The sequence below is a fragment of the Triticum urartu genome, chromosome 7A (genome assembly GCF_056163025.1).
Source record: "Triticum urartu cultivar PI428250 chromosome 7A, HENAU_Tu73, whole genome shotgun sequence".
Classification (NCBI taxonomy): domain Eukaryota; kingdom Viridiplantae; phylum Streptophyta; class Magnoliopsida; order Poales; family Poaceae; genus Triticum; species Triticum urartu.
In genome coordinates, this window is record NC_141879.1 from 698,415,378 (window position 1) to 698,487,466 (window position 72,089).

Sequence of the window (72,089 nt, forward strand, 5' to 3'; positions counted from 1 at the left end):
TTGGGATATTGCGAGGTTCGAATCCCCGCGCACCTCTAGGCGTTGGATACCCATGGATACTGCTATCCGGAGACCGTGTAGAAGGGCCTCATATTCGGCTGCGTTGTTGGAGTCCGTATACATTATCTGGAGTACATATTGAACTGTATCTCCAGTTGGGGACGTCAAAACGACGCCAGCCCCCAGACCAGCCAACATTTTGGAGCCGTCGAAGTGCATGATCCAGTTGGCATATGTGCCGTACTCTTTTGGAAGTTCGGATTCCGTCCATTCAGCGACAAAGTCGGCCAATACTTGTGACTTAATGGCTCGCCGCGGCTTGTAAGTTATGTCAAACGGGAGGAGTTCAATGGCCCATTTGGCTATCCGGCCCGTGGCGTCGCGGTTGTTTATGATATCATTGAGTGGCACTTCCGAGGCTACTGTTATCGAACACTCTTGAAAGTAGTGTCGCAGCTTCCGGGATGCCATGAATACCGCGTATGCTATCTTTTGATAATGCAGGTACCGTCACTTGCATGGAGTAAGGACAGTGGATACATAGTAGACCGGCTTTGAAGTGGGAATTTATGTCCGTCCGTTTCTCGTTCGACGACGAGCACTGCACTCTCAACTTGGTGAGTTGCCGCAATGTATAACAACATTGGTTCGCCAATGTTTGGCGCGGCGCGGCCAGGACTGGGTTGGTTGCCAATATGGCCTTTATTTCTTCTAGTCCGGCTGTGGCGGCATCCGTCCACTCAAAGTGTTCGGTGCGCCGAAGGAGGCGATAAAGGGGTAATGCCTTTTCTCCCAGGCGGGAGATAAAGCGGCTTAGAGCCGCCACGCATCCAGTTAGTTTTTGGATTTGTTTGAGGTCCGTTGGGATATCCAATTGTGACAGAGCTCGGATCTTGGTCGGATTTGCTTCAATTCCTCTACCAGATATAATGAAGCCCAAGAGCTTTCCGACTGGTACGCCGAAAACGCATTTTTCCGGGTTGATCTTGATGTCTTATGTTTGGAGGTTATCGAATGTTAGCCTCAAGTTGTCTACTAGAGATTCGACATGTTTGGTTTTGACGACCACGTCATCTACGTATGCCTCCACTGTTTTGCCGATCTGGTTTGCCAGACATGTCTGAATCATGCGCTGATATGTTGCGCCGGTGTTTTTGAGCCCAAAGGGCATTGTGTTGAAGCAGAAGGGGCCGTATGGTGTGATGAATGCCGTTGCGGCTTGGTCGGGCTCCGCCATCTTAATTTGGTGGTAGCCGGAGTATGCATCGAGGAAACACAATGAATTGTGTCCTGCGGTAGCGTCGATAATTTGATCGATGCGGGGGAGGGGTAAGGGATCCCTTGGGCAAGCCTTGTTGAGGTCCTTAAAATCGACGCACAGGCGCCAGGATATGTCCTTCTTTGGTACCATCACCAGGTTTGCTAGCCAGTCCGGATGTTTTATTTCTCTAATGAATCCGGCCTCCAATAACTTGGCCAGTTCCTCTCCCATGGCTTGTCTATTAGGTTCAGAGAAACGCCGAAGAGCCTGCTTGACTGGCTTGAATCCTTTTAGAATATTGAGGCTGTGCTCGGCCAGCCTGCGTGGGATTCCTGGCATGTCTGAAGGGTGCCAGGCAAAAATGTCCCAGTTATCGCGTAGGAACTCTCGTAGTGCGGCATCTATGTCAGGGTTTAATTGTGCCCCGATGGAAGCTGTTTTTGTATGGTCCGTTGGATGGACATGGAATTTGACTATTTCGTCCGCCGGTTTAAAGGAGGTGGACTTGGATCTTTTATCGAGTATCACATCGTCCCTATTCACCGTGGAGCGCAGCGCAGTCAGTTCCTCAGCCGCTAGGGCTTTGGATAGTGCCTCGAGGGCCAGTGGAGCTGTCTTATTTTCGGCGCGGAGTGCTATGTCCGGATCACTAGCAAGAGTGATGATTCCGTTGGGCCCGGGCATTTTGAGCTTCATGTACCCGTAATGGGGTATGGCTTGGAAGATTGTGAACGCCTCCCGCCCTAATAGGGTGTGGTATCCGCTACTGAACGGGGCCACTTGGAACGTAACCTCTTCGGACCTGTAATTATCCAGCGTGCCGAACACCACATCTAGTGTGATTTTTCCTGTACAGCGTGCTTCCCGACTGCGGATTATTCCTCTAAAGGTTGTGCTGCTTCGCTCAATGCGGTTCCAGTCTATTATCATTTTTGAAGGGTTTCCTCATAGATGAGGTTTAGCCCGCTGCCGCCGTCCATGAGCACCTTGGTGAGTCGAAAGCCGTCCACAATTGGACTGAGGAGCAATGCAGCGGGTGCTCGGGCTGTTCGGAACTTAGGTTCGTCACTGGCATTGAAGGTAATGGTCGTGTCACTCCATGTATTTATTGTTGCCATATGGTAGATTTCGGCAAGACTGCGGAGCATTCTCTTTCGCTTATTATTTGATGCAAAGGTCCCAAAGACTGTTAATACCGTATTATTATCCCTGGGATGGGGCTCTGTGGCTTCTAGGATGAGAAGATCTTCGCCACTTTTGGCTACCTGCCGGAGTATCCAACATGCTCTAAGGCTATGAGTTGGTATGGCGCCCTCTGTACTGTGAATTTTATAGGGTCCATTGAGCCATCCCTCTAGTACAGTTCCATGCCCTGTAGAGGGTTTTTTCTTTTTGGTATTTAACCCGGGTGTCTGGTGATAATGCACCCTTTTATTTCGGACTGGGTTCATATTTAGGGCCGGATTGTCCCAAAATTTCATTTCGGTTTTCCAGGCACTTTCCATCGCATAGTACTTTCCTACTATGGACGCCAAGTCGGCAAAGCGTGTAATTTCAGGGCGACTTATGGCGTTGAGGATTCCCTTGTCCATGCAATTATTGCAGAAGAATGAGATTACGTCTTTCTCGCGGCAGTCCTTGATCTTGTTCATTACCAGGAGGAATCTGGCCAATAATGGTGTACTATTTCTCGGGGCTCTTGCCTAATTTGGGATAGATCACTTATGCTTGGGTGGGTGGGTGGAATTGAATCCGAAACCTCACCCAATCTGAGACCTAGGGGCCAAGGAGTTTCCAATCTTGGAAATTTGGGTTCTTGGATGCTGTCCGATGAATCTGGCCCGCTGCCTGACTCTATAGGTTCAGGGCTTGAGTGACGTCCTCCCGTGCATGAGTATCCGGCTTGGAGGGCTCGGGAATCAGGACATAGCTAGTCCTCAAGATAGAGGAAGGGTCGCCCCATTGTTCCTCCACCACCGCAACGTGATGGGTGACCTGGGGAGAGTTAATCTCTCTCAGATCGGGTTTAGGCCCAATCTGGTCGTAATCTGTAGCGACTCCCAGGGCGACGATGCGATCCAAGAGTTCGTTTATGGAGGAGAGCTCCATTGGATCTAACTGCTCGGCGAATTCCGAGTTGACGTGAAGATTGCTTTCAATGACCCGAGAAGTCATCGTCAGCGCAGCGGCCGAACATGCGGTCTTGAGAAAACCACCTAGCCAGAGAGTTTGGCCGATAGCCAAAGCTCTCTCAGCAACAGTGCCGTCTTTAAAGACGGGACGAGGCATCCTTCCTGATGGCGACAGCACAGTGGAACTCTCAATGAAAGCACCAATGTCGGTGTCAAAACCGGCGGATCTCAGGTAGGGGGTCCCGAACTATGCGTCTAGGCGGATGGTAACATGAGACAAGGGACACGATGTTTTTACCCAGGTTCAGGCCCTCTTGATGGAGGTAAAACCCTACTCCTGCTTGATTAATATTGATGATATGGGTAGTACAAGAGTAGATCTACCACGAGATCAGAGAGGCTAAACCCTAGAAGCTAGCCTATGGTATGATTGTATGTTGTCCTACGGACTAAAACCCTCCGGTTTATATAGACACCGAAGAGGGCTAGGGTTACACAGAGTCGGTTACAATGGGAGGAGATCTACGTATCTGTATTGCCAAGCTTGCCTTCCACGCCAAGGAAAGTCCCATCTGGACACGGGACGAAGTCTTCAATCTTGTATCTTCATAGTCCAACAGTCCGGCCAAAGGTCATAGTCCGGCTGTCCGGACACCCCCTTATCCAGGACTCCCTCAGTCGTCCTACATAATCCCTTCGTCCACCCAAGCTCGCTCTGTTCTTCCCCTTTCCCCTCTCCTCTCTGTTCTTCCCCTCTTCCTCTCGAGCTCATCACACATTTTGCCCAAAATTTGTCAAGATTTGAAGGCCCCCATCCATTCAAATGATCACAAAGGTTAGCAACTTTGTCCTTTCATCTCTCATTGCTAGATTAGCTCTTGCAATGCTTTGTATAGTGATTAATTTATGAGTTTAGTAATTTGGGAGGAAATATATGTGCTAGTATTTGATTTATATGCAATTTGGGGTTAAAAATAACACTTAGTTTGCATATGTAGGAGTGGTTTACTTAGTGCCTTCTAAATCTCCGTCGTAACCACACTCGATCGCCCGCACCGTTCCGTCGCCGGCACCACCTTGTGGTGAGCCTCTTGTTCATGAATGTTTTACATTACCAAATTGATGTTTGTGTGATTTGGATATATATTTACTCATATAATTATCTTACCTATACGTTGTTTGTTATACATAGTGCCATGGTTTTGATATCTGTCCCCGTTGGCCCCCATCCTTGTTATGATTCGGATGTGGTATATTCTCTTTTAAAACTAGTTGTTGCATTTCGTGTTTATGACAAATTATGCCCATCAAGTTGACATAGATATTTTTATCTAGGACGTTTGTGAACCGGAAATTCGAACCGACCCTATTGTCGAGAGGTTAAATTTAGTTGAAAGAGAAAACGAGTATTTGAAAGAAAATTTGAAAAGAATTGAGGGGAGAAGATGGAATTGGAGTTGCATGTTTCCGATGTCGTCGATGATCACAAGATCAAGATGGAGAAAATGCGCTTGAATATTAGAAATATTAGAAAATATGCTATTGATAGTGAGGCTTGGTATCATTATGCTGCTGGGTCAATTGTTACCTTAGTTGCGATCTTGATCACATTTGTTGTTGCATTTAAATGCTTTAGTTAGAGAGTTGTTTGTTTGTTGCATTTAAGTCTTGTATGAACTTTATGTATGAACATGTATGAACATGTATTAATTTGGTGTTTTTGGTGTTGTGTAATGAAGATGAGCCGACAATGGATGTACAATGACCGATGCTCTCCCGAGTTCATTACTGGCGTGCATACTTTTTCTGCTTGCGGCTGAGGCAAACTAGCGGGCAGATGGTTTTATGCCTTGTCCATGTGTTGTCTGTAAGAATGATCACAATTACTCTATGTCAAGAACCATTCACGTCCACCTGTTTAAGTCCGGTTTCATGCCCCACTATAATGTTTGGACCAAGCACGGAGAAAGAGGGGTTATGACGGAAGACAATAAAGAAGAAGAGGATGACGACAGCTATCCTGGCCATGGGTTCCCTGAATACGATGATACAACAATGGGGGAAGAAGCTGAGCCGGCTATGCGGGAACAAGCTGAAGAAGAGGCATCAGATGAGCCCGCTGATGATCTAGGTCGGGCCATTGCCGATGCAAAGAGAAACTGCGCAAGTGATTTGGAGAAGAAGAAGTTGCAACGCATGTTAGAGGATCAAAAGAAATTGTTGTACCCAAATTGCGAAGCTGACAAGAAAAAGTTGGGCACCACACTCGAATTGCTGCAATGGAAGGCAAAGAATGGTGTATCTGAAAAGAGATTTGGAAAGTTGCTGGTAATGATAAAGAATATGCTTCCAAAGGACAACGAATTGCCCGAGAGTACGTATGAAGCAAAGAAGGCTGTCTGCCCTCTAGGGTTAGAGGTGCAGAAGATACATGCATGCCCTAATGACTGCATCCTCTACCGCGGTGAGTACGAGGATTTGAATGATTGCCCGATATGCGGTGCACTGCGCTATAAGATCAGGCGCGATGACCCTAGTGATGTCGAGGGCGAGCTCCCCAGGAAGAATATTCTTGTCAAGGTGATATGGTATGCTCCTATAATACCACGGTTGAAGCAGTTGTTCCAAAACAAAGAGCATGCCAAGGCGATGCGATGGCACAGAGAAGACCGTAAGAAAGACAGAAAGTTGAGAGTACCCACTGATGGGTCGTAGTGGAGAAAACTCGAGAGAAAGTACGAGAAGGAGTTTGCAGATGACGCAAGGAACGTATGGTTTGGTCTAAGCGCAGATGGCATTAATCCTTTTGGGGAGCAGAGCAGCAACCATAGCACCTGGCCTGTGACTCTATGTTTGTATAACCTTCCTCCTTGGTTGTGCATGAAGCGGAAGTTCATTATGATGCATGTGCTCATCCAAGTCCCTAAGCAACCCGACAACGCCATTGATGTGTACCTAAGGCCATTAGTTGAAGAACTCTTACAATTGTGGAATGGAACAGGTGTACGTGCGCGGGATGAGCACATGGGGGAAGAATTTGACCTAAAGGCCTTGTTGTTCGTGACCATCAATGATTGGCCTGCTCTCAGTAACGTTTCAGGACAGACAAACAAGGGATACCGCGGATGCATGCACTGTTTGGATGATATCGACAGTATATATTTGAATAATTGTAAGAAGAATGTGTACCTGGGACATCGTCGATTTCTTACGAGCAGGCATCCCGTAAGAAAGAAAGGCAAGCATTTCAAAGGTGAGGCAGATCACCGGACGAAGCCTCGCCACCATACTGGTGCTGATGTACATGATATGGTCAAGGATTTGAAGGTAGTCTTTGGAAAGGGTCCTGGCGGACAACATGTTCCGAAGGACGCTGACGGACGCACACCCATGTGGAAGAAGAAATCTAAATTTTGGGACCTGCCATATTGGATAGAGCTAGAGGTCCGCTCCGCAATCGACGTGATGCACGTGATGAAGAATCTTTGCGTGACCCTTCTTGGCTTCTTGGGCATGCATGGGGAGACAAAAGATACACCTGAGGCACGGGAGGACCAGCAACGTATGCACGGAAAAGACAACATACATCAGGGTCATGCCAGCTACGCTCTTACCAAAGAAGAGAAGGAAATCTTCTTTGAACGCGTGCTCAGTATTAAGGTACCGTCTGGCTTCTCATCGAATATAAAGGGAATAATAAACATGGAAGAGAAAAAGTTCCAGAACCTAAAGTCTCATGACTGCCACATGATTATGACGCAACTACTTCCGGTTGCATTGAGGGGGCTTCTACCGGATAAAGTTCGATTAGCCATTGCGAAGCTATGTGCATTCCTCAATGCAATCTCTCGGAAGGTAATCGATCCAGAAATCATACCAAGGTTAGAGAATGATTTGGTGCAATGTCTTGTCAGTTTCAAGTTGGTGTTCCCACCATCCTTCTTCAACATCATGACGCACGTCCTAGTTCACCTATGCGAAGAGATTAACATTTTGGGTCCTGTATTTCTACACAATATGTTCCCCTTTGAGAGGTTCATGGGAGTCTTAAAGAAATATGTTCACAACGGTGCTAGGCCAGAAGGAAGCATCTCCAAGGGCCATGAAAATGAGGAGGTCATTGAGTTTTGTATTAACTTTATTGCTGACCTTAAGCCGATTGGTGTTCCTGAATCGCGGCATAATGGTAGACTGGATGGAAAAGGCACGCTAGGAGGGGATCAAATAATATGTATGGACGGGCATTCTCACACTCAAGCACACTACACAGTTCTACAGAATTCCGCCTTGGTGGCTCCTTTTATGGAGGAACACAAGAATTTTCTACGCTCCAAACACCCGGAGCAGTGTGACGACTGGATTACACGTGCACAAATGGGAACTTTCGCCGGCTGGTTGCAGACACATACCATGCATGACGCCTCTATTGAAGATGACCTGTACTCGTTGTCACAGTTACCATCTTCGAATATAATGACTTTCAGAGGGTACGAGATAAATGGTACGAGATACATTTTACACGATCGCTCAAGATAAGAAGAGCACCAACCAAAATAGTGGTGTCCTCTTTGATGCAACAACCAAGACGGGAAAGGAAACATATTATGGTTACATAGAGGAGATATGGGAACTTGACTATGGACGTGGTTTGAAGGTCCCTTTGTTTAGGTGTAAATGGGTCAATATACATGAGGCGGGGTAACGGAAGACCCGTAGTATGGAATGACAATAGTGGATCTCAACAATCTTGTGTATGCAGACGAACCATTTATCCTAGCTAATGTTGTGGCACAGGTTTTCTATATGAAGGATATGTCTACCAAGCAGAGAAAAAGAAAAGATAAGGAAGTGAATGCATCATACGATGAGCCAAAGCGCCACATAGTTCTTTCTGGGAAGAGAAACATCGTGGGAGTGGGAGTGGATGACAAGACAGACATGTCAGAAGATTATGAAAAGTTTGATGAAATTGCTCCATTCACAGTGAATATTGACCCGAGCATCCAGTTAAATGATGAAGATTTTCCATGGCTACGGCGCAAAGGGACACACGCGAAGAAAAAGTTTCACACCCAAAGATCTGGGATGTGATCGGCTTCACTATCATCACTTTCTTCTGTGTTTCACACCCAGGAGGGAATCTCTGTAATAGGTAGGGTAGTTATGTGTTCTGGCATTTGAAACGCGAAGAATTTTAATGTGCAAACAAATTCTTTCATGCATTTACTAATTTTTTCAGCTAAATGACCCTGAAATTGAAAAGCATTTCAAATGAAGTCAGAAAAGGTTGAAAGTTGGCATGGTATCATAATTTCACCCACATAGCATGTGCAAAAAAGTAGAGAGGGTTACCGCAAAAACTGGATGCACTTCGTGCACAAAATGGACAATCTCTTTCGAAGTATCAGGGTTTCGGACGAAAACTCGTCTGTTACAAAGGCATTACATTTTTTTAAATAACCTAAGCATTACCAAATTGAATATAATGATAAAACACACTAATATTAAACATAAGAAAAAAGAATCACTGGAAAATATATTTCCAAAGTTAAGTTATTCACAAACTAGTGATTCACACAAATTTCAAATAATTCAAAATGTAAACTATTCAAATTTGTAAACTACCGGCACTAACAGAAAGTTTGTAATTTTTTGCACCTAAAGCAAAAATATTCCCAAAGAAACTCTAAATACAGCAAAAAACAACTCAAAAATAAATAAACCAAAAATAAATAAAGCAAAACAATAAGAAAATAAAAAAGCCCACCTACTAGGCCAGAGCGGCCTGCATACGACTAGAAACCCAACCTGTAGTTGGGCCAGGATGCAGGCCCGCAAGCCCAGTAGGCCCATAGGTAGAGTAGGAGAGGTAGGCCCGGAAGGCCTGCTATTGAGAGGAGCTCAATGCAGTGCCCGCGCCGGGGCTTATAAACTGGTCTTGGCGCTCCTCAACTAGCGAGGTGGGACTAAACTTCTGCGCCCCTCGCCTGGCAGTGCACACCCTTTAGTTCCGGGTGGTGGCTCCAACTGGTACTAAAGGGTAGGTCTTTAGTACCGGTTGGTGCCACCACATGGTACAAGGGGGGGCGCTTCCCGCCGCTTGGCCTGGCCAAAACAGACCTTTAGTACCGGTTGGTGGCTTCAACCGGTACTAAAGGGGTGTTCTACATAAGAAAACACTTCAAAAAAATTCAGTTTCTCATCTCTCCCTCTCCTTCTTTCTCCTCTGCCCCGTCGCCGCCAGCCCTTGCCGCCGCCCCCGTCGCCGTCCCCGTCCCCGTCGACATCGTCCCCGTCGCCGCGCCGCGCCCCGTCGTCCCCGTCCCAGTCGTCGCCGCCCCGTCCCCATCCCCGTTGTAACCGCCCGTCTCCGTCCCCGTCGCCGCCCCTCGCCGGTGAGCTCCTGCCCCGGCCGCCATGTCCACACACACACATTGTTATAGAAATGTTAGCAATTTTTCTGTTTTTTAGTTATAGAAATATTTGAAATGTTAGTTATATAGAAATGTTATAATTTTTTTCTATTTTTTAGTTATAGAAATGTTAGCAATTTTTCTATTTTTTAGTTATAGAAATATTAGAAATGTTAGTTATATATATAGAAATGTTAGAAAATTTAGAGTTACTTTTAGCTAGATGAAATAGATTAATGTCAAATTGTTAGAATTTGCATATAGAATTTTAGTTATCACAATCCAATCATTTAAAAAATGTTACTTTTTGCGGGCATATAGTATTTGTTCTCGACGATACCCGACCAGCATCCTCGCCATCGACCCGTTCGCGACGACGTCTGGCTGACCCATGTCCGGGACTAGGCTCCCCCGGGCTGGCACTGGGAGGTGCTACCTGGAGGGGCGCGCCGCTTGGTGAGGAACCCGGCCTCGGGTCCCGTAGTCGACCCTGATCTCCTTTGGTGGCATTCGCGTGGGCCACATTCGGTGCAGAGGGAGCCGGCCCCGCCGGAGGTGGTGCGTCGTCGTGTCAGGGTGGAGGACGATCACGTCCATCGCTACATGGCTGCTATGGATGTCAGGTTCTCCAATACCTGGCAGGTTCTTTGGGCAGATGACCGGAGATATGATCCTGTGATGGTTCCTTGTCTTTGGGTGTCCACCGCCCGTGCCCCAGGAACCGTGAGTGGCCTAGATTCTTCTGTAGTATTCGATCTTCATTAGCTACCTAGCCAGTGATGTATTCGAGATTATATATTATTCGAGACGATGTATTCGAAAATTATATATTATTCGAGACGATGCATATTATGTACTATATGATTCAGTTTTTCCTTATTGATTGCATCCATGCATTGTAATTTGAATACTAAATTGTTTTATATTTCTTCTGTATTAGTTAAATAAAAGCTATGGCGGATAATACCGGTAGAGAGGGAGAAGAGGCCCCGTTCGAGATCATACGCAGCCCTAACAGGCCAGATGATCTGAATGAAGCAAATGACGGCTCCCAATATTTGAACAATACCGAGGAGGGTGATGATAAGATATTCGATCTCGACGACCGAGCTGATGAAGTCATGAACTATGATTATGATTATGATGATGCAGACAATGATTATGATGACGAATACAATGTTGATCTTGAAATAACAAAGACTACCGGCGAGGTATATTTATATAAGCAGGCATCTAGTGATCATCACATGTTTTTTTATTTGAAGATATATTAACGAATCGATCTTTCTTCTTTCAGCCCTCCGGATCGAGCAAATCTGCTTCTACAGACAGTAGGACAAAGTGCGGCCCGGGCAAAAAGTTGAAGGAGGGTGTAAAGTACAACATTGATCCATCAAAGCTAGTGGCGAACCCCTCACGCCTAAGAACATTGCGAACAAGTTCGTTCGTGAGTGCGGAGTTCTTGTGAAGGACCAACTCCTGATCTACATTCAAGAATGGAAAGAGCCAAAAACTAAATGCCCAGATGTTACTTGGGTCGACGACAGAGCAAAACAAAAGCTTTGGGAATCTCTGATGGAACATTTCACCCTACCAGATTATTTCACTGATGCAGATGTGCAGAAAATCAAGGACGCTGCTCTTAAGAAGATGGCAATTGCATTCAACACCCACAAGAAAACTGTATGGGCCAACTACCTTGCTACAGAAAGGAAGACTCCAGAATTCAGGGGAACACTGGAGAAGCAAAGAGAACACTGGCCCGCTTTCATGAAATTCGAGGAATCAGAATTATCTGAGGAATGATCGAGAAAAAACAAGGCCAATGCCGCAAAAAGATGCAGTTCCATAGGTTGGGTCCAGGTGGCTACGCGGTGGCAATGCCTAAGTGGGATAAGTCTGAGCAAGAGATGGAGGATGCAGGGGTCACTATGGTTACTAGGAGCTGCCCCCCCCAGGTGCAGAACTTGCTTCTATGCGCATGGGGGGCGTTAGACCCGAAGACAGGCATGGTTTTGAAGAAGGCAAGTCCGAAAGGACCCGAACAAAAGTTACTTGACGCAATAGAAGATGCTCGAAAGGGGGTGTTCACGCCCAAAAGAGAGAACGACGAGCTTACGCGTGCCCTGGGAAATCCTGAACACCCGGGAAGAACACGAGGAAAGGGTGTTATTCCCTGGTATGAGGGCTTTTCGGAATGGAACGACGACTACAGGACCAGTGCAAGAAATAAGATGGAGGAGGAGAAGAAGAGGAAGCTGGAGGAGGAGCAGAGGAAGCAGGACACGGAACGCCTTCAAGGCCTAGAAGCAAGGCACGCAAACTCGGCACTCAAATTCCAGCAGCAGCAGATCGACTAACTTAGCCAGGAAAGGGGATCTCAGCAGCGGCGGCAGCAAGCGGATGATCATACAGCAGTGGATAGCACCGTCCCATCCATGCCAAGAAGCAGCGTTGGTTCCACCCCGGGCGATGCACTACTTGATACATACCCTGTGGATGGCATCATAGAGAACACTAACTGTGAGATACACTTCAAAATGAAGAACATATCCATGAAGGTGGCGGACGCCGTTTCTTTTACAATTACCCCTGAAGCAACCTTACATTGCACCTCGATTCAAGCAAGCTATGCTCGTCTCTTGGTTGATGAGGTGGTGGAACCATATTCGGGGCTACAGCTTGACATTCCTGGAGGTGACGACGAGCACACACTGGGAGAGACCATACATCGTATCATCCTATGGAGAAAGGATTGCATCATCTTTCGAAGTCCACTGACACCACGTCTGCCGACTCCTCCTCGAAGTCTGCCACCGAGTCAGCAGACTCCCGCTCCTATAAGTCCACGAACACGTGACCCGACTCCTCCTCGAAGTCCGCTACCGTGTCAGCAGACTCCCGCTCCTCCAAGTCCACGAACGCCTGAGCAGACTCCTGCTTCAAGTCCGACACAGCGTCAGGCCACTCCTCCTGTTTCAAGTCCGACACCGTGTCAGGCCACACCTCCTGCTTCAAGTCTGGCACAGCGTCAGGCCACACCTCATGCTTCAAGTCCGGCACAACGTCAGGCCACTCCTCCTGCTCCAACTCAGCCACGTCAGCCGTCTCCGCCGCCTCAACAATCGCAGAAGAGACACACTGCAGCTATGGTGCGTAGCGGTACGAGTCGAGTTAGTACATGAAGTACAGACGGAGACAAGCGATATAAATATCGTCCAAGCCTCGCTCCTCTTCCTCAGAGGCCTTACGACATGACCGAGGAGCAAAACGCAGCCATAGTGAAGGCCCAAGTGGACGCCCATTTTGGACCGAAATCGGCACCGCCGCCGAGGGAGAAAGTTCTTAAGGAAAAGATTGACCACTTCATTCGTATGGCTAGACCACCAGCTCCCAAGCCTGTTGACTCAGACTATGAGCGCCAAATTAGGAAGGCACATCGAGCACGACTATAGAAAGAAGCGAGCTCGAGCCCGAGCCAACAAGCAGCTGTCAAAAAAGCGGGAAAACCGTTCCCCGGCTAGGAGAACAGGCGGCGCAATCGATCCCCCCGCTTGTTGTGCCAACAACACATGAGAGTACGTGTGCCCAATATTATTGTGGGTAAACCGTTTACGTTCCCCAGCTGGGCAATGTGGTAATAACTGAGGATCATATAATGCAGGCTGAAATCCTCAAGATCACTGTTGGACAACTCCTAGATATCGAGCCCATGTCTCCGCTTAGAGAGGAGGAAATAAAATGGAAATATGTCCGGGGCCAACCTTTGGTCGAGCAAGACGAGGTCAAGAACCTCCCAACGAGAATGTATGAATTGCATCAATGGTACATGAACATTACCAAGATTTCCAATCGAGAGTCCCTCATGGTGAATGTCAAGGAGGAGCATTACTTCTATGAGAAAGTTGTGTCTGTTGAGTATTCAGAACTATTTCAGTTATACAATCAAGACGCACTCGACAAATCTATCGTCAGTTGCTATTGTCTGTAAGTGATTTCTTTCTGTAATTTAAGTCTGAAGCTAGCTGTAGTGATCATTTTGATCAATCATTACCTGTAATTATCCTCACTATATTCTTTTCTGTGGTATTATGCAGGATGAAGATGTATGAAATGAAAAAATCTGGATGCTATGGCGTTGGGTTCATTGACCCAAATACCATTAATGAGTACACATGGAATATTCCAAGTTGTCGAGCAAGTTTAGAGGAAAGCATGCTAGAGTTATTCAAGCGCCTCAATACTAATGAAGATATACTACTTCCTTACAACTTCCTGTGAGTCACACTGTCTTGTACTACAAATTATGTTTTTGCTTACTAGCTAGATAGATGTTAATAATTAAGTGTATGTAGTTTAGGGTAGTTGATTAGTGTTTTGCACATGCTTGCTTAATTAAGACATGCAAACGTGTGCGCATGCAGTTTCCACTGGATCTTGTTAGACATTAAAGTTGACAAAGGAAAAGTTGAAGTACTGGACTCACTACTTAAAATAGAAAGTGACTACACCATCTTGTTTGGGATAGTTAACGGGTAATTTCAATCATTATTAACTATATCTCGGCCTATTTAGTTCATCATTTTCCTAATATGAACTATTTAATAACCCCTTTATTAATTTTCTTTGCCGACGAGCAGGGCTTGGGCAAAGTTCATTAAGGTGACTCCAGGAAAATGGCCAAAAAAGCTGTTTTGGTATCGACCCAAGGTAAGTAATTAAGTAGTACTAGCTAGCTAGCTACCATCTCTTTAATTCTTGTTTCAATACCATTAATTAATTATATCATGCTTGATTAATCATTATCTGATTCAATTCCATTCTCATAAAGGCCCTGAAGCAGGCGTCGGGGACTGATCTGTGTGCATACTACGTTTGCGAGAACATTCGCATGATGGCGTCCGAAAGGAGCAGATCTGATAGACAGCAATGGGTACGTTTCACAGAACACTATTCACAATTTTTACATGATTATCGATATTGATCTCCTTCTTAACAGTTCCATGACGTGCAGGAGAAGCTCCTACCAACGGAGCTCATACGAGCACTTCAAGAGGAAATAGCGGGATTTTTGCTCGACCAGGTCATAGATCCCAAAGGAGAATACTATTACCCGCTACCGCCCCCATGAACCACTTGTCATCGTGCTCCGAAGGCACCAAGGCAACATGTAGGAGAAATTGTATATATATATACATGTGTATGTGTGAATAATTAATGGTGGTGGTTGTGAGACATTCGATGATATATATTTATATATATGCGGTTCTACGAGAAAATCTATTTATATATATGCATAACGTGTACAATATGTAGTATGGTAAAATACCAGCAAACAAAAAAGAATTAAATGGAAAACTCAAAATTAATGGGAAAAAAACCAAACCCCCCCCCCAAACATTTAGTACCGGTTGGTGTTACCAACTGGTACTAATGGTCTACCAGCACCCGGGCCTGGCTCATGCCACGTGGTGGCACTTTAGCGCTGGTTCGTGCCGAACCGGTAGTAAAGGGGGGGGGCTTTAGTCTCCACTCTTTAGTGCCGGTTGTAGAATCGACACTAAAGGGCCTTACGAACCAGCGCTAAAACCTGGTTCTGCACTAGTTTGCGCAAATTAAGTACACCTGAAATTAGCCTCCATGCTTGCAAAGGAATGATTAACACGTACAAAAGGATATGCGCAGATGACTTACTAGGGATGATAAGGCAGGAGAGGGTCCGCAACACAGATATATTTTATGTTCTCGATCCTGATGAAGTAGTTGAGATACAACGCCTACATGCGGATGAACTAGAAATCCAGCTTGGTCATGTGGAACATGTCATAGATGTAGTCAAATCACAGGATGAACTGATTCACGGGGCAGGTCTCGACGTACAACTTCCCACCCAGCACCCGAGCCGCGTAAGGTGGGTATCCTGGTTCCTTCGCGATCAGAAGGCTTTTCTCTCTGGCCAGCACATCTTCATGGAGTCTCTTTAGATCATTGTTCAGTATGTGCTCTAGTGCTTTGGCAGGTAGGATCGGCTTGCCGGCGACACGGAAACGCGTCTTACCTTCGATAGGTATTCTGTCTACCACCCGGGGCTTCAGACGCAGCTGGCTGCTTGAAGCACCTATGGCGCCTTTAGGGCCTTTCCTGGGCGGTCTCTTCCTTTGCTTCTTGGCGGGTGGCGGTAGTGATCCCACCATACCTTCCCTAACCACCACCCCCAGTGTCGTCAGGCTAATCAATGGACGGTCCTCGGTGTGTTGCTGGGTAGGGGTGGCATCTAGAGGCGTCTCCTGCGAGGATCGCTTGAAGAGAGACTTTTTACATTCCACCTTAGGACGTCCGGCTCCGGCAAATCAGGCAGCATCAAGTCATCATCTCCATGCTCATAGCCTGAGTCTTCGTCGTCCTGAGCCATCAATCCTCCATCATCATAGGCGGTATTGAAATACTTGTCTGGGTCAGCCTCATCATCCTCATGTCATCATCAGCATTTGCTTCTTCGACAACGGGGGCGACATGATCTGGCACTAATGGAGGCTCTCCCTCATGTCGTACGCTACCACCCGCCACGACAGGTGCAGGTAATTTGGTAGGTGGGGTGGTGTTCATACCTTCTTGAGAAGGTGGCGTTGGCGTGATACTGGGCGCCTCAAGACATAGAAGAGACTTTGGCCAAGGCAAGAACCAACTCTTGCATGCGCCAATCATCTTAGGGGTCTCGTCATCGTCGTCGATTGGTACCGGAGGAGGCAAATCCTCGAAGCCCGCTAAGATACTGGCCACGTTAACCTTGAAGACGCCATCGGGCATCTCTCAGTTGTGGAACATGCGGTCCTTCGGCTTCCCGATCGTTGCCTTACCCACAGCCACCTTCTGGCCCTTGATGTCGTAGAGTAGGGTGCACGGGGTGTCGTCGGCCTACGAAGGAGACATGTCTGCGACGTCAAACATCTGAAAGGCAACTAAACTGAAAGACTATAGACATGCTGGTGAAAAGGTTATGACGCGTAATTAACGTGAGGGTGTCGAGCTCAGCTAGCGATGAAGGCCCGCCGAGCATGCCAGAGACGGAGGTCGGGCTGCTATGAACAGGAACGGGAACTTTTGCGGTTGCTTGGGCAAGTGTTGGTGTTGTGGTGTTCGCCGAATTGCTCCCGACAAAGCTGGGAAGGGGAAAGTCCTTCGGCCGTGCATTTGGATTGCTCTTCGAACAACCGGAAATTGCAGGAATCAAGATGGCCACCGCGTTAGTGACCAACCCACTGAGTACCCCAAGCAACTCTTCTTTGGTTTTAGCTTTGGTCTTATTGACCGCAATCGCGACCTTCTCGTCGATGCTCTGCTGAGTGATGACCAACCATCTCTTCCTTCTTTCCTCTGGCTCCTCGGGGTAGCACATCTTCCACAAGGCGCCATCTTTGACGCCGTGCACACGTCCATAGGACAGCGGCTTGTCCATCGGGACCTTTTTCAGTATGTTCAGGGCCCGGTTGAATGGGGTGTCCCACTTGTGCCTCGCCAACGACTATGATGACTCGTCCTTTCGGCTGCCTTTTGGTGCTGCTCTTTCTTCAAAAGGAACGTAGATGGTGTACCAATGTGACAAAACATGCAGACAAATTGATTGGAAGCTAATATGATAATGTGGTAATATAACAATTACCAAAAGTCTCATGAACTCCCTCGTGTTCGAGTCCGTGTTAAAGATCTTTCTGACTTTGTACCACTTGTACCGGGCCCTGATCCAGTCATGCTCCAGCCGGTCGGTGAACTCCGGCAAGGGGTCTGGGATTCCGAGACTTTCACGTTCGACGTCCTCCTTGGCCCATATGTGCCTCTTCCCCTCGTAACCATGGCTTTCGAGGCGGTGGGGAGGCGTGTTCCTGTCCTGGAGCGCCTTCATTTTCTTGGACCTTGCCTTGACTTCTTCTTTAACGCAATTCTCCTTGAATTTTGCAAAGTCCTCTTCCGTTATTGTCGGATTATCAACATGAATCTTGGACCACGGTTCATTCTTCACAATCTCTTTTTTTCACCCGAACTTTCCAGGAGGACAAGTCATTGTTGAACGTCACCATTGCCTTGTCGTTTATCTTTGTCATGGCGACGTCGTCCCACGGCTCTTTATATTTGCCTTCATCCTGGCCGGGGAACACGAGCCTATTGTGCAACTTCTTTAGGAGCATGTGCTCCATATGTGGTATCTGCTTCAACCTCTCGTCATTGATGTTGGCGGTTTCCCTAAGGATGCATCCAAGTTGATTGCCCCAGCACGAGCGTGCTTCCTCCAGCACCGTTGGCTCTAACTTCTTGGGGTGCATCTCCGTGACCACAATTTGTCCGATGCCAAGCTCGTTTGGTCTTCGTGTCCTCTTCTTCTTCGGTGCTTTAGCGGCTACGACAGCATCGTTGCCGGTCTCGGGGGTGGTATCGGTGCTGGTGCCAGTACTGGTGCCGGTGTCGGCACCGGTTTCTGGGTTGGTGCCACTGCCGCCACCATGCAATCACATCTGGTGTTTGTCCAGGTAATCAAAATAGTGATTTGCTGCCTCGATGGGGTCAGCGAGGCCAGCAGAACCACCCATGACTTCGGCGTCGGTAGACATGTTTCCTATTCAACAATTGTAAATAAAAGATATAAGGAAGAGAAAAAAGGGGCCTATATTTGGTCGAAATGTTGACTCATTCCCCTTCCGGCAAATCCCGGGTACTCCATATGTCCTAGTTTCTAGCATGAAATTTTTGGCATGACCTTTGCTAAAAAGTGGACATATGGAGCGTCTGAAATTTGCCGGAGTAGAAACGAATCGACGTACCAGCAAAACATAGGCCACTTGGATATTTTTGACATTCAATCACCATTGCAAAACCAACATATAACATCAATGACATATATCATTTGCAAAATATATCATTCAAACAGGTACATAGAGTGAAATGACCTCACTAAACATTGCACCCCAAGAATTTGCTACTAGTTTGCCCTAAACTAATAACCAAATTTGCTACTAGTTTGCCGTAAACTAATTTACTAAGTCGCTACTGTTTTTGATTTATAGGTATTTTTAGCTACTGCCCTAATTAGCTACTTTTTTTATAAATTGCCCCTAGTTTAGCTACTGCCCTAATTTACAGGTATTTTAGCTACAGCCCTAATTAATTTTCTACAAAAATTTGCTACTATTTTTTAGTATAGGTATTTTAGCTACTGCCCTAATTAGCTAAATTTGCTCATTTGCTAAAAAAATGTAGCTACTGTCCTAATTTACAGGTATTTTAGCTACTGCCCTAATTAATTTTCTACAAAAATTTGCTACTATTTTTTATTTATAGGTATTTTAGCTACTGCCCTAATTAGCTAAATTTGCTCATTTGCTAAAAAAATGTAGCTAATTTATATACCTACAAAAACTAATTAGCTACTTTATTTTACAAAATTTAGCTATTTTATAAATATTTGCTACTGTTTTTTAGTTTAGCGCAATTTTCCCTAAACTACTGCCCTAATTAGCTACTGTCTTTTTATAAATATTTGCTACTATTTTTTTACAAATTTTAGCTACCGTTTTTTTACAAATTTTAGCTACTGTTTTTTTATAAATATTTGCTACTATTTTTTATTTATAGGTATTTTATATACCCTAAACTAAATAGCTAAATTGCACTAAACTAAATTTACTAAATTGCCCTAAACTAAATTGCTAGGCTAGCTAGGGTTAAAATTAGAGAGAGAGAGGGAGAGCAGAGAGAAAGAGGGAGAGGAGGGCAGGGGAGAGTAGAGGGAGAGGCTTACGGGGCGGGGGACAGGGCGGCGGCGGGGAGGTCGAGGGCGACGGAGAGGGAGGCGGCGACGAGGTCGACGGTGCGGGTGCAGGGGCGACGACTGGTGAGGTCGAGGAAGGGCGCAAGGGCGACGGCCGGCGAGGTCAAGGGCGGGCGCATGGGCGACGACCGGTGAGGTCGAGGGCGGGCGCAGGGGTGACGGCCGGCGAGGTCGAGGGCGTCGACGGCGGGCACATGGGCGACGGCCGGCTACAGAGGGAGGAGAGATGGAGATTAGGGGGAAATGAGACTTGGTCAAATTTTGAGCCCGCGTGGCGGGGGGTTAACTCAACATAGCTGTAATGCTGGCTTGGAAAGAAGCGCTATAGCTAACTTAGCTATAGCTCTGTATCCTAAACAAGCGCTATAGCTAACTTAGCTATAGCGCTGTTCCAATTTTTATTTTTGAAAATCTAAAATACAAATAGAAGCATCACTGGGTTAGGATCCAGCGCTATAGCTAAGTTAGCTATAGCGCTGATCCCCAATCCAGCGCTACGGCTATTTTTCTTTTCTTTTTATTATTTTCCTTTTCTAGTTTTTAGTTTTCTTTTCTTTTATTATTTTCCTTTTCTTTTCTATTTACTTTTCTTTTTCTTTTGTACCGCTTTCTCCTTTTTGTTTTTGTTTTTTGTTTTTCTCCCGACGACGGGGTCTCCCTCTCCCACATTGTGAGAATATCACCGGAACCATGCATGTGGTGGTAACATATCAGTTGACCGATAGCGGTTACTTAAGTGCGTACACAAAATAGATACATAGATATATAAATGTTGGTTTCTCAGCTATGTCGACGATGTTTCACATTGAGCTTCTTCCCTTTCTTGTTCGTTGCCGAGTAGTTGAGCCCCTCCTTGTGACTTTTCTGGAGCCATGGAGTATGATCTTTCTTAGGTAATGTAGTCTTGATTCTTCTTTTCACGTATGCTTCATCGTCATCGTCATCGTCATCTTCCCTCATCGGGTTGCCGTATTGGTCGTAGTCTTCCTCGTTGGCGACTCCATCCATTCCGATGATGCTCCTTTTGGATCTCCTCACGCAACACGGCTGGGATTGGTCGGGTCTGTTATGAAGAAGCATTGTGTAACGTGCTTAGCGTGTACCCATGGCTCATTTTTGGCGATGACATTAACGTTCACAAGAGTGCTCTTCGCGTCGGGTATAGACATGGTGGTGAAATACTTGTTTTCTCTTACGATGTCCTTGGCCTATCTGACATGGAACATCGTCGCATCGTGCATTCCAGCATAGTCAAGCTCCCAGATCTCTTCGACCCTTCCGTATAATCTTTCAGTTGTGCCGTTGGCGTCGGTCATGCATTGAATTGTCACCCCGGAGTTCTGGTAATTGATACGTCTCCAACGTATCTATAATTTTTGATTGCTCCATGCTATATTATCTACTGTTTTGGGCAATATTGGGCTTTATAATCCACTTTTATATTATTTTTGGGACTAACCTATTAACCGGAGGCCCAGCCCAGATTTGTTGTTTTATGCCTATTTCAGTGTTTCGAAGAAAAGGAATATCAAACGGAGTCGAAACGGAACGAAATCAACTAGAGAAGTTATTTTTGGAAGGAAACCTACCGGATAGACTTGGACCCTACGTCAGAAGATGAGGGAGGTGCTCACGAGGGTAGGGGACGCGCCCACGCCCCTGGGGCGTGCCCCCCTGCCTCATGCCCCCCCCTTAGCTCCACCGACGTACCCCTTTGACCCATATATACCCACGTATCCTAAAACTTCCAGAATAGAGATTAGATCGCGAGTTCCGCCGCCGCAAGCCTCTGTAGCCACCAAAAGTCAATCGGGACCCTGTTCCGGCACCCTGCCGGAGGGGGGATCCCTCACCGGTGGCCATCTTCATCATCCCGGCGCTCTCCATGACGAGGAGGGAGTAGTTTACCCTCGGGGCTGAGGGTATGTACCCGTAGCTATGTGTTTGATCTCTCTCTCTCTCTCTCTCTCGTGTTCTTGATTTGGCACGATCTTGATGTATCGTGAGCTTTGCTATTATAGTTGGATCTTATGTTTCTTCTCCCCCTCTTCTCTCTTGTAATGGATTGAGTTTTACCTTTGAAGTAATCTTATCGGATTGAGTCTTTAAAGATTTGAGAACACTTGATGTATGTCTTGCCGTGCGTTTCTGTGGTGACAATGGGATATCACGTGATTCACTTGATGTATGTTTTGGTGATCAACTTGCGGGTTCCGCCCATGAACCTATGCATAGGGGTTGGCACACGTTTTCGTCGTGATTCTCTGGTAGAAACTTTGGGGCACTCTTTGAGGTTCTATGTCTTGGTTTGAATAGATGAATTGAGATTGTGTGATGCATATCGTATAATCATGCACACGGATACTTGAGGTGACATTGGAGTATCTAGGTGACATTAGGGTTTTGGTTGATTTGTGTCTTAAGGTGTTATTCTAGTACGAACTCTAGGGCTGTTTTTGACAATTATAGGAATAGCCCAATGGATTGATTGGAAAGAATAACTTTGAGGTGGTTTCGTACCCTACCATAATCTCTTCATTTGTTCTCCGCTATTAGTGACTTTGGAGTGACTCTTTGTTGCATGTTGAGGGATAGTTATATGATCCAACTATGTTATTATTGTTGAGAGAACTTGCACTAGTGAAAGTATGAACCCTAGGCCTTGTTTCCTATCATTGCAATACCGTTTACACTCACTTTTACCACTTGTTAGCTTGCTGTTTTTATATTTTCAGTTTACGAAAACCTATATCTACCATCCATATTGCACTTGTATCACCATCTCTTCGCCGAACTAGTGCACCTATACAATTTACCATTGTATTGGGTGTGTTGGCGACACAAGAGACTCTTTGTTATTTGGTTGCAGGGTTGCTTGAGAGAGACCATCTTCATCCTACGCCTCCTATGGATTCATAAGCCTTAGGTCATCCACTTGAGGGAAATTTGCTACTGTCCTACAAACCTCTACACTTGGAGGCCCAACAACGTCTACAAGAAGAAGGTTGCGTAGTAGACATCAAGCTCTTTTCTGGCGCCGTTGCCGGGGAGGTGAGTGCTTGAAGGTATATCTTTAGATCTTGCAATCGAATCATTTTGTTTCTTGTTTTATCACTAGTCTAGTTTATAAAAGAAAATTACCAAAAAAATGGAATTGAATTTGCCACATACGCTTCACCTTTTTAATATCTTTCGTGAGTATGATGAAAAGGAAAATTTTGCCAAAGTGTTAGAAGAAGAATGCATTAAAATATTTGGCACTAAATCTTTGAATGATGAGCATGATTGCAATGTTGTTATTATGAATTCCTTGAATATCCATGATGCTAATGATATGCAAAGCCACAAGCTTGGGGAAGCTATGTTTGATGAAGATGATATTTTTTGTCCCCCAAGCTTTGATGAGCAAATTTACTATGATGAAAGCATGCCTCCTATCTATGATGATTATTGTGATGACACGTATGCTTTAAAGAATAATGATAACGATGAAACTTGTCATCTTGATCTTAATTCTCAATCACATGATAGTTATTTTGTTGAGTTTGCTCCCACTATTGTTCATTAGAAGAATTTTTCTTATGTGGAAAGTAATAAAGTTTCTATGCTTGTAGATCATGAAAAGAATGCTTTAGGTGTTGGTTATATTGTTGAATTCATTCATGATGCTACTGAAAATTATTATGAGGGAGGAACATATGCTTGTAGGAATTGCAATAATATCAAGTTTCCTCTCTATGTGCTTAAAGTTTTGAAGTTATGTTTGTTTTACCTTCCTATGCAAGATGATTCTTGTTCCCATAAGTTGTTTGCTCACAAAATCCCTATGCATAGGAAATGTGTTAGACTTAAATGTGCTAGTCATATTCTTCATGATGCTCTCTTTATGTTTCAATTCTTATCTTTTATGTGAGCATCATTGAAATCATCATGCCTAGCTAGGGGCTTTAAACGTTAGCGCTTGTTGGGAGGCAACCCAATTTTATTTTAGTTTCTTTCTTTGGTTCGGTTTAGGATTAAATAACCCATATACTTTCTGTTTGGATGTGGTTTTGTGTTTTAATTAATGTTTGTGCCAAGTTAGACCTATTGGATCTTCTTCGATGATAGTTATTTGATCTTGCTGTAATTTCCAGAAACTTTGCGCTCAGTGCCTGAATTATTAAAAATCACCAGAACGTGATAAAATACTGATTCCAATTGCTTCTGATCAATAAAAAAATTGTCTAGGTCGCCCAATTTTGGTAGATTTTTTGGAGTTCCAGAATTTTGCGTTAGTTACAGATTACTACAGACTGTTTCGTTTTTGACAGATTCTGTTTTTCGTGTGTTGTTTGCTTATTTTGATGAATATATGGCTAGTAAAATAGTTTATAATCCATATAGAAGTTGGAATACAGTAGGTTTAACACCAATATAAATAAAGAATGAGTTCATTACAGTACCTTGAAGTGGTCTTTTGTTTTCTTTCGCTAACGGAGCTCACGAGTTTTCTGTTAAGTTTTGTGTTGTGAAGTTTTCAAGTTTTGGGTAAAGATTCGATGGACTATGGAATAAAGAGTGGCAAGAGCCTAAGATTGGGGATGCCCAAGGCCCCCCAAGGTAATATTCAAGGATAACCAAGCGTCTAAGCTTGGGGATGCCCCGGAAGGCATCCCCTCTTTCATCTTCGTTCATCGGTAACTTTACTTGGAGCCATATTTTTATTCACAACATGATATGTGTTTTGCTTGGAGCGTCATGTCATTTTATTTTGTTTTGTTTGCTGTTTGAATAAAGTATCAAGATCTGAAATTCTTCAAATGGGAGAGTCTTCACATAGTTGCATAATTATTCGAGTACTCATTGATCTTCACTTATATCTTTCAGAGTAGTCAGTTTTTACTCTAGTACTTCACATATATCTTTTAGAGCACGGTGGTAGATTTGTTTTATAGAAACTATTTATCTCTCATCCTTCACTTATATTATTTTGAGATTATTAAATAGCATGGTAATTTGCTTAAACAATCATAATATGCTAAGCATACAAGATTTGTAAGAATTCTTATGAGTGTGTTGAATACTAACAAAAGTTTGATGCTTGATAATTGTTTTGAGATATGAAGATGGTGATATTAGAGTCATGCTAGTTGAGTAGTTGTGAATTTGAAAAATACTTGTGTTAAATTTTGTGATTCCCGTAGCATGCACGTATGGTGAACCGTTATGTGATGAAGTCGGAGCATGATTTATTTATTGATTGTCTTCCTTATGAGTGGCTGTCGGGGACAAGCGATGGTCTTTTCCTACCAATCTATCCCCCTAGGAGCATGCGCGTAATACTTTGCTTTGATAACTTCTAGATTTTTGCAATTATTATATGAGTTCTTCATGACTAATGTTCAGTCCATGGATTATATGCACCTTTTCCCATCCTTCCACCATTGCTAGCCTCTCTAATACCGCGCACTTTTCGCCGGTATCATACACCCACCATATACCTTCCTCAAAACAGCCACCATACCTAACTATCATGGCATTTCCATAGCCATTCCGAGATATATTGCCATGCAACTTTCCACCGTTCCATTTATTATGACACGCTCCATCATTGTCATATTGCTTAGCATGATCATGTAGTTGATATCGTATTTGTGGCAAAGCTACCGTTCATAATTATTTCATACATGTCACTCATGAGTCATTCCATATCCCGGTACACCGCCGAAGGCATTCATATAGAGTCATATGTTGTTCTAAGTATTGAGTTGTAATTGTTGAGTTGTAAGAAAATAAAAGTGTGATGATCATCATTATTAGAGCATTGTCCCAGTGAGGAAAGGATGATGGAGACTATGATTACCCCACAAGTCGGGATGAGACTCCGGACGAAAAAGAAAAAAAGAAAAAAAAGAAAAGAGGCCATAAAAGAAGAAGAGAAAAGGCCCAAAAAAATGAGAGAAAAAGAGAGAAGGGACAATGTTACTATCCTTTTTACCACATTTGTGCTTCAAAGTAGCACCATGATCTTCGTGATAGAGAGTCTCTCATTTTGTCACTTTCATATACTATTGGGAATTTTACATTATAGAACTTGGCTTGTATATTCCAATGATGGGCTTCCTCAAATGCCCTAGGTCTTCGTGAGCAAGCGAGTTGGATGCACACCCACTTAGTTTCTTTTGTTGAGCTGTCATATGCTTATAGCTCTAGTGCATCCGTTGCATGGCAATCCCTACTCACTCACATTGATATCTATTGATGGGCATCTCCATAGCCCGTTGATACGCCTAGTTGATGTGAGACTATCTTCTCCCTTTTTGTCTTCTCCACAACCACCATTCTATTCCACATATAGTGCTATATCCATGGCTCACGCTCATGTATTGCGTGAGGATCGAAAAAGTTTTGAGAATGTCAAAAGTATGAAACAATTGCTTGGCTTGTCATCGGGGTTGTGCATGATTTAAATACTTTGTGTGGTGAAGATAGAGCATAGCCAGACTATATGATTTTGTAGGGATAGCTTTCTTTGGCCATGTTATTTTGACAAGACATAATTGCTTTGTTAGTATGCTTGAAGTATTATTATTTTTATGTCAATATAGACTTTTGTCTTAAATCTTTCGGATCTAAATATTCATAACACAATTAAGAAGAATTACATTGAAATTATGACAAGTAGCACTCCGCATCAAAAATTCTTTTTTATCATTTACCTACTCGAGGACGAGCAGGAATTAAGCTTGGGGATGCTTGATATGTCTCCAACGTATCTATAATTTTTGATTGCTCCATGCTATATTATCTACTGTTTTGGGCAATATTGGGCTTTATTATCCAGTTTTATATTATTTTTGGGACTAACCTATTAACCGGAGGCCCAGCCCAGATTTGCTGTTGTATGCCTATTTCAGTGTTTCGAAGAAAAGGAATATCAAACGGAGTCGAAACGGAACGAAATCAACTGGAGAAGTTATTTTTGGAAGGAAACCTACCAGATAGACTTGGACCCTACGTCAGAAGATGAGGGAGGTGCTCACAAGGGTAGGGGGCGCGCCCCCTGCCTCGTGACCCCCCCTTAGCTCCACCGACGTACCCCTTTCACCCATATATAGCCACGTATCCTAAAACTTCCAGAACAGAGATTAGATCGGGAGTTCCGCCGCCGCAAGCCTCTGTAGCCACCAAAAGTCAATCGGGACCCTATGCCGGCACCCTGCCGGAGGGGGATCCCTCACCGGTGGCCATCTTCATCATCCCGGCGCTCTCCATGATGAGGAGGGAGTAGTTCACCCTTGGTGCTGAGGGTATGTACCAGTAGCTATGTGTTTGATCTCTCTCTCTCTCTTGTGTTCTTGATTTGGCACGATCTTGATGTATCGCGAGCTTTGCTACTATAGTTGGATCTTATGTTTCTTCTCCCCCTCTTCTCTCTTGTAATGGATTGAGTTTTCACTTTGAAGTAATCTTATCGGATTGAGTCTTTAAAGATTTGAGAACACTTGATGTATGTCTTGCCGTGCGTATCTCTGGTGACAATGGGATATCACGTGATTCACTTGATGTATGTTTTGGTGATCAACTTGCGGGTTCCGCCCATGAACCTATGCATAGGGGTTGGCACACATTTTCGTCGTGATTCTCTGGTAGAAACTTTGGGGCACTCTTTGAGGATCTATGTGTTGGTTTGAATAGATGAATTGAGATTGTGTGATGCATATCGTATAATCATGCCCACGGATACTTGAGGTGACATTGGAGTATCTAGGTGACATTAGGATTTTGGTTGATTTGTGTCTTAAGGTGTTATTCTAGTACGAACTCTAGGAATGTTTGTGACAATTATAGGAATAGCCCAATGGATTGATTGGAAAGAATAACTTTGAGGTGGTTTCGTACCCTACCATAATCTCTTCGTTTGTTCTCCACTATTAGTGACTTTGGAGTGACTCTTTGTTGCATGTTGAGGGATAGTTATATGATCCAACTATGTTATTATTGTTGAGAGAACTTGCACTAATGAAAGTATGAACCCTAGGCCTTGTTTCCTTTCATTGCAATACCGTATATGCTCACTTTTACCACTCGCTACCTTGCTGTTTTTATATTTTTAGTTTAGAAAAACCTATATCTACCATTCATATTGCACTTGTATCACCATCTCTTCACCGAACTAGTGCACCTATACAATTTACCATTGTATTGGGTGTGTTGGGGACACAAGAGACTCTTTGTTATTTGGTTGCAGGGTTGCTTGAGAGAGACCATCTTCATCCTATGCCTCCTACGGATTGATAAAACTTAGGTCATCCACTTGAGGGAAATTTGCTACTGTCCTACAAACCTCTGCACTTGGAGGCCCAACAACGTTTACAAGAAGAAGGTTGGGTAGTAGACATCAGTAATCACTATCCATGTCTTTGGCCTCAGTGTAGAACGTGTACCCATTGATATTGTAGGACTGATAGGTCGTGAGCTTGGGCGCGGGGCCATGTGTGAAGCCGTGTATGAGCAATCCGTCCGAACTGCCCTCTTCCGGGGGATTTTCATGAACTTGCTCTTTGAACCAACGCAAGAAAGTGGCGTTGTGCTCTATAGTAACTTCGTCATTCATCTTGAGCATCCCCTTATCACGGTACTTCTTTGCGATGCTTTCTTTGTGTCGTGACACATAATCATCTACCACATCTAGGTGTTGTAGCACTACTAATTTGGCCCTGTCAAAGTCATTCCGTCGATCCGAGTAGTCCACGTGCAATTCCCTCCGGCCGTTGTTGTGACCATCTCCTTCGAGCTTCCCATCGTGCTTCTTGACGGGCAAACCAAAAGCAGGGTCTCCAATGCTTATATAATTCTCGCAAAAGGAGACGCACTCATCCGTCAGATACCCCTGGACGATGCTCCCTTCAGGATGGGACTTGTGACGAACGAATCCTTTGATGAACCCATTCATCCTCTTGAATGGCATCATGTTGTGAAGGAATGTCGGCCCGAGGTCGATGATGTTGTCCATGATGTGGACACACAGATGCACCAAGACGTCAAAGAATGCTGGCGGGAAGTACATCTCAAGCTCACATAGTATGACAACAATCTCTTCCTATAGCCTTCGGAGCTACTTCACACTTATGGACTTTCGAGAGATAACGTTGAAGAAGTTGCAGAGATGAGTAAGCGTGTCAAGGACGTGCTTGTCCATTATCCCTCTAATGGCAACCGGGAGTATCTGCATCATCATCACGTGACAATCATGAGAGTTCATCCCGCTGAACCTTTTCTTCATGGGGTCTAGAAATCTGCTTATCTTCCCACAGTAACCGGAACTGGCTATGATTCCCATATGGTACTTGATGAATTGATCGATCTCCTTCGCACTTAAGGTGAAGAAAGAAGGGGGGCAATAATTCTCCTCCTTCTTGTTGACTTTTATTCCCCTTTCCCCCTCCTCCGTCTCCGTTTCCGTCTTCTCCATCAACTTTTTATGGTGGAGATCTTTCCCGATCTTCAAATCTTCCAAGTCTTTCCTTGCCTTCGGCCCATCCTTGGTATTCTCCAGCATGTTCATTAGTGTGCCAAGCAAGCTCTCAAGGACATTCTTCGTGATATGCATTTGATCAAGGCAATGAGGCATGTCGTGATTGGGCCAGTACTCCAAGTCCCAGAAAACATACCTCATTTTCCATACCTTCAGTAGTGGCTCCGACACCTTTTTGATCTTTCCTGGCGCGGGGTGTCGTTCCCAGTTTCTCAACAGCTCATCGATTTCGGCGCCGCTCCTCTTACATGGAGGTCCTCGAAGCTCAGCCAACCCATTGAATAGATCTCCACGGGTCATCCTTCTCGAGTCATCTATCATGCCCCATGTGCACGATTTTCCCGGACCCGCCATATTTTGTTGATGTAAGCCGCTGAGACGTTGTACCATCCGTGCACCTGGTGCATCCGCAGTATCCGTGGCACACCTGGCCTGAGGTGTACCCATAACCGAGATAGTCGTGCACCGTCATCATCAGAGTGGCTCTCATATGGAAATACTCTCCTTTGCTAGCGTCCCATGTCCATGCCGGTGATTTCCATAACGTGTCTAGCTCCTCTTGGAGAAGCCCCATATACAGGTTAATACTATTTCCCGGTTGTTTCGGCCCTTGAATCAGCATGCACACGTGTATGTACTTTGTCTTCATGCACTTCCATGGGGGGAGGTTGTACATCCATACAAACACGGGCCATGTGTTGTGGTTGGTGTTCTGGTTTCCAAACAGATTCATGCCATCGGTACTTGCACCAAGCACGATGTTACTTGGATCTTCTGCAGCAAATCCATATATGGTGTTGAATGCTCCACACTGGCTACCATCTATGAGGTGTCTCAGCCTCGGATCATCTCCATCGTCGGGCTTCTTCCTCTCCGCGTGCCAGCGCATGAGCTTTACTTCCTTAGAATCTTCGAAATACCGATGTAGGCGGGGAGTGATCGGAAAGTACCATACAACTTTTTGAGGAGCTTTCTTTCCTGCCTTCTTGTATTGAGAAGCATTGCACACTGGACAGCTGGGTTTTTCCGCATGCTCCTCCCGATAAATGATGCAATCGTTGATGCATGGGTGGTACCTAATGTGCGGCAAATAAAAAGGGAAAACGATTTTCTTGGCCTCCTCGACACTAGTAGGACACAGGTTCCCCGCGGGAAGAACTTTATTATGTAGATACTTCAAATGCTCATCAAGGCTTTTGTCTGTCCATTTATTTTTGGCCTTCGTCTTTAGAAGTTCGAGCGTGAAACTCAAGCGGTTCACCTCGGGATCGCAACCTTGATAAAATGGAGTCCTCTAGTCTACTTCAAGTTGCACCAGCTTGGCCTCCTCTCTAGAAGCAACTCTCTCGCTAGGCGTACTCTTCCGAAGGGGGTCTTGAACATGAGGGTCCTGCACGACTGCACTTAGTAGCGTCGAAGACTGTGGCGTGACCACCACCTCTTCTCCGCCATGTCCCGACTCTTCTTTGCCGTGTCCGGAATCTTCTCCGCGGCCATCATTTCCGGACTCTTCCCCGCCGCCATGTCCGGCGCCATCGTCTTCGTGTCGATCAGTCATCTCTTCGTCTAGCCCCATGTCATTATTCCCTGCCATGTGGACATCCTCATCATATTCTTCTTCTTCACTTATCCACTGAGTATAGCCATCCATGAAACCATTCATGAGCAGGTGCGCCTACAAAGTGCCACGATCAAAAGGGTCCAAAAGGACTCCTTCCTTGCATCTTGCACACGGACATCCAATCCTAGTCTGATTATTTGCATACATGTCCATAACCGCGGATTGCATGTACCACTCCACCTTCCATCCACTCACCTTCATGACCGACTGCATGGTATAACAAGCAAAAGGGTTATAAAATAAATAATGCATGGTTCAAAGTCATATAAAATTTTGGCATGACCTTGCCTAAAAATAGGACAAACTGAGTTTGCTCAAAATTCACCGAAACGGAAACAAATCGACATTTCGGCAAAACATAAGCAACTCGAGGGCATGTCATTCATACAAATCTCTCCATATATATATATATATATATATATATATATATATATATATCTCCCAAACACACATATTCTCATTCGCACACATATTCCCATTCTTGAAATGAACAACTTTTTTTACTCACCTATATATCTCCCAAGAGAGACCGAGAGGACGCGGTTAATTATTAGATGATGAGAGAGAACGATCGAGGGAGCACGTGTGTGGCTAAATAGCTAGCTAGATTGAGTTGTTGGGGAGGAGAGGTGAATCTACATAGCTAACTAATGGAGAGGGGTTATGGTGGAGGGGGCGAGGGCCAGGGTCATTAATTAATGGGGAGATAAGAGAGGTGTAGGAGAAAGAGAGAGGCCATTTATGGAGGAGGGTGAGGGAGTCCTCGACTAAGGGGTCCTCAGGCGTCCGGCCTGTTATCCATGGGCCGGACTGATGGGCTGTGAAGACATGAAGACCGAAGACCATACTCGTGTCCGGATTGGACTCTACTTGGCGTGGAAGGTAAGCTTGGCGATCAACAATGAAGATTCCTTCTTATGTAACCGACTCCATGTAAACCCTAGATCCCCTTGATGTCTATATAAACCGAAGGGGATAGTCCGGAAAGGACACCGCATATACACATAACCATAGTCATAGGCTAGACTTCTAGGGTTTAGCCATTCCGATCTCATGGTAGATCAACTCTTGTAATACTCATATTCAGCAAGATCAATCAAGAAGGAAGTAGGGTATTACCTCCATAGAGAGGGCCCGAACCTGGGTAAACATTGTGTCCCCCGTCTCCTGTTACCATCGATCCTAGACGCACAGTTCGGGACCCCCTACACAAGATCCGCCATTTTTGATACCGACATTGGTGCATTCATTGAGAGTTCCATTGTGCCATTGGCAAAAGGCTCGATGGCCCCTCCGATCGTCAGTAATGACGTTGTCCAAGGAGAAACCTTCCTCCGGGACAGATCTTCGTATTCGGCAGCTTCGTATTGCGGGCTAACTCGCTTGGCCACCTGGAGTAGATCGATATCTACGCGCCTGGCCATCAGGTCAGATTCGGAAGCTTGAACTATGTCGTAGATATCTGTGGAGACTTGATCTTCAAAGGATTCGAGACCGCGGCAATCGCTCCCCCTCACTCCGATGAACGTGACTTAAATCTGTCATCGGATCACGCCCAGGACATAGTTCCTGTGGCTACAACAGCCTTAGAGCCAAAGCATATCTGGCCATCCGAGGCCGCAAGGTCCGCGGAGTTAAAGCCGCACACGGACTCACCGCCCAGCAATATCCGCCCTAACGGAACTTTGGAATCGTCTCCGGCTATAAGTTCCGGACTATGTACGCCCGCGGACACTGAGCTAGATCGGTTGTCGATCTTCGGGTTCAGCGCCGCTGACATTTTCTAGCACTCGCCTTTGGGTGACGTGCTAAAACCTTTAAAGAATTTGTCCTTGGAGAAGGACTCACTGCCGAACTATGTCCGGTTCGAGCTAGAGACGGATAACAAGGAATTTTGCTTCCCACCCGCCACCCGCTTCATAGCCACTGTTGAAGATGTAATCAACACGCCCGATCCCCGCTCCAAAGTCATCGACGGTGTGGACGACAATGAGGGGAAAGGCCAGAGCTTACTACCCGTTAGACACGGGCCGAGCACTTCCTGGTATGACGTGTGTATGATAGAGACACCTTACGACGCTCTCGACGGTGAGAAGGAGGATCCGGTCGAGGATAAACCTCCGGGCACACAGCTCAGACACCGGCGCTCTAGGCCCCATTGCCCAAGAAAAAATACTGCCGGCACCGGAGAAGACCATACTCCAGACAATGAAGACCCTACTGAGGTAGAATCCGAGCAGGAGGAACATGAAGGCAGGCAAGACAGCCCTGATAAACAGGCCACATGCGGGGATTCGGAGGACAATAATTATCTCCCCCTCTCCGAGGATGAGGAGATCCTCGGCTACGAGGATTTTAACGTGCCAAAAGAACCCCCCGAGCAGGAGCGCTTTAAACGCCGGCTTGTGGCCACTGCAAGGAGCTTAAGAGAGAAACAACTGCAGCTTCAAGCAAGCTAAGATTTGCTCAATGATAAATGGACCGAGGTTTTGGCCGCCGAAGAATATGGCCTTAGCAGCCCAGCCAAAAGCCACCCCAAGAGTAGGTGGCTCCCTCAATACGATGGCAAGGCGATGGAGCCCATACCACCATTGAACAATGCGGCGGGCCAACCACAGTTTGATCCAGAGAAAGCAGCAGCCCAAGCAGAGCACCATATCAACCCATCCGGCCGTCAAAACAATACAGCTCAGGGGAACATTCGCGATATCCAACGGGACACGAAAGGTGGAGCAGGACGCGCAAGATCGATGCACAGATCACGAAGATATACCCCGACCACGCCCGGTTCGAGCACCGTAAATGTAGCCCACCGGAGGTACTTCATAGTGTGGCCCAACATAGAGGAGCCGCACACCCTCTCCGCTTCAGCAATGAAGTAATGGAGCATGAATTCCCAGACGGGTTTAAACCCATTAACATCGAATCATACAATGGGACAAGAAATCCCGCGGTATGGATTGAGGATTATCTCCTCCATATTCATGTGGCCCGCGGAGACGACCTCCACGCCATTAAATACCTTCCTATCAAGCTTAAAGGGCCAGCTCGGTACTGGTTAAATAGTTTGCCAGAAAATTCTATTGGCAACTGGGAAGATTTTGAAGAAGCCTTTTGAGACAACTTCCAGGGAACATATGTCCGGCCATTATGCGCCAATGACTTAAGTCACATTGTCCAGGAGCCCGGCGAGTCAGCTAGGAAGCTATGGACCAGGTTCTTAGTCAAAAAGAACCAAATCATCGACTGTCCGGACGTAGAGCCCCTTGCGGCCTTCAAACATAGTGTCCGAGATGAATGGCTAGCAAGTAACCTCGGCCAGGAAGGACCCAAATCTATGACAGCCCTTACCGCCCTAATGAACCGCTTTTGCGCAGGAGAAGACAACTGGCTTGCTCGTAAAAGCAACGACGCCAGCGGCCCGGGCACTTCTAAAACCCGAGATGGCAATGGCAAGCCACGACGAACCAAACACAACAGTCGCAATAATCTACGCGACACAGCGGTGAACGCTGGATTTCGCAATCCGAAGCCCGGTCAACAGAAGAAGCCACTAAAGGCAAACCAGGATGGACCATCCACCCTTGACAGGATATTGGACCGACCTTGTCAGATTCACTGTCACCCTGATAGGCCAGCCAATCATACCAACCGTAACTGTTGGGTATTCAAGCAGGCAGGCAAGCTTAACGCTAATGACAAGGGGAGGAGGCCACCAGGCGATAAATACGACGGATCGGCTCGCCAGCAGAACACCAGGGGCCAGAAACAGTTCCCTCCGACGTTCGACAAATCCCGGAATGCAAATAGCAGTCGGCTTGCGCCACCCACCTACTGTGCTGGCAAAATTTGCACCACGCGCACATCAGTACGCACTCAAGATACCATGGGCATCGGTGGAAGCACAATACAGACAACCCCAAGAGCATTCCCGTAATGTTTTTATATATTTTTTTTCATTTTTTCTATCATCTTTAAAGAACAGGTGACCAACTAGAAAGCATCTACAACGGACTTTATCGGAGTTCGGATCCGTATACTCACCCAAGGTCCTACCTCCGTTAAGGATTCCCCTCCCCGAGGATAGGCGACACAGACGGGCGACAGCAGGTACAAAATTACTTTTGTCGACCACTCTTTATTTCGAGCCTGTACTATGCCCTTTTTCCTCTGATCCCGACCATGAGCATGTCAAATAGTCGGGTCCGTGGTGTATTTTTATATATACATACATAAACTTATCATTGGCATATTGCTCCGCTCCCAGTAAATTTCTTCCGAACTAATCTTTCATACTCTTTAAACAATGAGTACGGCCTCAATGGCTGCTTATAGATACACCTCGGCATATCCTGCCAGGGGCTTGGTATGGGAACGAACGAGCCGCCAGCAAAAGTCTGAACAACTCTATAGTGTACTTCAGCGTCGCAAGTTTGGCCTTATATGCATCAGCTCCGAATTATTGTCTTGGGTCAATAGTTGGGTTGCCCGGATCCTGTGCTTGCTACCCTACGTTCCGCTCTATCGGGTAGGGTAGTAAAGGGAGAACTACTGCGATTGTGCCCTGGTCTAAACCGGATGAGCGCCTCACTAGAGAAAGCCGAAAATTGACTGTCATGATGTGGCGAGAGCTGGTCAACCACTTGACGACTTCTTGCCTTAGTGATTCCCCATGTCACACGAAGGATTTTTTCAAATATGCAAGGCACTACACGCCGCATACATACCAGGGGCTATGTCGTAGTCTCACCATAAAACTCCTATGGCTAAGTGAAAGTGTTAACACCTTATAGTCCGATTGCTTGGTTCGCCGCATTATCACCTCCTTCATGGACCAAGACGTTGGTTAAAGAGTGATTAAATGCTTTCCCAAACACCCCTATACTTCCTGCGAGGGGGCTGAAGCCCACGACTGGAAAACTTTCAGATTATATCACACGGCCGCACAGGAGGAATTCAAGCTTTTTGCGCCAATCATAAATATATTAATTATAAAATTGTCTTTCACAATTTCAATACATCTCACTCGAACATTATGTTCTTCGAGCATTGACCCTCTATCAGGAGGGCGGCCTCCATGACGTCTTCAAAATAATGCTCCGGCTCACCATGGTTCTTGCCCTTGGGCGGACCCTTCGCCGCCACGCCGATGACCTTCATCTTGCCCCAGAACATATTGACTCGGGAAAAGGCCATCCGTGCACCTTCAATGCACGCCGAACACTTGGCCGCATCAATACGCGGCACCGCATCAACTAGATGCCGCACCAGGCCGAAGTAGCTCTCTGGAACTGGCTCATTTGGCCACAACTAGATTATGACGTTCTTCATGGCATCGCCAGACATCCTACGCAGCTCGGCCCATTGGGACATTTGCTCATTTAGCAACAGAGGGCGCTTTGATGCGCCAAACTGTGACCAAAAAAGCTTCTCCGTTGCATATCCATCTTGTGCCTGGTAATACCGCACTGCATCGAAAGAACTCTTCGGCAAGTCTAAATACTCGTCCGGAGAACTCCAGACCTGGCTCAGTTGTGCATAGTCCGGATCGCCGAACTTAGCTTGAAGCAAAAGGGCTTACCGGCCGCTATCTCCTTAGCCTGCTGAATCTCTTCACGAGCTTCCCTAGACTCAGAACGAGCCTCACTTGCCTCTCGTACGGCCTTATCAAGTTCAGCCATTTTGGCATTATTCTCCTGCTCAAGGTACTCACAGTGGCTAGCTGTACTCTCCAAGTCAAGCGCTAGTGTTGATATTTTCTCCTCATCTTGGTGCCGAGCTGCTTGTTCGGCTCACAGATCAGCCGATGCCTTCTCGGCAGCCGCATCGCTACACCGGGCGCGGTCCTTGGCCCGAACTAGCTCCGCTCGAAGGGCCTCCACGGCGGCAACACCATCTGCATATCATGCACATTTCATATAAAGCTCTTTTCCGCATCAAGCACACCGGTGTAAGGAATGCTCGAAATATATACCTTGCAAGTCGTCAAGACGCCTGTTGATCAATGCAATATCATCTTCAGCAATATCCAGATTTCTCTGCAGTTCGGCCAATTCTGTATTTCGGGAAGCCGCAGGAGGAGAGACAACCTATATTTCAAATTACATCAAGGTTAATACCTGAGCATATCTCTTTGATCCTCCGATCGCTTCCTTCGGAAGGCAATCCGAGTCTCAGGGGCTACTGCATATACAATAGGTGCATTCTGTCAGCAAAATTCAATTGACAAAACTACATCGCAAACCTCAAAACCCCTTAGAAGGCTCGAGAAGACCTCGTTCAATCCACTCTTCGCAGATAGAAACTTTTTGACCATCGTAACCATCAAGGCACGGTGCTCTTTTGTTATGGACACTTGTCGCAGCATGTCCGTCAGCATTTCTGGCGCTCCGGGGTCTTCAGAAACCGCTACCTAAGTACGGCATTCCTTAGAAGGAATCCGCTCACTCGCCTCCAGAATTGTCTTCGGCTATAGACCGGATGGTTCGGGGCCATCGTTCTTTACCTCTGAACCCTGATTGACAGAGGTGCCACCCTCCGACAATGCTTTCTTCGCTTCCTGCACCACTTGATCAGGAAGAGCTCTTTGCGACGACACCTCGGTATCGTCCCCCCTGTTGGGTGAGGGGGCCGGAGAAGGTGTGTCACTCTCCATCATCTCCGGAAGAAGATCCCTCGAGGAGGAGGATGATTGAGAAACACCAGGCGTTAACCTGCGTGGATGAACATATATCGGATGATCACTTCACTAGCATGAAAAGAATGAGGTACGTTTAAAAGTCCCTCGGCCTCACTTACGGTTTTCCTCGAGGTTCGTCCTCATCATCAAGCTCTACGGCAGCCTCACTCGCCCGACCCAAGCCGCTCGATGATGGCGTTTTTCCTCTCTTGGAAGGTTTCCCCTCCTGATCTTCGGAAGCGGCCCTCTTCTTGCAATGGAGGACTCCCTCTGCACCCTTGCCCTCGGGCAAAAGGACTTCAGTTTCCCTGAACGCAGCCACCTGGTACGGTGTTGGAATCAACATTCTCGTCAGCAGGGCGGTCGCGGGGTCTTCGGGAAGAGGCGCCGGACACCAGATTAGCACCGCTTTCTTTATCCAGTCCTAAACAAGGACGGGTTGTTCAATATCTTGTTAAAAGATGGTCGAATGGAAGGTGCTCAGATATTGAGTACTTACCGTAGTGTCTGAATAATTGCAGTCAAGGCCGACGTCTTCGGTGGTTTCTGGCCATTGCTCTCGTTCCCCAAAATATAATTTGCACATCCCTTCATGTGTATTGCCGAAGAAGTGTTGTAGGGTCCGCCATCCTTCTGTGTTAAACTCCCACATATAGTGAGGTCGCCGCTGACATGGCAAGATCCGGCGGACCAGCATTACTTGAACGACGTTCACAAGATCGATGCCCTTCTCGATAAGGCTTCGGATGCGACTTTGCAGAGTCTGCACTTCATTGACGGATCCTCAGTCCAATTCCTTATTGATCCATGAAGCAAGCTGAATTGGAGGGCCGGGCCGGAACGCTGGCATAGCCGCCCACTTGGAGCCTCTCGGCTCGTTGATGTAGAACCACCCCTGCTGCCATAGGTCAGAGGACTTGGCGAAAGATCCTTCAAACCAAATCGCGCTCGCAAGCTTGCCTATTATGACGCTGCCTATTACAACTTGCGCTCGGAGTTCGCCCAACTCCGTCTGCGGCACCCTCATAGCAAGATCCATCTTTGGCTTCCATAAGGCAAGATAGGAGTTCACCAGCTTTAGATTGTGAAGCAGGCGTTGATGATGCCAATGTCACAGATTATGCGGTCCAACTTGGTGCTCTGGTCTTGCACCGCCTTGAGAAGCCCGATGATCTAGTCCTTGAGATCGACTTCCGCCATGATCTCTGAGACTTTGCGCATCTTGGAGGCCAGGATTCGAGCGGCTCTGATACAAATTGTCCGATCCAGCTCCTCCCAATATGGATCAAGTGCCTACCCAATAATAATATGATTCAAATCCAAATTACAACAAGAAGGGGATTGGGGAAAACAGATGTTAGGGAGGGGAAAACAGAGAAATGTTTCGAGGAAGAAGAGGGCCTATTCTACCGTATCCTTTCTCCTCCTCCAAACCAGCACATGCTCCACTCACGTCGTCACCCACTCCGGTCTACCGATGCGACGAGGGGCCGTTCTTGCTCGAGAGAGCCTGGTTGTTGGGCCTTTAGGTGGATCAGCAATAATACGACCCATGACAGAACATAAAAGTACAAATCCTGATTTGCATATGTTTTGCTGATTTAATTTAGTTCAAGTGTTGGTTCATTTAGCTCACCCTTTTCTACGTGCAACTTGATGATTTACTATGATTCTTTGTATTTTCCCTTTTGCATAAAAAAGTTGTCATTTGACCTCTTTCTCTCAATTGGAAACAATATCATTTTTGGAGCATGTCTATTAGCACAGAATTCGCCGCTGCAAGTGATCGGGATTAATCTACATAAACAAATCAAGAAATGAGATGGGTTCAACAAGGTCATACACTCAAAACGGGGAGCATTTCCAATATTTTATCGTTTATACATTTTCTCATTGTTTGTAGCCACACCTTCTCATTTCTTTATCTATTGGCGCTGTAAATTTAACCAATTCACTATGTTGCGACCCGTTCATCTCCTGGTTTTTTTAATCTTTGCTCATCCCTTGACTAAAACAAAGCAGTGCATGACTTCTACATGAGTTTGTGGTTGATCTCGTTTATATCTGCGGAAGAAGATAATCAAACAAAGTAAAGATAGCATGCACACTCGCGCCACTTTATTCAGTTCTCCTTCTTAGAGTTTATCAATATGGATCTCGTCTCTTATTGACCCAGGACAAGGAACCCTGCGGTAGAAGTAGGGCTCGTCGACCCACCATATCGTCCTCCACAGGACCCCGAGGGCCAACGATGGCCCCGATTCAGCAGGAGCTGGTGCTGAATTTGTTGAGGCCACCGCTGGCGCCGCCGCCTAATCCTCCTCGAAGCCCAGACGTGAGGCGTCTCCGTGACCATGATCCTCTGGCATCAGCTCCAACAACGGCGGCGCCACCGGAGCCTCCGCCGGGGCATGATCGTCGGCCCAACCAGGAACACCCTGGAGAGGCGATGGTGCCTCTACGTGCCGAAGAAGGCCGCGAGCTGCGTGCACAGTTTTCCCCGCGGCGAGGCAGGCGAGCAGGAGCAGCAGCGTGGCGGTGATGGTGTTAAACGATAGGTTGTAGCGTGTCAACTTGTACAAGTCGTGTATATGTGTGTGTATGCATGAGTTATCCAAGGAGGTTGTTAGCAAGTCTATCATATCTTGTATAGCTTGGGCTAGAGGTCAAGACTTCAACAACCTCCTCAACCGCATGAATCTTTTGTCTTATATATTAACACGTATGCGTCCCTGATGCATATCATCAAATGCTTAACACATTTTCTTTCATGGTAATCAGAGCCTACCTCGGATTCATCCATGGCGAGCTCCTCCACAAATTCGTTCCCCTCGTCTCCTTTTGCATGCATCACCACGGAGAAGCTTACGAGACAGAACGAAGCACTCTGGCGCGCCACCGTACTCTTAGCCATCTGGGGGGCGCAGATGGTAGCCTTCCTCGATGTCAAGCAAGTGGTGCCACCCATGACCATTGAGGTCACCACCGACGACGACAAAACCATGTACAAGGCACCAAACCCGGAGTTCCGCGTGTGGTATGCGCGAGACCAGCAGGTTTTCTCTTACCTGTTGACCACACTGCCGCGCGAGATGGCCATCCAAGTTGCAATGTGCCACACCGCAGCTGAGCTGTGGAATATTGTGCAAGGGATGCTGGTGTCGCATACCCGCGCACAGACCGTCAATGTCAGGATTGCACTGGCGAACCTCCGGAAGGGCAACCTCTCAGTCGCTGAGTATGTCGGTAAGGTCAGAACACATTGTGATGAGTTAGCTTCTTCAGGAAAGAAGGTGGACGAGGAAGATGTTGTCTCTCACATCCTCACTAGACTCGATGAGGAGTTCGACCCCGCTGTATCTACCATGTGTTCACGGGTCGAGCCTGTCAGGGTTCCGGAGCTGTACTCGCAGCTCCTAAGCTTCAAGACTCACATCAATCTGTGTGGCGGGTCCTCTTAGTCGTCTGCAAATGTGGCGGCACGCGAGCGCTTCAACAAGTCAAACGGCGGCAGCGGTGATCGCGGGCGTGGCTTCCCCAACAAGCAAGGCGGCGGTGGCGGCGGTGACTGCAACCGCAACTTCTCCAAACCGTGGAAACAGGGGAGGCAGTCGCTGATACGTCTCCAACGTATCTATAATTTTTGATTGCTCCATGCTACTTTATCTACTGTTTTGGACCATATTGGGCTTTTTTCCACTTTTATATTACTTTTGGGACTAATCTATTAAATGGAGGCCCAGCCCAAAATTGCTGTTTTTTTGCCTATTTCAGTGTTTCGAAGAAACAGAATATCAAACGGAGTCCAAACAGATGAAACCTTTGGGAACATGATTTTCTCAACAGATATGATCCAGGAGACTTGGACCCTCCGTCAAGAAAGGACGGAGGTGGCCACGAGGGTGGAGGGCGACCCCCCTAGGGCGCGCCCCCTGCCTCGTGGGCCCCCCTTGCTCCACCGACGTACTTCTTCCTCCTATATATACCTACGTACCCCCAAACGATCAGATATGGAGCCAAAAACGTAATTCCATCGCCGCAACTTTCTGTATCCACGAGATCCCATCTTGGGGCCTGTTCCGGAGCTCCGCCGGAAGGGGAATCCACCACGGATGGCTTCTACATCAACAACATAGCCTCTCCGGGGAAGTGTTAGTAGTTTACTTCAGACCTTAGGGTCCATAGTTAGTAGTTAGATGGCTTCTTCTCTCTTTTTGGATCTCAATACAATGTTCTCCCCCTCTCTCGTGGAGATCTATTCGATGTAATCTTCTTTTTGCGGTGTGTTTGTTGAGACCGATGAATTGTGGGTTTATGATCAAGATTATCTATAAATAATATTTGAATCTTCTCTGAATTCTTTTATGTATGATTGGTTATCTTTGCAAGTCTCTTCGAATTGTTAGTTTAGTTTGGCCAGCTAGATTGGTTTTTCTTGCAATGGGAGAAGTGTTTAGCTTTGGGTTCAATCTTGCGGTGTCCTTTCCCAGTGACAGAAGGGGCAGCAAGACACGTATTGTATTGTTTCCATCGAGGATAACAAGATGGTTATTTTTTTATCATATTGCATGAATCTATCCCTCTACATCATGTCATCTTTCTTAAGGCGTTACTCTGTTTTCTTGAACTTAATACTCTAGATGCATGCTGGATAGCGGTCGATGAGTGGAGTAATAGTAGTAGATGCAGGCAGGAGTCGGTCTACTTGTCTCGGACGTGATGCCTATATACATGATCATACCTAGATATTCTTACAACTATGCTAAATTCTGTCAATTGCTCAACAGTAATTTGTTCACCCACCGTAGAATACTTATGCTCTTGAGAGAAGCCACTAGTGAAATCTATGGCCCCCGGGTCTATTCTCATCATATCAATCTTCCATCACTTTATTATTGCTTTGCTTTTTACATTGATTTTTATTTTTAATTTGCATCTTTATATCAAAAATACCAAACATATTATCTATCAGATCTCACTTCCGTAAGTGAACGTGAAGGGATTGACAACCCCTAATCGCGTTGGTTGCGTTGATCTATTGTTTTTGTGTAGGTACGAGGGACTTGCGCGTGACCTCCTACTGGATTGATACCTTGGTTCTCAAAAATTGAGGGAAATACTTACGCTACTCTGCTGCATTATCCTCTCCTCTTCGGGGAAATCCAACGCAAGCTCAAGAGGTAGCAAGAAGAATTTCTGGCGCCGTTGCCGGGGAGTCTATGCAAAAGTCAACATACCTAGTACCCATCACAATTCCTTATCTCCCGCATTACATTATTTGCCAATTGCCTCTCATTTTCCTCTCCCCCACTTCACCCTTGCCGTTTTATTTGCCCTCTCTTTCCCAATCTCCTCCTCTCTTTTCCGTTTGCCTTTTTTCGCTTGCCTTTTGTTTGCTCGTGTGTTGGATTGCTTGTTTGTCGTGATGGCTCAAGATAATACCAAATTGTGTGACTTTACCAATACCAACAATAATGATTTCCTTAGCACTCCGATTGCTCCTCTTACCAATACTGAATCTTGCGAAATCAATACTGCTTTGTTGAATCTTGTTATGAAAGATCAATTCGCCGGCCTTCCTAGTGAAGATGCCGCTACTCATCTAAATAGCTTCGTTGATTTATGTGATATGCAAAAGAAGAAAGATGCCAATAATGATATTGTTAAATTGAAGCTATTTCCTTTTTTGCTTAGAGATCATGCTAAAGCTTGGTTTTCATCTTTGCCTAAAAATAGTATTGATTCATGGAACAAGTGCAAAGATGCTTTTATCTCTAAGTATTTTCCTCTCGCTAAGATCATCTCTCTTAGGAAGGATATTATGAATTTTAAGCAACTTGATCATGAACATGTTGCACAAGCTTGGGAGAGAATGAAATTAATGATACATAATTGTCCTACTCATGGTTTGAATTTGTGGATGATTATACAAAAATTTTATGCCGGATTGAATTTTGCTTCTAGAAATCTTTTAGATTCGGCCGCGGGAGGCACTTTTATGGAAATCACTTTAGGAGATGCTACTAAACTCCTAGATAATATTATGGTTAATTATTATCAATGGCACACTGAAAGATCTACTAATAAAAAGGTGCATGCGATAGAAGAAATCAATGTTTTGAGTGGAAAGATGGATGAACTCATGAAATTATTTGCTACTAAGAGTGTTTCTTCTGATCCTAATGATATTCCTTTATCTACTTTTATTGATAATAATAATGAATCTATGGATGTGAATTTCGTTTGTAGGAATAATTTTGGTAACAACGCGTATAGAGGGAATTTTAATCCTAGGCCTTATCCTAGTAATCCTTCTAATAATTATGGAAATTCCTACAACAATTCTTATGGAAATTTTAATAAGATTCCCTCTTAATTTGATACTAGTGTTAAATAATTTGTGAATTCACAAAAGAATTTCAATGCTTTGCTTGAAGAAAAATTGCTTAAAGTTGATGAATTGGCTAGGAACGTTGATAGAATTTCTCTTGATGTTGATTCTTTAAAGCTTAGATCTATTCCTCCTAAGCATGATATCAATGAGTCTCTCAACCATGAGAATTTCCATTGATGAGTGCAAGGAAAGACCCGCTAGGATGCGTGCTACGAAAGATGCCTTTATTAAAGCGTGTTCTTCCAATTCCTATAAAAATCAAGATTAAGATCTAAAAGTTATTGATGTGTCCCCTATCAAATCTTTGTTTTTTAATATGAATCTTGATGAAACTGAATATGATCTACCTTTACCTAGAAGGCATTCTAAGAATTCGGAGTTTTTAGATCTTGATGATGAAATTGATAAAAGTGGGATTGAAAAGAATGAAACCCTAGATGTTGCTAAACCCACTATTTTGGATCTCAAGGAATTTAATTATGAAAGTTGTTCCTTAATTGATTGTATTTTCTTTGTTGCAATCCGTGCTAGATTCTCCTCATACTTATAGTCAAAATAAAGCGTTTACTAAACATATCGTTGATGCCTTGATGCAATCTTATGAAGAAAAACTTGAGTTGGAAGTTTCTATCCCTAGAAAACTTTATGATGAGTGGGAACCAACTATTAAAATAAAGATTAAGGATCATCAATTTTATGCTTTATGTGATCTGGGTGCTAGTGTTTCCACCATTCCCAAAACTTTGTGTGATTTGCTAGGTTTCCGCAATTTTGATGATTGATCTCTAAACTTGCACCTTGCGGATTCCACTATTAAGAAACCTATGGGAAGAATTAATGATGTTCTTATTGTTGAAAATAGGAATTATGTGCCCGTAGATTTTTATCGTTCTTGATATAGATTGCAATCCTTCATGTCCTATTATTCTTTGTAGACCTTTCCTTAGAACGATTGGTGCAATTATTGATATGAAGGAAGGGAATATTAGATTCCTATTCCCATTAAATAAGGGGATGGAACACTTCCCTAGGAAGAAAATAAAATTACCATATGAATCTATTATGAGAGCCACTTATGGATTGCCTACCAAATATGGCAATACCTAGATCTATCCTTGCTTTTATCCCTAGGGGCGTTAAACGATAGCGCTTGTTGGGAGGCAACCCAATTTTATTCTTAGTTTTTTTTCTCTTTTTAGGAATAAAAAATCCATCTACCTTCTGTTTAGATGTGGTTTTATGTTTTAATTAGTGTTTGTCCCAAGTTAAACCTATAGGATCTTCTTGGATGATAGTTATTTGATCTTGCTGTAATTTCCAGAAACTTTCTGTTCACGAAAACAATTATTAAAAATCATCATAACGTGATAAAATAGTTATTCCAATTGCTTCTGATCAATAAACAAATTTCCTATGTCTTCCTATTTTTTCTGAATTTTTGGAGTTCTAGAAGTTTGCGTTAGTTACAGATTGCTACAGACTGTTCTGTTTTTCACAGATTCTGTTTATCGTGTGTTGTTTGCTTATTTTGATGAATCTATGGCTAGTAAAATAGTTTATAAACCATAGATAAGTTGTAATACAGTAGGTTTAACACCAATATAATTAAAGAATGGGTTCATTATAGTACCTTGAAGTGGTCTTTTGTTTTCTTTCGCTAACGGAGCTCACGAGATTTCTGTTGAGTTTTGTGTTGTGAAGTTTTAAAGTTTTGGGTGAAATCTTTTGATGGATTATGAAACAAGGAGTGGCAAGAGCCTAAGCTTGGGGATGCCCATGGCACCCCAAAGAATATCCCAGGACACCAAAAAGTCAAAGCTTGGGGATGCCCTGGAAGGCATACCCTCTTTCTTCTACTTCCATCGGTAACTTTACTTGGAGCTATATTTTTATTCACCACATGATATGTGTTTTGCTTGGAGCGTCTTGTATGATTTGAGTCTTTGCTTTTTAGTTTACCACAATCATCCTTGCTGTACACACCTATCCTTGATGTACACACCTTTTGAGAGAGCCATACATGAATTGGAATTTATTAGAATACTCTTAGTGCTTCACTTATATCTTTTGAGCTTGATAGTTTTGCTCATAGTGCTTCACTTATATTTTTTGAGCTCTATAGTTTTGCTCTAGTACTTCACTTATATCTTTTAGAGCACGGTGGTGGATTTGTGTTATAGAAACTATTGATCTCTCATGCTTCACTAAGATTATTTTGAGAGTCATAAATAGCATGGTAATTTGCTTAATAATAATATGCTTGGTATTCAAGATTTGTAAGACTTTCTTTTGAGTGCGTTGGATACTAAGAAAATTTTGATGCTTGATAATTGTTTTCTGATATGAAGATGGTGATATTAGAGTCATGCTAGTTGAGTAGTTGTGAATTTGAGAAATTCTTGTGTTAAAGTTTGTGATTCCCGTAGCATGCACGTATGGTGAACCGTTATGTGATGAAGTCAGAGCATGATTTATTTATTGATTGTCTTCCTTATGAGTGGCGGTCGGGGACGAGCGATGGTCTTTTCCTACCAATCTATCCCCCTAGGATCATGCGCGCAATACTTTGCTTTGATAACTTCTAGATTTTTGCAATAAGTATATGAGTTCTTTATGACTAATGTTGAGTCCATGGATTATACGCACTTTTCCCATCCTTCCACCACTCCTAGCCTCTCTAATACCACGCACTTTTCGCCGGTATCATACACCCACCATATACCTTCCTCAAAACAGCCACCATACCTACCTATCATGGCATTTCCATAGCCATTCCGAGATATATTGCCATGAAACTTTCCACGTTCCGTTATTATGACACGCTCCATCATTGTCATATTTCTAGCATGATCATGTAGTTGACATCGTATTTGTGGCAAAGCCACCGTTCATAATTCTTTCATACATGTCACTCTTGATTCATTGCATATCCCGGTACACAGCCGAAGGCATTCATATAGAGTCATATTTGTTCTAAGTATCGAGTTTTAATTGTTGAGTTGTAAGAAAATAAAAGTGTCATGATCATCATTTTTAGAGTATTGTCCCAAGTGAGGAAAGGATGATGGAGACTATGATTACCCCACAAGTCAGGATGAGACCACGGACTAAAAAAAAGAGGCCATAAAAAAAGAGAAAAGGCCCAAATAAAAAAATGAGAGAAAAAGAGAGAAGGGACAATGTTACTATCCTTTTACCGCACTTGTGCTTCAAAGTAGCACCAAGTTCTTCATGATAGAGAGTCTCTCATTTTGTCACTTTCATATACTAGTGGGAATTTTCACTATAGAACTTGGCTTGTATATTCCAATGATGGGCTTCCTCAAAATGCCCTAGGTCTTCGTGAGCAAGCGAGTTGGATGCACACCCACTTAGTTTCTTTTGTCGAGCTTTCATATTCTTATAGCTCTAGTGCATCCATTGCATGGCAATCCCTACTCACTCACATTGATATCTATTGATGGGCATCTCCATAGTCCATTGATACGCCTAGTTGATGTGAGACTATCTTCCCTCTTTTTGTCTTCTCCAAAACCACCATTCTATTCCACGGATAGTGTTATATCCATGGCTCACCCTCATGTATTGCGTGAAGATTGAAAAAGTTTTGAGAATGTCATAAGTATGAAACAATTGCTTGGCTTGTCATCGGGGTTGTGCATGGTTTAAATATTTTGTGTGGGGAAGATGGAGCATAGCCAGACTATATGATTTTGTAGGGATAACTTTCTTTGGCCATGTTATTTCGAGAAGACATGATTGCTTTGTTAGTATGCTTGAAGTATTATTATTTTTATGTCAATATGAACTTTTGTCTTGAATCTTTCGGATCTGAATATTCATACCACAATTAAGAAGAATTACATTGAAATTATGCCAAGTAGCACTCCGCATCAAAAAAATTTCTTTTTATCATTTACCTAGTCGAGGACGAGCAGGATTAAGCTTGGGGATGCCTGATACGTCTCCAACGTATCTATAATTTTTGATTGCTCCATGCTACTTTATCTACTGTTTTGGACCATATTGGGCTTTATTTTCCACTTTTATATTACTTTTGGGACTAACCTATTAACCAGAGGCCCAGCCCAGAATTGTTGTTTTTTTGCCTATTTCAGTGTTTCGAAGAAACGGAATATCAAACAGAGTCCAAACGGAATGAAACCTTCGCGAACGTGATTTTCTCAACAGATATGATCCAGGAGACTTGGACCCTCCGTCAATAAAGGAGGGAGGTGGCCATGAGGGTGGAGGGCGCCCCCCCCCCCCACGGCACGCCCCCTGCCTCGCGGGCCCCCCCTTTGCTCCACGGACGTACTTCTTCCTCCTATATATACCTATGTACCCCTAAACGATCAGATACGGAGCCAAAAACCTAATTCCACCGCGGCAACTTTTTGTATCCATGAGATCCCATCTTGGGGCCTGTTCCGGAGCTCCGCCGGAATGGGAATCCACCACAGAGGGCTTCTACATCAACATTATAGCCTCTCCGATGAAGTGTGAGTAGTTTACTTCAGACCTTCGGGTCCATAGTTAGTAGCTAGATGGCTTCTTCTCTCTTTTTGGATCTCAATACAATGTTCTCCCCCTCTCTCGTGGAGATCTATTCGATGTAATCTTCTTTTTGCGGTGTGTTTGTTGAGACCGATGAATTCTGGCGCCGTTGCCGGGGAGTCTATGCAAAAGTCAACATACCTAGTACCCATCACAATTCCTTATCTCCCGCATTACATTATTTGCCAATTGCCTCTCATTTTCCTCTCCCCCACTTCACCCTTGCCGTTTTATTTGCCCTCTCTTTCCCAATCTCCTCCTCTCTTTTCCGTTTGCCTTTTTTCGCTTGCCTTTTGTTTGCTCGTGTGTTGGATTGCTTGTTTTTCGCGATGGCTCAACATAATACCAAATTGTGTGACTTTACCAATACCAACAATAATGATTTCCTTAGCACTCCGATTGCTCCTCTTACCAATACTGAATCTTGCGAAATCAATACTGCTTTGTTGAATCTTGTTATGAAAGATCAATTCGCCGGCCTTCCTAGTGAAGATGCCGCTACTCATCTAAATAGCTTCGTTGATTTATGTGATATGCAAAAGAAGAAAGATGCCAATAATGATATTGTTAAATTGAAGCTATTTCCTTTTTTGCTTAGAGATCGTGCTAAAGCTTGGTTTTCATCTCTTACCTGTTGACCACACTGCCGCGCGAGATGGCCATCCAAGTTGCAATGTGCCACACCGCAGCTGAGCTATGGAATATTGTGCAAGGGATGCTGGTGTCGCATACCCGCGCACAGACCGTCAATGTCAGGATTGCACTGGCGAACCTCCGGAAGGGCAACCTCTCAGTCGCTGAGTATGTCGGTAAGGTCAGAACACATTGTGATGAGTTAGCTTCTTCAGGAAAGAAGGTGGACGAGGAAGATGTTGTCTCTCACATCCTCACTGGACTCGATGAGGAGTTCGACCCCGCTGTATCTACCATGTGTTCACGGGTCGAGCCTGTCAGGGTTCCGGAGCTGTACTCGCAGCTCCTAAGCTTCAAGATTCACATCAATCTGTGTGGCGGGTCCTCTTAGTCGTCTGCAAATGTGGCGGCACGCGAGCGCTTCAACAAGTCAAACGGCGGCGGCGGTGATCGCGGGCGTGGCTTCCCCAACAAGCAAGGCGGCGGTGGCGGCGGTGACTGCAACCGCAACTTCTCCAAACCGTGGAAACAGGGGAGGCAGTAGCTGATACGTCTCCAACATATCTATAATTTTTTATTGCTCCATGCTACTTTATCTACTGTTTTGGACCATATTGGGCTTTTTTCCACTTTTACATTACTTTTGGGACTAATCTATTAAATGGAGGCCCAGCCCAAAATTGCTGTTTTTTTGCCTATTTCAGTGTTTCGAAGAAACGGAATATCAAAGGGAGTCCAAACAGATGAAACCTTCGGGAACATGATTTTCTCAACAGATATGATCCAGGAGACTTGGACCCTCCGGCAAGAAAGGACGGAGGTGGCCACGAGGGTGGAGGGCGACCCCCCTAGGGCGCGCCCCCTGCCTCGTGGGCCTCCCTTGCTCCACCGACGTACTTCTTCCTCCTATATATACCTACGTACCCCCAAACGATTAGATATGGAGCCAAAAACGTAATTCCATCGCCGCAACTTTCTGTATCCACGAGATCCCATCTTGGGGCCTGTTCCGGAGCTCCGCCGGAAGGGGAATCCACCACGGAGGGCTTCTACATCAACATCATAGCCTCTCCGGGGAAGTGTTAGTAGTTTACTTCAGACCTTAGGGTCCATAGTTAGTAGTTAGATGGCTTCTTCTCTCTTTTTGGATCTCAATACAATGTTCTCCCCCTCTCTCGTGGAGATCTATTCGATGTAATCTTCTTTTTGCGGTGTGTTTGTTGAGACCGATGAATTGTGGGTTTATGATCAAGATTATCTATAAATAATATTTGAATCTTCTCTGAATTCTTTTATGTATGATTGGTTATCTTTGCAAGTCTCTTCGAATTGTCAGTTTAGTTTGGCCAGCTAGATTGGTTTTTCTTGCAATGGGAGAAGTGTTTAGCTTTGGGTTCAATCTTGCGGTGTCCTTTCCCAGTGACAGAAGGGGCAGCAAGACACGTATTGTATTGTTTCCATCGAGGATAACAAGATGGTTATTTTTTTATCATATTGCATGAATCTATCCCTCTACATCATGTCATCTTTCTTAAGGCGTTACTCTGTTTTCTTGAACTTAATACTCTAGATGCATGCTGGATAGCGGTCGATGAGTGGAGTAATAGTAGTAGATGCAGGCAGGAGTCGGTCTACTTGTCTCGGACGTGATGCCTATATACATGATCATACTTAGATATTCTCATAACTATGCTCAATTCTGTCAATTGCTCGACAGTAATTTGTTCACCCACCGTAGAATACTTATGCTCTTGAGAGAAGCCACTAGTGAAATCTATGGCCCCGGGTCTATTCTCATCATATCAATCTTCCATCACTTTATTATTGCTTTGCTTTTTTACTTTACTTTTTATTTTTACTTTGCATCTTTATATCAAAAATACCAAAAATATTATCTATCAGATCTCACTTCCGTAAGTGACCGTGAAGGGATTGACAACCCCTAATCGCATTGGTTGCGTTGAGCTATTGTTTTTGTGTAGGTACGAGGGACTTGCGCGTGGCCTCCTACTGGATTGATACATTGGTTCTCAAAAACTGAGGGAAATACTTACGCTACTATGCTGCATTATCCTCTCCTCTTCGGGGAAATCCAACGCAAGCTCAAGAGGCAGCAATAGCAACGGTGGAGGCAGCGGCGGGAACTACAACAACAATCCCTCTGCTAAGCCTACGTGCCAGATCTGTGGCAAGATTGGACACCCAACATGGAAGTGCTGGAAGAGATATGACTCCCCCTATCAGCGCTCGGCGAACATGGCGGCCCCCAGTATAGAGTTGATACCAACTGGTATCTTGATAGCGGCGCGACAGATCACGTTGCAGGAGATCTAGAGAAGCTGACTGTTCGAGATTGCTACACTGGGAACGAGAAAATCCACACAATTAGTGGATTAGGTATGACTATTGCCCACATTGGTCAATCACATATATTTACCCCTGAACGTGATCTTGTTCTTTAAAACATATTCATGTCCCTGAAGCTGATAAAAGTCTAATCTCTGCTAGTCACCTTTCTGTTGATAACAACTCTTTCGTTGACACTACTAGGGAAAATGTTATACACAGAACTTTAGTAGTAGCACTTGTTAAAAAAGAACGCTACTGCTAGAGAGCAGTGCGCGTGCAAAATAAGCGCGTTGCAGATGCACATATAGCAGTAGCGCATCTCACCGACAACTCACTACTACTAAAATTCCAATCGCTTAGCCGATGGGCTACACATAGTAGTAACGATCTTCCACAAACCGCGCTACCGCTAATATACTTATAGCAGCGCGTTTAAGACTAAAGTGCTACTGCTAACAAAAAGAAAATAAAATGAAAAACAAATAGAAAAGTAAATGAAAATGAAAGAAATAGAAAAAGGCGAAAGGAAGAAAAAGGGAAATAATGATGAAGAGGTAGTAGTAGCGTGTTTGCGGAAACGCACTATAGCTAAGTTAGCTATAGCGCGTTTTCTATAACGCGCTACCGTTACTTTTGACTTAACCAAAAAATGGTTTCCCCCCGGCCACCACTTCTCCCCCAAATCGATCCCTCGCTCCACTTCACCGCCGTCGCCCCCGCTTCGCCGTCACCCCCACTTTGCCGCCATCTCTTGTCGGCGTCAACGCCGCGCTCGTCCTCGCTGCCGCCGCCCTAGGCCGCCCAGCCTCACCGCCGCCGCCTCTCGGGCCCACCTCGACCTCACGGTCGCCTCCCTCGACCTCACCGCCGCCGCCCTCGACCTCACCGTCCTCGAGCCCGACCTCGCCGTCCCTACTTCCATCGCCGAGCACCTCTTCGCCACCGTCTCGCCCCTCTCTGTAAGCCCCCCCACCCATCATTTTTAGCTAATAGATGTTAATGCTAAGTAGTAGATAATGTTGATGTTTTTAGTTAGGGTAATAATAGATGTTAAGTAGTAGATAATGTTGATGTTAATTAGTTCAGTGGGGTTTAGTTTTTGAATTGGGTTTGTTTAACTAGATGTTAATTAGGGCAGTAGGGTTTAGTTTAGAGTAAAGTTTAGTTTAGTAGTTAACTAAATATAATATATATTTTGAATTGAGTTTGAGAGAGCATGATATTTGTGTAGATTTTCTTCTAGTGTCAAACAATAGGACATGCAAATTTGAAGTGGTCAGGATATATGCAAATTCCTCAATTGTGTTTGCACATGTTTGGATTGTGCCCAAGTGGCCTTTTGTTGTTTCCAGGGAATGAAGCCGAGTGGCCTATGTTTTGCCGGAATGTTGATCCATATCCGTTCCGGCAAATTTCAGGTTCTCGATTTGTCCACTTTTTAGCAAAGGTCATGCCGAAATTTTCTGTGAATTTCGGCATCACTTGTGCTACAAACGAGGACATATCGAGTGCCCGGGATTTGCCACACAAGGACGGACTCAACATTCCTGCAAAACAATAGGCCTTTTTTATGTCATTATTCATTTTATTAGGTCTAGAATTAATTGAGTAGATTTAATCATAGGAAACATGGCTAGCAACGATGAAGGACAGGGTTCTGGTGATTGCGACGACGTCTATCTGGCGGCAGATGAATTTTTGAGCCTTGCCGACGATCAACCGATGTTGTTGCTAGGCCCACGGTGGCATCAGGGACTGAGACTGACACGCAGACCGGTGCTGAGACTGAGACCGGCATCGAGACCAGTGCTCAGAGACCAGCATCGAGACCGGCTCTCAGACTGAGACCGGCCCCGAGACTAGCGGAGCCGGTGTAGAACCGAAAGCAAAGAGGCAACGGCTTCCTAACAAGCTCAGGACTACTAGTCTGGTGGTCACGGAGGTGGACGGCGGCAATTTTGAGCCAAAAGCGCCCCAGGAAGCGCGCGCGTGCTACGGCAATCAAATAGGCTGCATCGTATGGACAACCGCCACCATCAACGATGAGAAACTAAAGAAGATAGATAATATGAGGCCCTCCCTCCTAAAGAAGTTTCACCAGATATTCTTGTTCCCAGGCCGGAATGAAAAGGATTATAAAGATCCAGATAAGGACCAGGCATTGAAGAAGATAAACAAACACGCCATGACCAAGTTTAGCGACATGTTGGCCGCCTAGAAAACAAGGGTGAAAGCAAGGATCATCGAGAAGAAGGAACCCTACTCTGAGATTGTAAAGGATAATTGAAAAATCATGGAAGAGCAGTTTCAAATATTCAAGGTGGCTTGCGAGGCTGAAGCTGCCAAAAAAGTCTAAGTACATGAAGGGGCTTCAAGAGAGGAACATTGGGAGCCACCACCTCGGAAGCCGTGGTTATGGCGGGAAGAGGTCGAAATGGGCCAAGGAGGATGCGGAAGCCGTGAGTCTGGGCATCCCAGACCCCTTGACGGAGTTCACCGTCCCACAGGAGCGTGACATCCTGAGGGCCCGGCACCGTTGGGACCTAGTGAAGAAGGTTTTCAAGACGAACACGGTCACGACGGAGTTCATGAGACTGCAGGTAATTTTAGTTTCCGATCAATTCGACTGCATGTTAGTCATATTTGTAAACGATCCTTGTGCCTTTTGCAGAGAGAGCAGCACAGGATTGCGGCCGAAAGTGACTCGCCGTCTGAGGTGTTGGCGAGGCCCAAGTGGGACACTCCATTCAACCGGGTGTTGAACATATTGAAACAACTCCCGGTGGAGACTCGACCGTCGTATGGACACGTGCACAGTGTCGGAGACGGCGCCATGTGGAAGAAGTACTACCGTGAGACCACGGAGGAGAGAAAGGAAAGACGGAGGTTAACTGAATAAAACATCGACAAGAAGGTTGAGATTGCGGTTGAGAAGAAATCAAATCAGACAATCGCAACAGCGGTAGCTGCCGCAAAACAGATGGTTGTAGATATGTCTACTTCCTTGGTTCCGGCCGTTTTCAATTGGACCAGGCAAAATCCAGAAAAAAAATGTAGCGGACTTTCCCCTTGCTGACTTCTTGGTGAGCAGCTCGACTAGCATTGCACCAGCACCTACTCCTGCACTGGCTCCCGCACCGGCTCCTGCACCGGACGTGCTCGGCGGTGCTTCGTCTTTGGCTGAGTTCGACACCCTCATGGTATCTATCACACCGCCCCCATTCAATAAATGTATAATCTCCCATTTTCGTTGCCTTTCGGATGTCTCACGTCACAGACTTTTCTTTGCAGGCCGACGAAACCCCATGCACCATATTGTACACCATCGGCGACCAGAAGGTGGACGTGGGGAAGGCGACGATAATGAAGCCGAAGGAACCATTGTTCCATAGTCGGCCGATCCCCCCGAACGTCTTCAAGGTTTCCGTGGCTAGTGTCAAACCGGCCACAAGAATTTGCCTCCTTTGGTACTAGTGGGGTGTCGGTGTCAAAACCGGCGGATCTCGGGTAGGGGGTCCCGAACTGTGCGTCTAGGCCGGATGGTAACAGGAGGCAAGGGACATGAAGTTTTACCCAGGTTCGGGCCCTCTTGATGGAGGTAAAACCCTACGTCCTGCTTGATTAATATTGATGATATGGGTAGTACAAGAGTAGATCTACCACGAGATCAGAGAGGCTAAACCCTAGAAGCTAGCCTATGGTATGATTGTATGTTGTGATTGTTGTCCTACGGACTAAAACCCTCCGGTTTATATAGACACTGGATAGGGTTAGGGTTACATAGAGTCGGTTACAATGGTAGGAGATCTACATATCCGTATCGCCAAGCTTGCCTTCCACGCCAAGGAAAGTCCCTTCCGGACACGGGACAAAGTCTTCAGTCTTGTATTTTTATAGTCCAGGAGTTCGGCCATCCGGACACCACCTAATCCAGGACTCCCTCAGTAGCCCCTGAACCAGGCTTCAATGACGACGAGTCCGGTGCACATATTGTCTTTGGCATTGCAAGGCGGGTTCCTCCTCCAAGTACTTCATAGAAGATTTTGAACACAAAGATAGTGTCCGGCTCTACAAAATAAGTTTCCACATATTTCCATAGAGAGAATAATATTTACACAAATCTAATCTGCTGATGTATTCCGTAGGGTGACATCACACCACGGGCAAGCTTTTATTCGAATCATTTTACTGTCCCATCTCAGCGTGTTATGCGAGGCGGTTTCCTTGGAACGTCTTGTTAAAGCAGAGATCGTGTCCCCTTATTCCGGGATTCTCATCAATACGGGCGTGGGTAACCCATCCGCTTTTGGGACTCCTAGACTATATGCAAGTCCAAACGGCCACGGAGAGGACACTTGATATTCACCCTCTTTATAAAGGGACAAGGTTTTTACTTTTTCCCTCCCGTGCTCAATCGAATCCTTCCCCGACCTCAAGTTCAAACACCCAAGGTTCAGGTCAGGTGCTCCGAACGCTCAATCATGTCCGGATCTAGCCTTCAAGGCCGATGGATGCCTTCCTCCGTCACGGAAGAAGACACCAAAAAGTTGAGGGAGGCCAGATATCTGACCGCCGAGGTTTTGCATAGGCTGCCCGCCCGAGGGCAGGCCGTCCCCTCCCCCGAACCCAACGAGAACGTCGTGTTCGTCTCCCACTTCCTCCGAGGTCTAGGCCTTGCTCTGGATCCTTTCGTTAGGGGTTTGATGTATTACTACGGGCTAGATTTCCATGATCTAGCTCCAGACTCCTTTCTTCATATCACGACATTTATTGTCGTGTGCGAGGCCTTCCTCCGGGTTACCCCTCACTTTGGCCTGTGGCTCAAGACTTTTGAAGTAAAGCCGAAGATGATCGAGGGGCAACATGCAGGGTGCAGAGGTGCCTCAATACGTAAGATGACGGGAGCCCCCTGACCCAAAGGTTCCATTAGAGAGGTTTCTGAATTGTGGCAACAGGAGTGGTCCTACATCACGGCTCCTAGAAGTGCCAAGTGGGCGGCCGCCCCTGTTTTCCGCTCGGGCCCTCCACCACAACTGATGTCATGGATCAATAGAGGTCTGAGCTGGGGTCCAGCCAAGGACGTGCCTATTCTGCAAAGCCGCATTCGAGATCTCTTCAATGGAGATTTTAGTTTGGTTGCGGTAATACAAGTTACGTTGGTTCGTCAAGTCCAGCCTTGCAAACGCCGGCCCCTTCGCTTGTGGGAGTTCAATCCCGAAGGACCGCATGTCATTCAAAATTTCCTCGGCCTAACGCATGAGGAGATGTACAAGTCATTCTTCGGACCTCAGGTTGAGTGTCCGGAAATCACCGAGGACGTGGGCCTGAGCAGTAACCGCGCCGCCGAACAGGTAAGGAATCTTCCGGCCGAAAATACTATCTCTCATTTGTTACGAAGTTATCTCTAAGAGTTCACTTTTTGACCAGGACTGGCTAGCAAAGGCGAAGTTGATTTGGTGTTCGGCCCACTCCCTGAGGGTTTGGAAAATCCGGTACTGGAAAAGATGCTCCAGGTCGCACCCTGCCCGGAGCCCTTTGAAGGAAGATACCGGGGAGGATAATACGGGCGGACGCGGGCCCCCAACGCTGCCCATTCTAACCGAGGGAGCGAGCATCTCCATGAAGGAAGACGACTAGAGGAGGAAAAGGACTGCGCCCGGGAATTCGGAAGCCGAAGCTTCCAAACGGGAGAAGAAGTCTCCCACAGAGGGTCCTACCTCGGGGGGTGCTTTGCCGCACTAAGTCCGCAGGGGGATCAATCCTCCAGCGAGTCGTAAGTGACCCGAAATACTTTAATAGTATAGGTATGCCATCTTTTTCTTCTGAGAAAATAACCACCACATATATCTTTGCAGTTCGGGCCTTAGCCCCTCTCAAATGAGTTCGTCTTCGGGGGATCTTCTTCTAGAGATGATGGAGAGCGAAGCGCCCCCTCCGGACTCCTCCGCTCCAGAAGCAGGCGACCCCGAAGTGTCGTCGCGGAGGGCCTCCCCGAATCCGGTGAGGCCAGAAGATAATCCCATTGACCCCCGAAGCTCCCAGTGTCCGGCTCCCGAAGAGAATAGACAGAAGAGTCCGGCACCGTCTGGTGCGCGATCGGATGTTCTGAGGGAGTTGGTGGGGCGAGCGGCCATCTCAGATGAACATCGTATGCTGATGAATACGGTGATGGAGAGAATCTTGTCCGCCGAAAGCGGATTGCATAAAGCTTTTATGAGTCTACTGACAGGCTTTGAGGTATGTAAAATAATGTATAATAGTCCTGCACATGCTAGGTGTGCCCTGTGTAGATAGTAGCCCCTGAGACTCTGGTGGTCATCGGAAACGACGACAAACAGAGGATCGTATTCCCAGGTAATAATCATACTACCTCTATGTGCAGGTGATGGAAGCTCCGGTGGCTAGCCGGACTAGCGAATTTGCCTATTTAAAACGGCAGTTAGATGCGGCAGACGCCGACATCGAGCTTGTTAACAAAAGGCTTGACGCCACATAGGAAGAGCAGCATGATGCTAGTATCTTTAATATGTTGTGACTGCAGATGGAGCTACCACTTTTGAAGCCTTGCGGGCAGAACTTGCCCGAGCCAAGGAACAAGCGAGGTTGGGTAATGCGGCTGCTTTGAAGGCGGCCGAAGAGTTGCAAGCCGAGAAGGCCGCGCATGGCGAGAGCCGAGATAAGATGGCCAAGATGCCATAGAATTAAAAGCCGCCGCCGACCATTGCCGGGTTCTTGAAAAGGAAAACCAGGCGAAGGCATCGGACCTTGAGAAGGCTGCTGCGACGAGAAAAGACCTCCGCTCTGCTATGAGGGCAAAGAAGGAGGAGCTGCGGGAAGCCGGCGATATTGTAGCTGGGAAATCCTTTATGTTGCGGAGGAAGTTCGGAGATCCACGGTATGCCCCTCTGGATCGTTTGTGGAGTTCGGAGGATGTGTATATGGATTTGGCGGCGAGCGCTGCCGATGCGGTCAAGTACTTCCAGGGTCAAATGGACCGTGAAGTGGACCAGCTGTTTTGGGCACAATTCCATTCTCCCGAGCGTCCACTTTCATTGACTGACCAAAATTAGCCGAATGGGCCGAACTGAATAGGTTGTCCGGACGCGCCATGAGGTCTGTTGTGGATCAGCTATGGCCGGAAAGGCCGAAACCGAACAGCTATTTCAGCTTAGTGCAGCAGTTCCTTGATGTGGTGCCGCGCATCAATGCGATGAAGAGGTCGGCATGCATAGAGGGCTCACGGATGGCCTTTGCCCGTGTTAAAGCATGCTGGGCGGAGATGGATGCCACCACTGTTGCAGCGCGGGATTCGGCGATAGGCCGAATGGCTGCTGAGCACTACTTTGAAAAGTTCTTGAGGGTGCTCGTTTGATAGAGACCCAGTGCTCAAACAATATTATGTTTGAGTGATATGTAATCTCATTATAAGCAAAAATGCCTTTATAAAGTTTTATAAGGCTATTTTTATACTTTTGCCTGAAAGTAATATGATGCCTCCTGGGCGGCCGTTTATGTATACATGTGTATAACGTGAAAGTTTGCAGCCTTCGGCTTAAACTCCCACGCATATAATGCGGAGGTGCTCGCAAAAACACGCGTTCACACTTAACCCAATGTCTTGGTCCTATTAAGGAGGTGATAGCGGAGCGAGCGAGGCAACCGGACTATAATGCTTTAGCACTTTCACTTAGCCATAGGAGTTTGACAGTGGGGCTACTAGATAGCCCCTGGTGGCTCCGCACTCTCCCGATCCCTGGGTGCGTACATGCCTGGCTGGAAAGCGGCCCTTCGTTAATGCGGAGGAATTCTATCATTCCAACAGGTCATCGAGTGGTTGACCAGTCTCACGCTATATCATGACAGTCAGTTTTCGGCTTTCTCTAATGAGGTGCTCGTCCGGATGAACCAGGGCACAATCGCAGTAGTTCTCCTGGTGCTACCTTAGCCTGTAAAGCGGAACGTAAGGCACCAAAACACAGGAGACGGGCAAACCCAACATTTGACCAAAGACAATGATTCAGAGCTGATGCATATAGGGCCAAACTCGCGATGCCAAACACTCCCTAAGGTATTCAGTCTTTGTGGTATAAACCAGGCCTGAATAGTGGCCTTTGTAAGAAGCCCCTTGTGTCCAGGTACGTGCATTGTTCTGGCGTGGCCACATGCCAAGACGTCAGCATCCTTCTCAACGGTGGATATGTATCAACAAGAGACAGTAAAAAAAGGTTTATGCAGGGTCTTAATCTAAAAAGAATCCTTGGAGCGGGTCCCTGCTGCACGTCTGCGCCTGTGTCTCCGTCGTGCCATATCTTGGACGGGTGTAGCACGATGAACGTCTGTAAAAGAGAGGAATTTAGGTGAAAAAGTTGTCGTGCAAAAAGATAGTTTTTAAAGAAACCATGTATAATTCAAGATGAGAAAAGATTGCCGCTTGTCTGCGCGCGTTGAGCCCCTTGCATTAACAAATAGGGGTGTGACCGTTTATTCGGTATAAATAGCGGCGTCGGACTTGGTTAGTTGTGTCTGAGGTCTTGACGACCTATTGGATGCTTTCGGTGGTCCGAGCGCCTTTAGTGTGCGGCTGCCAAGGTAGCCGCACTCTCTTCGGCGCGCAGAGATCGCTTGATATTTCCGTTCACTGAATTGATGCCACGTGGACCGGGCATCTTGAGTGTGAGGGAGGCGTAGTGTGGTATTGCATTAAAGCGAGCGAAAGCTTCGCGTCCGAGCAGTGCTTGATAGCAACTTCAGAACAGAGCGATGTGGAAGGTTAAATGCTCGCGACGGAAGTTATCGGGGGAGCCGAATATAACTTGTAGTAGTAGGGAGCCCGTACAGCGAGCCCCTGGGCCTGGCGTTACTCCTTTAAAGGTAGTATTGCTATGGCGAATTTTTGTTGGGTCTAACCCCATCCCACGGATTGTATCCTGATATATTAGGTTTAGATTGCTGCCACTGTCCATCAATACTCGTGTGAAGTGATATCCGCCAATTACTGGGTCTAATACCAGGGCAGCCCATCCTGCACGCTGGATACTTGCTGAGTAATCGCGATGGTCGAAAGTGATCGGTTGAGACGACCAGTGGCAGGACTTCGCGGTGACAGGCGCTTGGGTATATTTCTCTGGGAGTGCCGCATTATTTCCCTTGATCACGTGTAAAACGTTTACTGTTTTGACTTCTGGTGGAAATTTCTTTTGTTCCCCAGTGTCTTGCTTGGGAGGCTCGTCCTCATCTTCACTTGGTGTATCCTCCCCCTTGTGTACGGCGTTGAGCTTGCCAGACTGCTTGAAGACCCAACAATCTCTGTGGGTATGATTAGCAGGTTTACCAGGGGTACTATGGATCTGACATACTTGGTCCAGAATTTTGTTGAGGCTGGACAATTCATCCCTGGTGCCTTTAGAGGGCGGCTTTTGCTGACCTGGCGGAGAGCTTTTGAATCCGGTGTGTACTGCCGTGCCCTTCGTGTTGTCTTCTTTATTCCGGCGTTTTATATTGCTGTTGCACCGTGATTTCCCATTTCCATCTCTAACTTCAGATGTACTGGGGTTGCTGGTGCTGCATCTGGCTAGCCAGCTGTCCTCACCCGCGCAAAAGCGGGTCATGAGGTTTGTTAATGCGGCCATCGTTCTCGGCTTATTTTGGCCGAGGTGTCTGGCGAGCCATTCGTCATGGACGCTATGCTTAAAATCTTCCATGGCTTCGGCATCCGGACAGTCGATGATCTGGTTCTTTTTAGTAAGAAACCCGTTCCAAAGCTTTCGGGCTGACTCTCCGGGCTGTTGAGTTATATGACTCAAATCGTCCGCATCCGGAGGTCAGACATAAGTCCCTTGAAAATTTGCCCGAAAGGCGACTGCGAGCTCTTCCCAACTTCCAATGGAGCTTTCGGGGAGGCCTTTAAGCCAGTGACGAGCAGGCCCTTTGAGCTTGAGGGGTAAGTACTTGATGGCATGGAGATCATCTCCTCGAGCCATATGGATATGGAGGATGTAGTCCTCAATCCAGACCCCCGGGTCTGTTGTTCCGTCGTATGCCTCTATGTTTACGGGTTTGAATCCCTCTGGAAATTAATGGTCCAGCACCTCATCGGTGAAACACAGGAGGTGTGCGGCACCCCTGTAGATGGGTGTGCCGCGTTGTTCGGATGTTTGTTCTATTGCATTGTATGTTGGGGTGCGCTTGCGTGGTCCATAGATGGATCTTGTTGCGCCGTCCTTTGGGTGCGAGCCTTCGCCTGGGTCGAGTGTTGTGTTGTGAGTGGCATTGTATGCCGCCCCATGTTGGTAGAGGGGTTGTGTATCTGGCCAGGTGGCTGCTTTGATGTTTGGTTGTGGAGGGTCTGAGGCCTCCTCATCGAATTCGGGTAGCAGCTTCCGCTTTGGGTAGCTCTTGGAGGGGCGATTGTCGCCGTACCTCGCTTCTGTGTTGAGTATTTTACTCCATCTGATTTGGACTGTGTCTTGCGCAGCCCTGAGCCTTTGCTTCTTCTTTTTAAGACTCCTCGCGGTGGCAACAAGCCTTTTACGGGCATTCTGCTGCTCTGGGTGCCTGTCTGGCGTTATGTCATCTGGACTATTATCCTTGATAGAATTTGTTTGTTCGGTTTGATTATCCAGATTGTCGTTGTCCGGCAGCGGTTCGCCCTGCTCCAGCGCTGGGTTTGTGTGATATTTATTTCTGTCGAGGCGGGATTTGGGGCGGCGCTTGCGTCGCCGCTTTGACTGCTTCTCGAGGGAACAAGCATTCAGTGCATCCTTCCGCTCCTCGTCGTCATCTTTTGGTGCGTCCACCATGTATACGTCATATGACGAGGTGGCTTTCCAGGGCTCAATAGGCGTTGGTTCTTCATCGTCTCCTGCGTCGGCGTCCATACCGTCGATATCTTCGGAGTCGAAGTCGAGCATTCGGTTAAATCGTCGACAGTGGCTATAAAGTGGGTGGTGGGTGGGGTTTGAATTTCTTCATCGTCCGTATCCCAACCTTGCTGACTGTAGTCCGGCCAGGGCTCTCCTGATAAAGAGAGAGACTTTAGTGTCTTCAGAATATCGCTGAAAGGCGAGTGCTGAAAGATGTCTGTGGTGGTAAACTCCATGATCGTCGCCCAGTCGGATTCGATCGGCAGGGGCGCGGAGGGTTCCGAGTCCGGAGAGGAGTCCAGCTCCTTGGAGTCACGAGTCTCGCGGAGTACGGGGCTGGTGTTCGGCTCGATCGCTGTTGGGATCGCAGCCCCCGAGTCGGCGTCCAACCACCCATCCTCGATCGACGCAGTAGGCTCCGAATTAAGGGTCGAAGCCGATGCGGGTGCGGCCTCCAGGGCACTGTTCGGCGGCAGAGCTAGATCATGCTCGTCGTGACAGTGCGGCGCGCTCGGCAGTGGCTCGAATCCGTCGAAGATCAAGTCCCCGCGGATGTCAGCCGTGTAGTTTAAGCTTCCAAATCTGACCTGACGGCCAGGGGCATAGCTTTCGATCTGCTCCAGATGGCCAAGTGAATTGGCCCGCCGTGCGAAGCCGCCGAAGACGAAGATCTGTCCGGGGAGGAAGGTCTCACCCTGGACTGCATCGCCATTGATGATCGTAGGAGCCATCAAGCCTGACGGCAACGACACAGAGGAACTCTCAATGAAAGCACCAATGTCGGTGTCAAAACTGGCGGATCTCGGGTAGGGGGTCCCGAACTATGCGTCTAGGCCGGATGACAACGAAGTTTTACCCAGGTTCGGGCCCTCTCGATGGAGGTAAAACCCTACGTCCTGCTTGATTAATATTGATTATATGGGTAGTACAAGAGCAGATCTACCACGAGATCAGAGAGGCTAAACCCTAGAAGCTAGCCTATGGTATTATTGTATGTTGTGATTGTTGTCCTACGGACTAAAACCCTCCGGTTTATATAGACACCGGATAGCGTTAGGGTTACATAGTGTCGGTTACAATGGTAGGAGATCTACATATCCGTATCGCCAAGCTTGCCTTCCACGCCAAGGAAAGTCCCTTCCGGACATGGGACGAAGTCATCAATCTTGTATCTTCATAGTCCAGGAGTCCGGCTGAAGGTATAGTCCGGCCATCCGGACACCCCCTAATCCAGGACTCCCTCATGGGGGATGACGACGAGACCCCATGGCGGCTTGGTGATTGTTGCAATGGGTGGGTCATGTTGTGGCCAAAGAGTCTGCTTCGTCTGGAGGCGGCCGGGAGCACACCCACGAGCACGCAGTCTTAGCAAGGTATGAACATCAACACCCCACCTACCAATTAGCATCGGGTGTTGGGTCGCGTGATAGCGGACGGGGTAAGGAAGAGGCTCCATTAGTCGCTGATGACATCACCATGGATGAGGATGAGGATGACGATGGCACTCAACAGTATGTCTATACTGGCGCCTACTTAGGGTTTGAGCGTCATGAGTCGGTGCCTGAATTGCCGTCTCCGGAGGCTGAACTTATTATGGACGACCTTCCGGTAGCAAAGAAGTCTAGGAAGAGATCGAGGAAAGGCAAAAAAGCTGATTCTATAATCCAGCCGCCTCAGCAGCCTCGGGTTCAAGACCGTATAGTTATCCCCGGTGCAGATAAATGGCATATATCCCCGGTCAACCAATCCTACCTGCAGCAGCGCTAGGGGCCAGATTCGGCGATCTACAGAGACTTCATGATGATGTGCTGCAGATAGAGAAAGTCCTCATCGCCTTGAAAGATCCAGGATACCCACTCTACGTGGTTAACCTTCCGCGGCAATTGTCGTACGTTGACTTCTTCCCCGCGGATAAGTTCTTCTTTCGATTCGATTACATATTCGACATGTTTCACGTGAAGAAGCTGGATTTTATGTTTGTCCGCCTTTATGCCTTGCACATGAACTACATAATCGGGGTTGAGCAGATACCTCATATCTGTGTCGCTGACCCGTACTTCATGCACGAGGGCCTCTTGGGAGTCTGCACAAAGCACCGTGAATATGCGAGGGACTACATCATCAATTTCATGATCGCCAATAAGGACAAGGAGGAAATTCTCGTGCCTTATCATCCCGTGTAAGTCATCCGCGCGGATATCCTTCCTTCGATTTCAATCATTCATTTGCACGGTGGAGGCTAATTAATTTGAGGTGTACTTATTTTGCGCAGCGACGGGCGTGCCGTCCTCATCATCCTCTACCCTCAATACTCCCACGCTCTTTACTTGGACTCATCGAAGAACATTAACAAAAAGGATTACACCCACATCAAGGATGTTCTCGACAATGCTATGTTTTACTACGAAGCACAGGGTGGAGAGGTCAAGGTCAAGAAGAGAAGGGGCGGCAGGCTCGCCTTCGGCCATAAGACCGACTTCTGCTACATCCAGCAACCGAGTGATTAACTTAGTGATGGATTCTATGTCCTACACCACATGTTGGAGTACAGATGGTATCACCAGAACCTTCGCATGTCACCTACATCCGGCGATGCCCATATTCTGCAATGGGCAAAGAACGTAGGAGATATCGAGGAGCATCGACTTCGAGCTGTGTTCTATCACATCCAGCGCAAACATGCCCAAATCATCATGAAGGAGGTTGTCGGAAAAATAGGGATGTTCTACGAAGAAGAACAAATGTCGCGGGAAGACATCCGAACACGGGTAGCCTCTCAGCGTCTCGACCTGAAGCCTTTCACTAGGCTCGGGGACCATCTCCCTGACTTGGATGGATGGCACGACATGTTGGAGTGATTGTCGATATATGACAATGTGTCCGTTTAGTCCATACTTTCTGTATGATGAAACTTTGAGTTATGCACGATGAAACTTTATTTGTGATGTAATTAACCGTCCTCCTCGACTAGTGACGATCACTCTAGTTAGGGGGGTACGATCAAATTTGTTATTTATGCTTATGATATGTTGCTTCTATTTTTGCCAAGTCTGTCTCTTTCTGTTGCTGAACTATATATGTTGCATATCATCGACTCATGTGACGATGCAGGTGCATAGATCATCGATGGCGAAGAAGTGCTACGCCAGGAGTATATATACGATGAGTGGCCGGAGTGTCAGGCATAGGTGTACCGATTTCCGGTTTCCGAGCGACAGGCAGTAGTTAGTTTAGGTTCACGCTAATGCGAGAGAGGAATACGAACTCATGTACTGCATAGTTCTGCTCTCACTCAAAGTGATAGCTCTTCTCGCGTATATCATTGTTTAGATGGATGACGATGTACGTAGTTGCAAGTAATTGAGACTTGTATCGCTATTTTCGAGATGATGACAAGAGACCACTTTGTGTTGGATGATGATTATGATGATGACATGATTTGATGAGACTATTTGTATGTATATGCTATGATTACATTTGTATGTGTATGATATGCTAAAGATTATTGTATAAAGCCTATTCAAATACAAAACAAATATGCAGAAAAAACTAATAAAACTAGTAGTAGCGAGGGGATCAAAGTTAGCAGTAGCGCTGCCTTACCAGTAGCGCTTCCCTGTAAAAAGCGCTGCAGATATTATAAACAGCGCTCTTCCTTAAAGAGCGCTACTGCTATCCATGTGTAGCAGTAGCGTGGGACGATAGGCGCTACAGCTACACGTTAGCTGTAATGCCTTATCAGTAGCGCGACGTCCCGCGCTACTGATAGGCAAAATACCCGCGCTACTGCTAGGGTTTTCCCTAGTAGTGTGAAATTCATCCCTATTCTTTTTTGTTAAGGATCGGGCAATGAAGAGAAGCCTTCTTCACGGCAAGGGTAGGCGAGGCCTATACCCTGTGAAACACATGGAACAAGACGCCAAGAAGCATGTGCTCAGTGTCACTTCTCCATCTTCAGATAGATGGCACCGGCGTCTAGGACATCCTTCATCTATTATTGTTAGCAAAATAATTAGCAAGAATAAGCTTCCATGTGTTAGTTTATCCAATAATGAACTTGTTTGTGACGCTTGTCAAAAAGGCAAGAGCCACCAGTTACCTTATCCGAAATCTATAAGTGAATCCGAGTTTCCTTTGGAACTTATTTTTTCTGTGTGTGGGGACCAGCTGTTGAATCAGTAGGTAGAAAGAAGTACCATGTAAGCTTCCACTACAAAAAAGACACATCCGTGACATTTTGGGTTGAACGAATTTTTTTTGTCATACATATGACACTTCTATGACGATAATTGTGACAAAACCCGGTATCATCATAGATGTGGTGGGCTTCTACTTCTATGACAAAAAATCATGACAGAAAATGGGCTTTTCGTCCTGGGCGAGCCGGAAACGCAGCTGCCTGACATTCTTTGGGCCGTCCATGATGGAAAAAACCATGGTAGAAGCGAGGGGGAGGAAAATTTTGGGGAGTTCCCGGTTACGGTGGGAGGTCGGGGGCCGAGCGATGCGCGTTTCTCTCATACACGTACGAGCGTGTGTGCGAGGCGTTGGCTCTAACTGAACCCGAGCGATTGCACTACAGGCTACGTGTTACTGAACCCGAGCGATCGATCGATGGCTGTTAACTGAACCCGATCGAGCGATTCCTTCGCTACTGCTGCTAACTGAAGCCGATCGATGGGATGAACAGTGAGCGTTGCGGGTGGATTTGGATGAACAGTGAGCGGTGGCATTGCCTCTGGATGAACAGGACCCCGTGGTGTGGTGGAGGGCTGGATGAACAGTAGACGGTGGGAGGGGTGTCTGTGGAGGGGTGGATGAACAGGACCCCGTGGTGTGGAGGGCTGTATGAATAGTAGACGGTGGAGGGGTGCCCGTGGAGGGGTGGATGAACAGGACCCCGTGGTGTGGAGGGCTGTATGAACAGTAGACGGTGGAGGGGTGCCCGTGGAGGGGTGGTTGAACAGGACCCCGTGGTGTGGAAGGGTGGTTGAACAGTAGCCGGTGGAGTAGCGCGCGGTGGAGGCTGGATGAACAGGAGCCCGTGGAGGCTGGAGGAGGTCGACGGTGGATAAACAGTAGCTCGTGGAGGCTGGAGGGGTTCAACGGTGGAGATGAACAGTATCCCGTGGAGTCCCGTTTTGCGGTGCGCCACACCCCTCCGGATGAACAGGACCCCCGTTTCGACCGTAGCGCTCCAACACAAGTCAGTTTCCTCCGTTTTGCAGTACGCCACACCCCTCCCGATCAACAGGACCCCCGTTTCGATCATAGGAGGTCCGTTTCCTCCGTTTTGCGGTATGCCACACCCCTCCCGATCAACAGGACCACCGTTTCGACCGTAGGACGTTCGTTTCGTCCGTTGTGCGGTACGCCAGACCTCGTTTCCATCGCCTGTTCCGTCCAAGCCCTCCCGATGAACACGGACACGCATTCCGTTGCCTCCCCATGAACACGACGACGACGCTGTTTCTCCGTTCCGACCCAGCCATGTACACGAGCCCTCGCCATACGTGTGCGCGAGTAGGCGTTCGAGACCCCGCCCGTATGTACACATACGTGGCCGTATTTTCTTTCTTGCACCCTGGCCGCTGTACGTACGTGTACATGCTACGTGCGTGCCTCTACTACGACACGTGCGCGCCTCTACATCGACCAGTATATATGTACGTACATATTCGCGACCAGAATGACAACGCTACGTACGCTTCGACCAGGTGGGTCCCAACTGTCAGGCACTTCCTTCCCTGCGAAGATGTAGCTGGTGGGTACCAGCAGTCAGGGGGGCGAAATACGGTGGCCCGTCTGGTGGGTCCCCCCTGTCAGGTGGAGGAATAATTATTTTGCACGTAATAAGGAGGCACTTCCTTGCTGAGGCCGTGGACCCAGCTGTCAGCCTCTCCACGTACAGTCCACGTCCGATGGAAGCCGTTCCTTGACCATGTTGACCACGCCACGCCGAGAGCACCAGGGTGGTGGACGACGGCGAGGCCTAGGTAGGGGACGACGCGGAGCCGGGGAAGACGCGGCAGTGGATGCCCATGCGTAGAGGAGTACGAGGGCACTGGTTCGCTGCGGTGTGAGGCTGCCGTCGCCGCAGAGTAACAGGGTGTGTGGGTGAGTAGAGGGATGGCATGGCCAGTGGTGGGAGTAGTAGGGGGCAGTGAGGCCTTCGCCGCATCCCAGCCGGCCACGGGAGGCAGGAGCACGAGGCACGACCGGCGCTGGTTTGGGCGGCTGGAGCATGAAGACCAGAGGTTGAAGAAGCACTACGGCCGTTGGATGGACATCGTACTGTCACTGGAGCTAGAATCGTGCATATTGACTAAGTTGACAAAGCCCTCCGTCCCCGTCAACTTAGTAGGCCCACAAGTCAACCTGCCACTATACTGGGTCGCAGCTAACAGGGGGAGTATTCATTTTTTTGTGCGTAATAAGGAAGCACTTCCTTGCGTGCGAAGATATAGCTGGTGGGTCCGAGCTGTCAGCGGCGGTAACATTTTTTTCCCGAAATACAGAGGCCCTTTCGGTGGGTCCCTGATGTCAGGTGGAGGAATCATTATTTTGCGCGTAATAAGGAGGCATTTCCTTGCGTGCGGCCGTGGACCCAGCTATCGGCCTCTCCACGTACAGTCCACTTCAGATGCATGTCGGTCGTTGACCACGTTGACCAGGCCGCACCGAGAGCACCAGGGCGGTGGACGACGACGAGGCCTAGGAAGGGAATGACACGGAGGCAGGGAAGACTCAGCAGTTGTTTCCCACGCGGAGGGGAGTACGACTGTACGAGGGTTTACTGGTTCGTCTGCCGTCGCCGGAGAATAACAGCAGGTGTGGGTAAGTAGAGGGATGGCTAGGCCAGCGATGGGAGTACGGTGGGCAGTGAGGCCTGCGCGGCAGTACAGCCGGCCGCGGGGAGGAGGGAGCAGGCAGTCCCGCCAGCGCTTGTTTGAGCGGCTGGAGCAGGAAGAGCAGAGATTGAAGAAGCACGACGGCCGCTGGATGGACATCCAAATGTCACTGCTTGTGCATCAACCGTTTTTTTAGGAAAGCCTCAAATCTGTGTAAAACAGCATACAGCCCATCTGCCATTATTTCTAATAATTTTCAGCCCATTTGCTAATTCTTAAGGTTTTTTTGGAGCCCATATTCTTTTTGTTAGCATTACAGCCCAAATTGTGGCCACGGTTAAAAAATTATACAAAATTTTGCATATTTCGGTGCGGTCCAAACTGTTTTTAATCCCGAAATTTCGACTCACATTCAAACTGATTTTAAAAATAAATGTATATCAATATAAAATCCAACAAATTCTCCACGCATAAAAATTAATGTAATTTAAAATCTTGAAATGAAAAAAAAAGATATTTGAAACAAATTGCCGGTTTGATGTGTTTTAAAAATGTACATCCCATTTCTCATTACTGATGGGCCAATTTCTCGGCCAGCCGAATGAAAGCTCTCCTCGTCTTGAAAGATTTGCAGCCCAACAGGCCTGACAAAGCGACTTACTTGGCAAATCACAAAAAAAATTGGGAAGTGGCTGTGGACCCAGCTGTCAGCCTCTCCACGTACAGTACTCTTCCGATGGAAGTCGTTCCTTGACCATGTTGACCACGCCGCGCGGAGAGCACCACGGCGGTGGACGACGGCGAGGCCTAGGAAGGGGACGACGCGGAACCAGGGAAGACGGGGCAGTGGAAGCTCGCGCGGAGAGGAGTACGAGGGTTCACTGGTTCGGCTGCGGTGTGAGGCTGCCATCGCCGCAGGGCCTGGCCAGCGGTGGGAATAGTAGGGGGCGGTGAGGCCTCCGCGGCAGCACAGCCGGCCACGGGAGGCAGGAGCATGCGGCACGACCGACGCTGCTTTGGGCGGCTTGAGCAAGAAGACCAGAGGTTGGAGAAGCACTACGCCCGTTGGATGGACATCGTACGGTCACTGGAGCTAGAATCGTTCATATTGACTAAGTTGACAAAGCCCTCCGTCCCCGTCAACTTTGTTGGCCCACAAGTCATCCTCCCACTATGGTAGGTCCCAGCTAGCAGGGGGTATTCATTTTTTATGCGTAATAAGGAGGCACTTCCTTGCGTGCGAAGATATAGCTGGTGGGTCCGCATGTCAGCTGGGGGAACGTTTTTTTCGCGAAATACAGAGGCCCTTCCGGTGGGTCCCAGCTGTCAGGTGGAGGAATCATTATTTTGCGCGTACGGTCCACGGCCGATGGATGTCGTTCGTTGACCAAGTTGACCATGCCACGCCGAGAGCATCATGTCGGTGGACGATGGCGAGGCCTAGGAAGGGAACGACACGGAGCGAGGGAATACTCGGCAATGGTTGCCCACGCGGTGGGGAGTATGAGGGTTTACTGGTCCAGCTGCCGACGCCGGAAAATAACAGAAGGTGTGGGTGAGTAGAGGAATGGCCTGGCCAGCAATGAAGTAGGGTGGGCCGGTGCGGCTTGTGTGGCAGCACAGCCGGCCACGGGAGGCGGGAGTAGGCAGTCCCACCGGAGCTGGTTTGGGCGGCTGGAGCAAGAAGATCAGATATTGAAGATGCAGCACGGCCATTGGATTAACATCCAACGGTCACTGCTGCTAGAATTGTTTGTGGACTTGGGTTCGAGTCCCAGGAACTCTCAATTTTGTCCTCCTTCCTTCCTCGCAAAAAAAGGGAAAGAAAATCAAAGACTTGGGAAGGCGTACAGAAAAAGCTAGTGTACCAGTAAAGAGACGTTGCCGAGTTCTATAAAAAAGAAAGACATGCTCCTGTAGCTGGTTCGAATCCAAACCTAGACTATGACTATATATGGTGCTATGCTACTCTGCAAGTAATGAAACTAACATATCCAACATTCGGTTCTCCTCTTCTCTACTTACTCTGCCTAGCATCAGAAGCTCTGGCTGCAGCAACCATGTCCGCTGGCTGCTCGTCCACCTGCTCTTCAGCAGGCAACAACCAGATATGCGCCAAGTCGCACCCCGTACCATCGCCTGTGGCATCACACCCTCGCCGGCACACACACCACAGCCAATTGCTCATCGCAACCCGCTGCAGTTGGTGTGGTGCCACTGATGAATGAAACCTGTGTAGCAGGCTGGGCGTGATGTTTTGAACATCTAATGATTTCTATTAACGGAAATCAGGGGGTATCCCCTTTTGCTCATATAAATAAATAAATAGTAGAGGCCCTGTCGGGTCAGCTTTGTTCTCATTCAAAGACGTCGAGCAAATTGCAGTCCAACAGCAAACTATGTCATCAAATTCAAGTTTCACAGCCAAATATGAGTACAACTAAACAACAATGTCATCATGTTTTAGTTTTCATACAATCACCAAACACAAATCAGCATACATAATAAGTGATGTTCTCATAGCAAAATACTAAACAACATGTTCATCAGGTTTCAGTTGTCATAGCAAACACAATTTCACATAGTAGATAAAAAACATCTTCTGACAGGCAAATACGACAAAAGCAATGTAATCATCATCTACAGCAGCAGCGTCAACATCTTCGCCATGTGTATCAGTCTGAATCGTAATTCCCCATGGTGTCATCTTGTTCTTCATCCTGAACGTCCTCGAACGTTGGCTTCTTCTTGATCAACTCTTGTATGTCCACAGCACGACAGGCAATCTTTTCGCCGGCGTCATTAACATGATGGTTCTCAAAGATATTAGGAACATTTGTGTTATCTTGTACATCAGGAGTAGTGTAAGCATCATCTTGTTGTGCAACTTCATGAAATGAATTCCTCTGCTCAAACCTTTGCAATACTCTCCAGTCATCTCTACATGCAAATGTGTCTTCCAAGAAAAATATCTATGTTGCTTAATTTGCCAAAATA

At 46.6% G+C, this 72,089-nt stretch overlaps 4 pseudogenes; 3 read left to right on the forward strand and 1 right to left on the reverse strand.

Annotated features, from left to right (window-relative positions):
* Positions 1–5,370: 5,370 nt before the first annotated feature.
* LOC147961732 (uncharacterized) lies at positions 5,371–11,612 on the forward strand (annotated as a pseudogene).
* An 18,828-nt stretch (positions 11,613–30,440) lies between these two features.
* Positions 30,441–36,448, reverse strand: LOC147961733 (uncharacterized; annotated as a pseudogene).
* A 4,288-nt stretch (positions 36,449–40,736) lies between these two features.
* On the forward strand, positions 40,737–40,875 carry LOC125526157 (small nucleolar RNA Z247; annotated as a pseudogene).
* An 8,375-nt stretch (positions 40,876–49,250) lies between these two features.
* LOC125526145 (small nucleolar RNA Z247) lies at positions 49,251–49,389 on the forward strand (annotated as a pseudogene).
* The last annotated feature ends 22,700 nt before the right edge of the window (positions 49,390–72,089 follow it).